The sequence below is a fragment of the Lactuca serriola genome, chromosome 9 (genome assembly GCF_051521515.1).
Source record: "Lactuca serriola cultivar US96UC23 chromosome 9, Lser_US96UC23_V15, whole genome shotgun sequence".
Classification (NCBI taxonomy): domain Eukaryota; kingdom Viridiplantae; phylum Streptophyta; class Magnoliopsida; order Asterales; family Asteraceae; genus Lactuca; species Lactuca serriola.
Genome location: NC_136416.1, coordinates 201,861,524 through 201,933,612, shown reverse-complemented (window position 1 = coordinate 201,933,612; position 72,089 = coordinate 201,861,524). Strand labels below are relative to the sequence as shown.

The window sequence follows — 72,089 nt, the reverse complement described above, 5'->3', positions numbered from 1 at the left end:
CGCGCCAGCTCCTTCCCCTTCGATGAAGAGGTACCTGAAACCAAAACTAAAAACTGTAAGCACGAAGCTTAGTGAGTTCCCCCAATGTACCACATACCATACAATCATACAAAATACAGTACAATCATATAACATATCATACTCGTCAGGCATTTATGGGGTGCCTAACCTACCCGGTACGGCCATTCTGGGGTGCCGTCCTACCCGTACGGCCATTCTGGGGTGCCGACCACCCTTCGGTCCTAACAACCGAACCTCGGGGACTGTTTCACCCCCTACCACTACTACTATCATATATCATAACGTAACATACTATCAGACATATCTGGGGTGTCTGACTACCCTTCGGTCCTAACAACCGAAATCGGGGACTGTTCCCTTCCTACTACCCCTAAAACATATCTCAGATCATCCTAGCATATAATCATGACATCACATACTATCAGACGTATCTTGGGTTTTTTACTACCCTTCGGTCCTAACAACCGAACTCTACTACTATAACACATCAAGCTAGCATATAACATATCAGGTAGTAGTAAACATAGATGATATCACAAAGACAATCATCTAACATACAACTCCTACAGGCGGTCCAACATTGTGGCCGTAGACCCACCGCTACTGGAAGGTAACTCACCTCGAAGTAGCTGCTGATCTGCGCAGGAACTGTCTGTCTGCTGCTACTCCGGAAATCCTCCGGTTGCAATTCCCACGAAACACTCAGTCAAACACTGCTAACTGTCATTAGGGTAAAATGACCATTTTACCCCTAACCAAGTCAAAAGTCAAAGTCAAAGTCAACTTCCAGTTGACCCAAATCGCCGAGTTGGCTCGCTAACTCGTCGAGTCCCTATCCAGTCGATTGTCCTCACTCCCGTCCCTACTCGTCGAGTTAGGCATTGACTCGACGAGTTCTCCTTCCAAACAGATATCCCATAGTCCTTCATTCGACTCGCCGAGTTGTATAAACAACTCGTCGAGTTCATCTTCATCCGATGAACACTCTGGTCTGTGACTCACCGAGTTGTATGAACAACTCGTCGAGTCTGTTCTTGAGGCAAGAAGATTGCCTTGGACTCGCCGAGTCCCTCCATTACTGAGTCTGGCTTCCGACTCACTGAGTCCACTTATAGCTCACTGATCCCACTCGATATAACTCAAAAGGGGAAAATCAGGGACTCGCCACTCGACTCGCCGAGTCCGAAGAACGACTCGTCGAGTCGTATGCATGCAATCACTATATACTCGATTCTGCTTGAATCCAGTGCATTCCATCCATAGATCTGGGTTCTTAGGGCTCGATTAACACGTAAAGTTTCCAACTTTACGTGTAGATAAACACCAATGACGGTTTTGAGGCTCAAAACACACTAAAAGAGTAGATCTAGGGCTTTCATGCAATATGGCTCCATAAAGGTAGTAGATATGGGCTCTTGAAGCTCAAACCTAGCTAGATTCAAAGGCCATTCCACTCAATATGATCTCTATATTACAATCAAGCTAGGAAATGGATAAAGATGGCTTAAATGGGGTTTCTAAAAGAAAACCATCATGGCAACAGAAAAGATCTGAAATGTACCACAATGGGCTCTGGATTGAGTTCTAGATCCTTGCTCTTCTCCTTCTCCTTGGTCCTTCCTTCCATCTCTTCTTCAAACTTCAAGGAAAAGCACACAAACACTCAAATCACAAATGGGAGGGTTATGGTTTGTTAAAGGATGCTCTGAGAGTGAAGGGGGCGAGCTTGGGGCGCATAAGGGGGTTTAAATAGGGTGCAAACCCTTAAAGTTAGGGTTTCTTCCAGACCGGCGGACTCACCGAGTCCAGGATATGGACTCGTCGAGTCGCCAACTTAAACGTGCTCGATATCTCGTCCCTACTCGGCGAGTCAGGCCTACAACTCGCCGAGTTCCAGCTAAAAATGAAAAAATACTTAGATTAAAATTCATACCAGGAACTAGGTGCTACACGGATACTACAGGAGGTTTGGGCCAACACTAAGTGAGCCGATTCCTACAACGGTGCCCGAGCGATTAAACCTAGTTACACATGAGAGAAACCAGCAGACGTGAGATCAGAGTGTGCACTTAAAGAAGAGCTCCACCCGAGCCCATCCAGTTGCTTTCTCCCTACTACAGATGTTATTCATTGTATGCATGTTCCATTGACGCTGCGACTTACCATCCCTCCTTACTCACCTAGAGAAGTTGTTATGGATGTGGTTTATGGTCCCATTGTCATCGGATGAAAAAGTTGTGAGATAGCAGCGAGATCAATTCTAACCATGTTGACTAACGTCGAACAGGTTCCATGGTTCTATCCATTCTTTCTATTTCTAGGGTAGTTCGTCCCAAGTTCATTTTAGTCTTGTCTTACTTGAGGATAAGTAAGGTTTAAGCTTGGGGTGATTTGATAGCTTCATTTTATTTACTACTTTTTATAGTTTTTTTAGCACATTTCATTCGCATTTTAGTTAATTTCCATGCATATTTTCCTTTTTGTTATTTTTATGACCATTTCGGGTACTTTCTAATTTCTTGAGCATTATTGCAGATTTTAAGGAAACTAGAGGAGTGGGAGTGTGCGGGATCTTTTGGAAGAATTTGGACTTGAAGGGAAATGGGGATTTCGTGCTTGATGGCTGTGGAGGTGATTCATGAAGTGGGCTAGTCAATTGCTTGAAGGCGTGGAAGTGTTGAACTTTAAATTTGAAAGACACGGGAGAATTCTTGAGTGTGCAAGATCAATGTTTAGGAGTTTGCGGAAGTTTTGAGTGATGTGGAGAGACAAATTGGGATCTAATTGAATAAATATTGAAGAAAAATGGGCTAGAAGCTGATTGGACTCGAACTGGGCCAATGGATTAGCTGTGGGGGCCCAAGACTTGAAGAAGCCCAAAAACCCATTGCAGTCACGCGGCCCGCGTGGATTCCTAAAGGGGGCAATTTCGGGATTTTACCTAGAGCTCTATATTGGAAAGGTTGGTGTGCCTCTTCACCCTTATCTTGAAAGTCCGAGTTTGACACTTTCTCTCTGGAGTTTGGAGCACTTTTGAAGGCCAAGAACAATTCAAGAATATCTTATTTTCATCTCTTGATTCTTGTCAAATGTTTGGTACAATCTTAACTAATTTTGCTTCTTTGAGTTTAGCCATCCTTGGCTAAGCTAATCTTGGTTGACTTTTTGTTGAATCCTTTGAACTTTTGTTGAATGTTGAAGAATCCATGAACTTGTTCTTAAATCTTTATGGAAATGTTTTGTGTTTTATCATATTATCACTACTAGTATGTTTTTATTCATGAGTTTAAATGTGTTTGTGGTGATTAGTTGGCTAATTTCTTGATTAAGTAAAGGATTCTCAAATTAGCAAGCAACAAATGATTTTTGTGTTGTTTTTGCTTCACACAATCATAAAAACATTTTCTCCAACATGGTAGTGAAAGCAATTGACTCCTCTTGGATTTGGTGACTTTTTGGTTCTTAATGCTAGTTGACTTTCACTAATTACATGCTATTTGGAATTAGTGACTTTGACTAAGGAAACTGTTATGAGCTTATCTAGCCATTTCAGCAATTAAGAAAAGTCTAGGTAATCTCAAGCTCCTTGGATTACTATAGCCAAATTAAGGATTTAAATCAAAGTATTGCACCATTGGATTCTGATGATATGTTCATCAAAAGTCAAAGTGAGGAAACTTTAAGTCAACCATCACTCCCTTATTGATTTTACATCAAACCCTTATTTTTGTTGAAATTGTCTATTTAAATCATAGTTAATTCTAGTTTGTTTCAAGTATTTCAAAACACCAACCCCCCCCCCCCCATTTTATTTTTATTGTTATTTTACAAGTATTTTTACAAAGAGATTTTTCATAGAGTTATAAATTGAACCAATCTCCGTGGAATCGACCCCTTTACCACTATACACTATTTTAGTGTGTAATATTTAGGGTTATTATTTTTGTTGGCCTCGACAACCACCAGGCTGTAAACTCTAGTTTACAATCATAAACTCCTTATGAAATGGAGTTTCCGACAAGAATGTTGCACACTGCACTCTAGAATACACTTCCTAGCACTCCTCTTGAAGGTACTAGGCTTATGATGTGTGTGAAACAAACTAGTTTTAATCCTACTAACTTAGACACAAAATAAACACACGAAAGGCAGTGTACCTATCGATTAGTAATATAGTTCAAGCAAGTAGGGTATCGAACACAGGGAACGGTAAACAATTAAAATAAATGCTAATATTATCTAAATAAAACAAGTAATATAAAATGGGTTTTCTCTAGTTTTTCAAGACTAGAAACTTAAACAATTAACTAAAATTTAAACTAAGAAACTAATAGCTAGATAAACAAAGATTCAACTAAATTCAATAATGAAGGGAACTTTTGTTTAGTTCAACTCAATTGATCCTATGGATGATATTATGGTAATAGTGCAATGGATTAATTCTTCTATTGGCTACCGATTCAAGTGATTAGATTCACGTTCATTGCACTAATCCTTAGAGAACAAACTAACTCAAACAGTGGCTAGTTGTCTAATTTAACTCAATTCACTAGGTTATTTATTCGGGTTAATTTAGACTTGTAATGGTTAACTAATTTGGTCCTTTAGTTAACCTCTTGTTGATGGTCATCACACAAGCTCACACATGAATTTACCTATTTTTCTTATTAATTCTAGTTTCATGTTCATTAATCCTAGACATATGATAAAGTGGTCACATAAACATATGAGGTTAACAACTAAGAGATGTTCATGCAGCTCAATTATCTTCCTATTAACAGAAAAATAGTTATCATTCACACATAAGGTTCTTTAACAAGCTAGAATCAACAAAATCACCAATATTAAATCAATCCTACCATAAATCAAACCATAATCACAAAATCATCTATCCTAAACAGAAGTTATGAGTTCTTAGCTCATATCTACAGCTAATAACAAACTAAAAACATAATCTAATGATTTACACATGGTTTATGCAAAATATTAAGATAAAAGTAGTGTGTTATTGCCTTTGATCTTCTTCCAAGTTGATATCTAGGTTGAAATCTCGAAAACCACAGCTTCTAAGAACCCTTCTGGCCTCCAAAAATCGTCCTAAACTTCCCCCATTTGTTAGGGTTCGAATGAGAAGCGTTTCTATATATATTTTATGAAAACAGGGGCTACTCGGCGAGTCCAGTGACCTACTCGCCGAGTCCATCACTTAAAATCCCGTGTACGGCAAGGCAAAGTCAAGAATCGCGAAACTTCTGACCAACTCGTTGAGTTGATGGCCTACTCGCCGAGTCCGTTTGGAATCAGCATTTTCTCAAAACATGAAAGTCGTCCGAAATTGTGTCTAGTTTTTAGAACATTTTGAATCTCGTCAATCGGAGTTACGGTTCATGAGATATGGCCAAAACACTGACGAGGGGCCAAGCTGTCCAACAACATCCTTCTTTCTTCAAAATCCAAGATCCAAGCTTCCAATCGCTAGTTCCGCTTCCTTTTCCATCCGAGCATGTCATTGTTGCTGAAAAATGAAATTATAAACTAATTAATCACCTTTTTTTCATTAAATGAGACAACAACAACATAAAGTATTAAGATAATGCATGAATTATATGACTAAATATGCCCATATCAGTTTATATCACTCAAACAGACCCTAAACAGTGCTAAAAGATAGCATAAACGAGTCTGACTTTGATTGAATTGAATGGATGTACAAGATAAAAATTTCGAGTTGTCACACCATGGGAATCTCATGCTTCATATGAACCACTTTTTAGGGCTTTTTGGGCTAAATAATCCATGCATGAACATAAAGTTTGTAACTTTACGTGTTATATCGACCCTATGAGGCCAGATCTACGTTTTACATGCATTAAGCCCAACCAAAATCGATTGGATAGATTTGGACTTTAGGGGATGTAACGCCTGTGTTTCCGGGCTTTCCATTTTTAGCAATGTAATAGTCTAGGTTAACCTTTGTAACCCGTTTAGAAATAATAAAAGTGTATTATTTGAATATTATGTGTTTTGTGCTTAATTGCTTAATTATGTGGTTTGATTAGTTAAGAATAAAAATAAGCGTCAAAATTAAAGTGTGAGATAAGCCCGATATCTTTTCATAAAGTTGTAGTGGTCGAAACAAGGATTCCGGAGATATAAGGAATGCCGAAATCCGAGTTATAACGAAGAAGTTATGACCTGTCGAAGTTTCGCGATAGAACCGGCACGACCCAGCGCGACCCAGCGCGACGTAGATAGTGAATTTAAGGTAGATAGATATATATCCTTAGTGATCTAAATGAGAATTGAAGATCTCATCGATAGTAGTGCAACGACAGAAAGACGGACGGAATCGGAATTCAGATGATGGAGTTATGAATTTCGAACGGAGTTTTCCTGTCCCGGCCTACTAAAGATAATATATAAGTAATATACTTATAATATATTAAAAATAAGGTCAAAATTAGCCAATGGAGTCTAAAAGAGAGTTGTAGATCATAATCTCACCTTCGCGGCGATATAAAGAACGTCGAAAACGGAGTTCGTATGCGAAAGTTATGAATTTCTGAAGTTCGGGGCGCGAAACCCCAAAACTGTCAGAGCCCACGACGTGGAACAAGGTTGCCACGACGTGGAAAGTGTCCTGTCACCTCCGGAAGGCCCCCAGATGCAACTTGGGATGACGCATGCAGTGACGACCAAGCCCACGACGTGGAACAAGGTTGCCACGACGTGGCAAGGGCCAAATTTGCCCTATAAATAGATTTGAAGGGCCAGCCGTTTAGGGTTGCTATTTTCCCTCTTCTCTCTCCCGTTTTGCATCGTTTTGCGTCCCAGAAATACCCTGAAGCCCCGGTATTGTTCCCGAGCCCCGACGCAAGTCCCGAGATCCCGAAGATCCCGAGAAGTGCGGTTCCCGAGCTGAAGCTCTGCCCGCAAGAAGTTCGATTTTTGTGAAGATCTTCCAGATCTGCTGAGGATTACTACTTCTGCAAGTCGTAGTGTTGTCCGATCATCTTCTGATCAAGTGAGTGTATACTACCTTTCATAAACACGATAATAATACAAGTTTGGTTCGAGTGTATTAAGTATATTGTTGTTTATAAGAGTGAGTGTGTAGTTACTTTTTTCCAAATACAATAATATGAAGTATTTTAAATAAAATACGTGCTATGTGTATATATTTGGTTGTGTTATGTGTGAATGTGTATTCACTCTCTTCTATCTTATAGATCTGATTATTTCTCTATGAGATATGTGTTATGTGTGTGTGTGCCTCATCTGTTATGTGATATATGTGTCGATTAAAGCATGCTATACAGGTTTTTAAACTATGTATACAAATGTATATTTTTATCTACTAATATGTTGGGTAGAACATGGGTAGATAGTTGGTGTGTAATAAACAGATGAGAGGCCTCGTTGTTGTTTGATCTAGTCATCTAGCGGAGTTTAGATGACGACCACATACTTTTCTAGATAGTCTTGTGGAAACATTAGCAGGTTCGCCACCTGTAGGTGTTAATGAACTTGGGTGTTCATTCGCTGTACTCCATCCCCCTCATGGTTGCCTTATTTGACTTATATTGCTGAGGTACCCCCGAAGCATGTGTTGTCGCCCCGATGAAATATTCTTAGACTAGGTCCCTTATGTTAGTTGAATTAGGGACATTAAAGTGAGAATAACGGGAATGGGTAATTGGGTTATTGTTGGTTGGTGAAAATTAAATATGATATTTATTGTGGGTTGAAAACCCTATATGCTCACCAGGCTCCCAAGCCTGACCCACTCAGTTTTAAATTGTATTACAGGAAGTGGCGGAAGGGAATGAGATGGATGATCCATCAAGTTGTTTTGTTTACAAGTCTGCATATGTTTATATTTGTTATATGACTTGTAATGTATTCGTTTATGCTTATTGGTCTGTATCGGAACATGACACCCCGAGTTTTGATTATAATGAAAATACATTTCTTTTATGAAATGCTTCGGTAAACATTGTTTTATCATGTTTTGTTTTTGGGAACAAATTCCGCAACTCTTTCAAATCAAAAGGATTTACTCTGAAAATATTTAAAAGCATAAATGAAAATCGGTCTTTTCTGGCCGAGATTTTGGGGATGTCACAGGGGACTTGACGAGTCGTTCATACGACTCGGCTAGTTGGGTCGTGATCCCCCAAACTTTTCTAATACTTAGCAAACCCGTTGAGTCTAGAAGATGACTTAGCGAGTTGAACATGTTTATGGAATTGAATATCAGAGAACTCAACGAGTTCAAGGATGAAATCGACGAGTTGAGAGTAAAAAGGTCCCAACTAATATGAAGAGGAACTCGACGAGTTCAAGGATGAACTTGACGAGTTGCGAGTGAAATGCCCCGATTTGTATGAAGGGGAACTCGATGAGTTCATGAAAGAACTCGATGGGTAGGATCGAGATTTTGGGGTTTTATGGTTTATGGAACTCGACGAGTTGATGGACCTGATAGGTTTTGGGTAAAACAAATAAACTAGAAAAACAATTCCTAAGTTCACATGCAACCTACTTTGGATCTATGTTTTAACTATTGGACATATAACTTTGAATTACAAAATAAGAACCCTAAGGAGAGTGGATATTTTCGAAAATAAAAAATTAGGGTTTTAAAGTTACATACCTTTCAATTGTTGTAGTAAACAATTGCTAATCCTTTTGATCTTGATCTTCTTGGAAGCTTAGCACCACAAATGCAATGCCTCTAATGGAATTGCACCCAAGAGCTAGCAAGAAGGAAACTTATGAGGAGAGAGGCTAGGGTATGTAATCTTTGGCCTGGGGTTTCTTCAAGAGAAGGATTGGCCGATTTTAGGAGCCAGAGGCCTCCTTATATAGCTGAGGTATCTAGGGTTTAAGAAAAACCCTAATGTTCCTTTGCTTAGGGCCTAAGCTTATCCAAAGGCCTTATCCAATCCCCTTGGACGAAATCATTAGGGTTTCCCATATAGATTTCGTCCACTCCCTTCCAAGGAGGTTCTGGAACCTTTACTCAACTATTCAATAATTGCAAACTAGTCCATGTACTTTATAATTAATACAATTAACCCCAAAATCAATTCCAATTAATTTCTGGCTAACTATTAATTAAACATTATGATTTCTAATTAATTTATTAATATTTTAACATATTAATAAATCATTTATATTAATTCATTAATCTTATAATAAATCAATATCTCCCATTTCATAATTTCCTTGTTCAGTTGCTAGGTTTGAGGGCAACCCAAAAGGACTGTGCTGCTATCAATTCAAGTACATACCAATTATAGTTATGGGCTTAGACACCTAATCCAGCAGGACCAACTCGGCGAGTTGAGTCAACCAGGATGTTGACTTCGACTGTGACCATTGACTAGAGTTGACCCTTAAAAAGGTTATTAGTATGAAAGGGTAATTAAAGGATATAATTATGTGCAGGAGTTTGAGAGGAGTTAATCTAGGAGCCGAGGACAGTTCAGATACTTCAAGACATTGAGGTGAGTTACCTTCCAATAGGAGTGGGTCGAAGGCACCAATGTCGACCCACTAGTATTGATTATAGTTGAGATGATTGTCTTTGTGATAATTATCTGGTATACCACTATCTGTTATGCTTATGTGATAGCATGTTATGTTATTATGTGGTAGTGGTAGGCATGAAATAGTCCTCAGTTACTGGTTGAAAGATACCGAAGGGGAGGCCAACACCCATATATGCTAGGCAGTTACCGGTTGAAAGATACCAAAGGGGAGGCCAACACCCATATATGGTATGCAGTTACCGGTTGAAAGATACCGAAAGGGAGGGGAGGCCAACACCAAGATATGTTAGGCATTATGTTTTATATAGTATGAGGTATGATGGGGGAACTCGCTAAGCTTTGTGCTTACGGTTTTCAGTTTTGTTCCAGGTCCTTCTTCTTTGAAGGGAAAGGAGCCGGCACTGTAGCAACGCATCACACATACACATTTTCCGCATATGAGATCTTTGGGATTTGTACTCTGACATTATTACTATCTTATGACACGTTTTTTAGATTTGTGATCTATGGTTTTTATGAAATAAGATAACTTGATGATGTTTACTATAAATTGTTTTATGAATGATTAAATCAAAAATGAAATTTTTGGTCTTAAATATTGGGATGTTACATGTCAGTTAATCATAATCCGCCATATAGCTACTTTTAGAACCTTCATCCTTGATATACATTGCATGAGCATCAACTATACACATAATGAAGCATCATAAACCAAGATAGCTCATCTAGAATGACCATAAAACATCCTTCATCATGATGGAACACTCTCCGCTAAAATCGTGCATCATGCCATTTAGTTCATCCACTTCGAGTATGTTCAATCTTCGAAACATCCTTGGACTACCTTGAGCACCCAAGTGTACTTCACAACATAAGTGATGCATCAAGAGGTATAATGACACACCTTGAACATGAGTGGCACATCAAGCCACCTAATGGCACATCATGATGCACAAGTGGAGCATTATGGTCATTAGTGGTGCAACCTTGCTTCAACAACACATCAATACTTCGGACAACACCAAGGCATACTAGAGTGGCGCACCTTGTACCAAGGCGGCACATCTAGAACATAAATGACACATTTTATTCCAAAGATGGTACACCATGCTAATGAGTGGCACATCCACCTTCCAAGTGGTGCATCCATGCTCCATTCCCTTCTCAGATGATACATTCACTACTCAGGTGCTCCTGTATGATCCTTGATGCTCACACATTCATCTAAGTGCTCCATTGAATTCCAAATGCTCCAAATAATCTAGTAACATTTAACAAGTTCTCTCATGGTCATCCAAATGACAAGACATTATTGTAACGCCCACAAATCCGGGTAGTCAATTTAGAGGCAATAAGGGTCGAAAACGACTTTTCGACAAAAGATTATTTAGAATAAATAATCTTAACCAAGTTGTAGTATATGTCACGAGGTTTCCGTACATATAAAGAACGTCGAAATCCGAGTTATAACGAAGAAGTTATGGCCCGTCGAAGTTTTACGGCAAAACCGGCACGACACCGGGAAGCGTAAATAGTGAATCTATGATAGAGCGAGATTTAGCCTTAGAAATCTAAACGAAAGTTGTAGAATATGTTTAACTAAGAGCGTCGATAAAAAGAACGCCCAAATCTGACTTCGTATGAAGAAGTTATGATTTTTCGAAGTTTCGAAATAGCTGTGTACAGCCCGAAATTCGAATATTAGATCGAGCGGTTTTTAGCCGACACGACCTGAACGAGAATCGAAGATCTCGTTAAGAGTAGCGTAACGAGAAAAAGATGGGCGAAAACGGATGTCGGATGAAGAAGTTATGAGGATTTAACGAACCAATCGTGTCCCGGCCCGTTAATAATATAAAATTTAAAATCGAGCCAAAATTAGCCGACAAAGTCTAAACGAAAGTTGTAGAGTACGTTCCCACCTTCGCGTGGATATAAAGAACGTCGAAAACGGAGCTCGTATGTGAAAGTTATGATTTTTAGAAGTCGGGAGTGGAAATTGTGAAATCTGATGCGAGATGGATGACGTGGCTGCATCTGGGCCGTCGCTTGTTAATCAAGGCTTCGCTTCGGATTGTGACACGCCACCCTCGCAGTACGCCCCGCGTCCGAAGAGGTTACGCCCCGCGTAGGTCCGATCTGATCCATCCGATGGGTGCGAGACAGCTGGGTCTGAGCTGGTGATCTTATCCGAGGAGTACGCCCAGCGTACCCTCGGTACGCCCAGCGTAATTCCGAGCTTCGGTCCCTATAAATACCATGCGAATTCTTCCGGATTTTTCACACATTTTCACTTCTCTCTCTAAACTACTTTCTCTCTCTAACCCTTTTGGAGCCCCCTAAGCCCTAGTTAAGCCCCTTAGCCCCCGAGGGAAGCCCCGAGGCTCCCGGAGTCCCGAGAAAAAGGAGTTTTTCGGTTTCGAAACGCTACTCCAATTAAGTTCCGGTTTTCGATAAAATTCGCTGTAAGTATGCTACGCTTACGCAATTTTTAATATAGCTTTCAAATAATTATAGGAATGTTATTAGGTCCTTAAAATAATTATTTGGGCTATTATTATGAGTTATATCGAGTATTATTAACGCTTAATAATACTCGGACTAATTAATTTGTCGCGGTTATCGTTAAACTAAACCCTAGTGGTATCGATACTAGGTTTTATCGAAGGAATATCGTTTTGAGAGTATCGAAGCGCTGTTCAAGTGTTGAGTCACCACCTACTCAGGTGAGTGCATGGTCCCTTTCATCTTACACATAGATATGAAGTATTTTATTATTAATTACGTGCTATGTGCGCATATTGTCTGAATACTTGCTGTCTATGCTGGTGAAAGATTTTTATACATGTTTTAAATGATGTAAACTGTGTAAAGTATTTTATATCTACATAATATGTTGGGTAAAACATGGGTAGATGAATGATGAGGGATAAAAGCTGAAATAGAGGAACATTGGTAGCATGGACCTACTGCCCTATAGGTATACAATGGCAGCAGTGGACCTAGTACCCTATAGATGAGCACTGGCAGCTGCGCCACAACCCGTAGATGTTTTAGATCTACGGTAAACGTCCTAGCAGCTGCGCTCTAAGGATAGTATCGGCAGTTGCGCCTAATGGGGAGCCTTATGACCATGACAGTAGCGTTTAAAGGTCAATACCGGCAGAAGCACCTCATAGAAAATGTCACAATTCTGGCAGCTGCGCCTAAGTGACAAAATTAGCAGCTGCGCTTGACCAAAGTGTCATTGGCAACAATGGACTTCATGTTGTTTCCTTAGGATGATCCTTAGGAATGAATGAACGAGAAATAGTTGATTCTTAGGGGAGACCCTTAAAGAATAAAGAAGATAATGGGGATGGGTAATTGGGTTAACTGTTTGATGATTGAACATAATAATTATATTATTGTGGGTTGAAAACCCTATGTACTCACCAGGTTTCCCAACCTGACCCACTCAGTTTATTTATATCACAGGTGTTGATATGAAGTGACATTACACAGAGAGATTTAAAGAGATGTAGATCACTAGTGTAAATAATTGTAAGTTCTGTTTATGCTTATGTTTCTGTATTAACGATGACATCCCAAACGTTTTAAAATGAAATAAATACGTTTCTTCGAAAATGTTTTAATAACGTATTTACCATGTTTTTCTGGGAACAAATTCCGCAACATTTTTATAAAATGAAGTACTCTGATTTTTATAAAGCATAAACAAACCGGTCTTTTCTGGCCGTGATTTTGGGGATGTCACAGTTGGTATCAGAGCATTAGTTTAAGCGAACTAGGAATATGGATTTATTTCTAGACTTAAACTTAGAATGCTAAGCGATGATTGTGAGGTGTGAGCACTAGATTATTTTAGGAATTATGCCTAAAATGCTTTTATGTGCTAAATACTTGTGCCTGATATGCTGTTAGTTGTTCGGATCTATGGTCTGTTGCCGACCGGATCTGGAAACCTTATGTGTTTAGGATTCTAAACGTACGACTACGATATTAGAACTAGCATATAAACGTTTCGGAGTGATAAGGATGATTTAACCGTCAATCCTAAGTAAAGGCCTAGATTCACCTTATTCGGTGTATAGATCAAGATGGCAAGAACCCGTAGCGGAAACGTGAATGCAAATGGGAACCGAAACCAACCCCCAGTGATTGAGCAAATACCGGTTGTAGTAGCCGCTGCTGAGCCAATAACAATGGCCGGAGTGCAAGCAATGATCCAGGCGATGTTGGATCGTCAAATGGAGGAAACTAGACGTTTGCTCCAGCAAAATCGAGAGGAAGCCACTATTCAGATCGAACGGCCCGAGTTGAATGAAGGGCAGACTGAGGAGGAGAACTATAGTGGGACTGTTGGTCAAGTCAACCCACCAATAGTTCGACAAAACAACCAAGATGACGAAGTCGAGAGGAATGGATGCAAGTACAAGGATTTTCTGAATTGCAAGCCATCGACTTTCACTGGAAAGGAGGATCCGATCGGGGTCATGGATTGGATCTCGGAGATGGAGTTAGCTTTCATGACGTGCGGTTGCAGAGGAAAACAACAGACCACATTTGCAGTGCGTCAGTTTCGAGGAGGCGATGTACGTTGGTGGAATACCTTGGGGAAAACTCTGAGCCCCAATGAGCCCCTGCAACTAACATGGGCAGAATTCCTGGTGCAGTTCAAACGTAGGTACTGCTCAGCCCAAAATCTGCTCGAGCTGGAAAACCAATTCCTTACCTTGAAGAAAGGAAGCATGTCAGTTGATGAATACACCAACAATTTCACAGAGAAGATGGAGTTCGCCTTACGTCTTGTTCCAGATGAGCTGACGAAAGTCGACAAGTATGCAAAAGGACTTCCATGGGAGTATGCGGTGCCAGTGCGTCAGGCACCTACTTTGGAAGCAGCTATTTGGGCTGCCAAGTCGGTTGAGGAGATGATCAAGGGAAGAGCCGCCAACAAGACCGAGGTTGGCGAAAAGAGGAAGTTTGAGGGGTCTGCGAATCCCGATGAGAGAAGCAAGTCCAATACAAGGAAGTTTAGAGGAGGAGGGAGTGAAGAAAGATGGTGCGAGAAGTGCAAAAAGAAACACTCTGGAAAATGCGGTGAGGAGGTGACTTGTTTCAAGTGTGGGAAGCATGGGCATTATGCCAACGAGTGTAAATTCAACAAAAGGGTGTGTTACGAATGTAACGAGGAAGGGCACTTCAAGCAAGATTGCCCAAAAAGAGAAGGGGCTACAAAGCCAAATGTGCCGCCAAAACCAAAGGCAAGAGCATTTCAAATGATCCTTGACGAAGCAGCTGACGATGCAAGGAATCAGGAGTAAGGATGGATATATAGAGATCAAGTTATGAAGAAGCCATATAGATAGTGTCATATGATGTAGCCTATTAGAGGCATAGTCTAGGGTGAACTTGAACACCTATGTAATAGTTTCAAGGAGTAATAAAACCTTCGTTCTGATATTTGATGTGTTAAGCTACTATGTGATCTTCTTGTGTGGTGACTTGGAAAACTGCGGGACAGTACTTGGGATGAGTATGAGTAGGTGTGAATGGTAGTAGAGGCCTATACTACCAGAAGCACAGGACTCACACTTGGATCAGGGAAAGTCACAAGGTTACCAAGAAGCTAGTAATTGATTTCGTTTTATTCAAATGTGTTGTTACCATCGTTTCGGTAATGACTAAGAAGATTGTTGATATTCCGACCCTAGTGGTCATATCAAATCGAGTCCGACTACGATGAGTATGTTGTGTGGTTCAGAGAACCAAGTTTGATGTAGCGTCCGACTTAAACCAAACGATTGAAATCAAAGCGATCAATAGAAGTATCGCACTCGTTGTTAAAGAAGTTGGCAGCTAGAAATGCCTAATGTTAAAGTGTGATTATATCACATTAGAACATGAAGAAAGGCATAGTCTGTTTTAGAATTTAACTCTAAGAGACCTAAGCCTAAGTGTTGCAACATATGATGATAGGTCATTAGAATATGACACATCGATCCATAGTAGTAATAAAAGAAATCATCTCAATTTCGTATCCAGTAAGGATCGAGATTGTGACTTGAAGGTCATAATTGGGAGTCTAGCCTGAGGTAGAGAGCAGGTGCACGATCGAGTACTGCATACAGTCAATAAGTCTGAGAGATAGACTTGAAGGAATGTAGAAGTTATAATTATTACCTAGGATGAAGAGATGACGTATGGAGTCATTATACGACCATGTTTCGTTGATGATTCCGGGACGTAATCATCCTAAGGGGGAGATAATTGTAACGCCCACAAATCCGGGTAGTCAATTTAGAGGCAATAAGGGTCGAAAACGACTTTTCGACAAAAGATTATTTAGAATAAATAATCTTAACCAAGTTGTAGTATATGTCACGAGGTTTCCGTACATATAAAGAACGTCGAAATCCGAGTTATAACGAAGAAGTTATGGCCCGTCGAAGTTTTACGGCAAAACCGGCACGACACCGGGAAGCGTAAATAGTGAATCTATGATAGAGCGAGATTTAGCCTTAGAAATCTAAACGAAAGTTGTAGAATATGTTTAACTAAGAGCGTCGATAAAAAGAACGCCCAAATCTGACTTCGTATGAAGAAGTTATGATTTTTCGAAGTTTCGAAATAGCTGTGTACAGCCCGAAATTCGAATATTAGATCGAGCGGTTTTTAGCCGACACGAACTGAACGAGAATCGAAGATCTCGTTAAGAGTAGCGTAACGAGAAAAAGATGGGCGAAAACGGATGTCGGATGAAGAAGTTATGAGGATTTAACGAACCAATCGTGTCCCGGCCCGTTAATAATATAAAATTTAAAATCGAGCCAAAATTAGCCGACAAAGTCTAAACGAAAGTTGTAGAGTACGTTCCCACCTTCGCGTGGATATAAAGAACGTCGAAAACGGAGCTCGTATGTGAAAGTTATGATTTTTAGAAGTCAGGAGTGGAAATTGCGAAATCTGATGCGAGATGGATGACGTGGCTGCATCTGGGCCGTCGCTTGTTGATCAAGGCTTCGCTTCGGATTGTGACACGCCACCCTCGCAGTACGCCCCGCGTCCGAAGAGGTTACGCCCCGCGTAGGTCCGATCTGATCCATCCGATGGGTGCGAGACAGCTGGGTCCGAGCTGGTGATCTTATCCGAGGAGTACGCCCAGCGTACCCTCGGTACGCCCAGCGTAATTCCGAGCTTCGGTCCCTATAAATACCATGCGAATTCTTCCGGATTTTTCACACATTTTCACTTCTCTCTCTAAACTACTTTCTCTCTCTAACCCTTTTGGAGCCCCCTAAGCCCTAGTTAAGCCCCTTAGCCCCCGAGGGAAGCCCCGAGGCTCCCGGAGTCCCGAGAAAAAGGAGTTTTTCGGTTTCGAAACGCTACTCCAATTAAGTTCCGGTTTTCGATAAAATTCGCTGTAAGTATGCTACGCTTACGCAATTTTTAATATAGCTTTCAAATAATTATAGGAATGTTATTAGGTCCTTAAAATAATTATTTGGGCTATTATTATGAGTTATATCGAGTATTATTAACGCTTAATAATACTCGGACTAATTAATTTGTCGCGGTTATCGTTAAACTAAACCCTAGTGGTATCGATACTAGGTTTTATCGAAGGAATATCGTTTTGAGAGTATCGAAGCGCTGTTCGAGTGTTGAGTCACCACCTACTCAGGTGAGTGCATGGTCCCTTTCATCTTACACATAGATATGAAGTATTTTATTATTAATTACGTGCTATGTGCGCATATTGTCTGAATACTTGCTGTCTATGCTGGTGAAAGATTTTTATACATGTTTTAAATGATGTAAACTGTGTAAAGTATTTTATATCTACATAATATGTTGGGTAAAACATGGGTAGATGAATGATGAGGGATAAAAGCTGAAATAGAGGAACATTGGTAGCATGGACCTACTGCCCTATAGGTATACATTGGCAGCAGTGGACCTAGTACCCTATAGATGAGCACTGGCAGCTGCGCCACAACCCGTAGATGTTTTAGATCTACGGTAAACGTCCTAGCAGCTGCGCTCTAAGGATAGTATCGGCAGTTGCGCCTAATGGGGAGCCTTATGACCATGACAGTAGCGTTTAAAGGTCAATACCGGCAGAAGCACCTCATAGAAAATGTCACAATTCTGGCAGCTGCGCCTAAGTGACAAAATTAGCAGCTGCGCTTGACCAAAGTGTCATTGGCAACAATGGACTTCATGTTGTTTCCTTAGGATGATCCTTAGGAATGAATGAACGAGAAATAGTTGATTCTTAGGGGAGACCCTTAAAGAATAAAGAAGATAATGGGGATGGGTAATTGGGTTAACTGTTTGATGATTGAACATAATAATTATATTATTGTGGGTTGAAAACCCTATGTACTCACCAGGTTTCCCAACCTGACCCACTCAGTTTATTTATATCACAGGTGTTGATATGAAGTGACATTACACAGAGAGATTTAAAGAGATGTAGATCACTAGTGTAAATAATTGTAAGTTCTGTTTATGCTTATGTTTCTGTATTAACGATGACATCCCAAACGTTTTAAAATGAAATAAATACGTTTCTTCGAAAATGTTTTAATAACGTATTTACCATGTTTTTCTGGGAACAAATTCCGCAACATTTTTATAAAATGAAGTACTCTGATTTTTATAAAGCATAAACAAACCGGTCTTTTCTGGCCGTGATTTTGGGGATGTCACAGTTGGTATCAGAGTATTAGTTTAAGCGAACTAGGAATATGGATTTATTTCTAGACTTAAACTTAGAATGCTAAGCGATGATTGTGAGGTGTGAGCACTAGATTATTTTAGGAATTATGCCTAAAATGCTTTTATGTGCTAAATACTTGTGCCTGATATGCTGTTAGTTGTTCGGATCTATGGTCTGTTGCCGACCGGATCTGGAAACCTTATGTGTTTAGGATTCTAAACGTAGGACTACGATATTAGAACTAGCATATAAACGTTTCGGAGTGATAAGGATGATTTAACCGTCAATCCTAAGTAAAGGCCTAGATTCACCTTATTCGGTGTATAGATCAAGATGGCAAGAACCCGTAGCGGAAACGTGAATGCAAATGGGAACCGAAACCAACCCCCAGTGATTGAGCAAATACCGGTTGTAGTAGCCGCTGCTGAGCCAATAACAATGGCCGGAGTGCAAGCAATGATCCAGGCGATGTTGGATCGTCAAATGGAGGAAACTAGACGTTTGCTCCAGCAAAATCGAGAGGAAGCCACTATTCAGATCGAACGGCCCGAGTTGAATGAAGGGCAGACTGAGGAGGAGAACTATAGTGGGACTGTTGGTCAAGTCAACCCACCAATAGTTCGACAAAACAACCAAGATGACGAAGTCGAGAGGAATGGATGCAAGTACAAGGATTTTCTGACTTGCAAGCCATCGACTTTCACTGGAAAGGAGGATCCGATCGGGGTCATGGATTGGATCTCGGAGATGGAGTTAGCTTTCATGACGTGCGGTTGCAGAGGAAAACAACAGACCACATTTGCAGTGCGTCAGTTTCGAGGAGGCGCTGTACGTTGGTGGAATACCTTGGGGAAAACTCTGAGCCCCAATGAGCCCCTGCAACTAACATGGGCAGAATTCCTGGTGCAGTTCAAACGTAGGTACTGCTCAGCCCAAAATCTGCTCGAGCTGGAAAACCAATTCCTTACCTTGAAGAAAGGAAGCATGTCAGTTGATGAATACACCAACAATTTCACAGAGAAGATGGAGTTCGCCTTACGTCTTGTTCCAGATGAGCTGACGAAAGTCGACAAGTATGCAAAAGGACTTCCATGGGAGTATGCGGTGCCAGTGCGTCAGGCACCTACTTTGGAAGCAGCTATTTGGGCTGCCAAGTCGGTTGAGGAGATGATCAAGGGAAGAGCCGCCAACAAGACCGAGGTTGGCGAAAAGAGGAAGTTTGAGGGGTCTGCGAATCCCGATGAGAGAAGCAAGTCCAATACAAGGAAGTTTAGAGGAGGAGGGAGTGAAGAAAGATGGTGCGAGAAGTGCAAAAAGAAACACTCTGGAAAATGCGGTGAGGAGGTGACTTGTTTCAAGTGTGGGAAGCATGGGCATTATGCCAACGAGTGTAAATTCAACAAAAGGGTGTGTTACGAATGTAACGAGGAAGGGCACTTCAAGCAAGATTGCCCAAAAAGAGAAGGGGCTACAAAGCCAAATGTGCCGCCAAAACCAAAGGCAAGAGCATTTCAAATGATCCTTGACGAAGCAGCTGACGATGCAAGGAATCAGGAGTAAGGATGGATATATAGAGATCAAGTTATGAAGAAGCCATATAGATAGTGTCATATGATGTAGCCTATTAGAGGCATAGTCTAGGGTGAACTTGAACACCTATGTAATAGTTTCAAGGAGTAATAAAACCTTCGTTCTGATATTTGATGTGTTAAGCTACTATGTGATCTTCTTGTGTGGTGACTTGGAAAACTGCGGGACAGTACTTGGGATGAGTATGAGTAGGTGTGAATGGTAGTAGAGGCCTATACTACCAGAAGCACAGGACTCACACTTGGATCAGGGAAAGTCACAAGGTTACCAAGAAGCTAGTAATTGATTTCGTTTTATTCAAATGTGTTGTTACCATCGTTTCGGTAATGACTAAGAAGATTGTTGATATTCCGACCCTAGTGGTCATATCAAATCGAGTCCGACTACGATGAGTATGTTGTGTGGTTCAGAGAACCAAGTTTGATGTAGCGTCCGACTTAAACCAAACGATTGAAATCAAAGCGATCAATAGAAGTATCGCACTCGTTGTTAAAGAAGTTGGCAGCTAGAAATGCCTAATGTTAAAGTGTGATTATATCACATTAGAACATGAAGAAAGGCATAGTCTGTTTTAGAATTTAACTCTAAGAGACCTAAGCCTAAGTGTTGCAACATATGATGATAGGTCATTAGAATATGACACATCGATCCATAGTAGTAATAAAAGAAATCATCTCAATTTCGTATCCAGTAAGGATCGAGATTGTGACTTGAAGGTCATAATTGGGAGTCTAGCCTGAGGTAGAGAGCAGGTGCACGATCGAGTACTGCATACAGTCAATAAGTCTGAGAGATAGACTTGAAGGAATGTAGAAGTTATAGTTATTACCTAGGATGAAGAGATGACGTATGGAGTCATTATACGACCATGTTTCGTTGATGATTCCGGGACGTAATCATCCTAAGGGGGAGATAATTGTAACGCCCACAAATCCGGGTAGTCAATTTAGAGGCAATAAGGGTCGAAAACGACTTTTCGACAAAAGATTATTTAGAATAAATAATCTTAACCAAGTTGTAGTATATGTCACGAGGTTTCCGTACATATAAAGAACGTCGAAATCCGAGTTATAACGAAGAAGTTATGGCCCGTCGAAGTTTTACGGGAAAACCGGCACGACACCGGGAAGCGTAAATAGTGAATCTATGATAGAGCGAGATTTAGCCTTAGAAATCTAAACGAAAGTTGTAGAATATGTTTAACTAAGAGCGTCGATAAAAAGAACGCCCAAATCTGACTTCGTATGAAGAAGTTATGATTTTTCGAAGTTTCGAAATAGCTGTGTACAGCCCGAAATTCGAATATTAGATCGAGCGGTTTTTAGCCGACACGACCTGAACGAGAATCGAAGATCTCGTTAAGAGTAGCGTAACGAGAAAAAGATGGGCGAAAACGGATGTCGGATGAAGAAGTTATGAGGATTTAACGAACCAATCGTGTCCCGGCCCGTTAATAATATAAAATTTAAAATCGAGCCAAAATTAGCCGACAAAGTCTAAACGAAAGTTGTAGAGTACGTTCCCACCTTCGCGTGGATATAAAGAACGTCGAAAACGGAGCTCGTATGTGAAAGTTATGATTTTTAGAAGTCAGGAGTGGAAATTGCGAAATCTGATGCGAGATGGATGACGTGGCTGCATCTGGGCCGTCGCTTGTTGATCAAGGCTTCGCTTCGGATTGTGACACGCCACCCTCGCAGTACGCCCCGCGTCCGAAGAGGTTACGCCCCGCGTAGGTCCGATCTGATCCATCCGATGGGTGCGAGACAGCTGGGTCCGAGCTGGTGATCTTATCCGAGGAGTACGCCCAGCGTACCCTCGGTACGCCCAGCGTAATTCCGAGCTTCGGTCCCTATAAATACCATGCGAATTCTTCCGGATTTTTCACACATTTTCACTTCTCTCTCTAAACTACTTTCTCTCTCTAACCCTTTTGGAGCCCCCTAAGCCCTAGTTAAGCCCCTTAGCCCCCGAGGGAAGCCCCGAGGCTCCCGGAGTCCCGAGAAAAAGGAGTTTTTCGGTTTCGAAACGCTACTCCAATTAAGTTCCGGTTTTCGATAAAATTCGCTGTAAGTATGCTACGCTTACGCAATTTTTAATATAGCTTTCAAATAATTATAGGAATGTTATTAGGTCCTTAAAATAATTATTTGGGCTATTATTATGAGTTATATCGAGTATTATTAACGCTTAATAATACTCGGACTAATTAATTTGTCGCGGTTATCGTTAAACTAAACCCTAGTGGTATCGATACTAGGTTTTATCGAAGGAATATCGTTTTGAGAGTATCGAAGCGCTGTTCGAGTGTTGAGTCACCACCTACTCAGGTGAGTGCATGGTCCCTTTCATCTTACACATAGATATGAAGTATTTTATTATTAATTACGTGCTATGTGCGCATATTGTCTGAATACTTGCTGTCTATGCTGGTGAAAGATTTTTATACATGTTTTAAATGATGTAAACTGTGTAAAGTATTTTATATCTACATAATATGTTGGGTAAAACATGGGTAGATGAATGATGAGGGATAAAAGCTGAAATAGAGGAACATTGGTAGCATGGACCTACTGCCCTATAGGTATACATTGGCAGCAGTGGACCTAGTACCCTATAGATGAGCACTGGCAGCTGCGCCACAACCCGTAGATGTTTTAGATCTACGGTAAACGTCCTAGCAGCTGCGCTCTAAGGATAGTATCGGCAGTTGCGCCTAATGGGGAGCCTTATGACCATGACAGTAGCGTTTAAAGGTCAATACCGGCAGAAGCACCTCATAGAAAATGTCACAATTCTGGCAGCTGCGCCTAAGTGACAAAATTAGCAGCTGCGCTTGACCAAAGTGTCATTGGCAACAATGGACTTCATGTTGTTTCCTTAGGATGATCCTTAGGAATGAATGAACGAGAAATAGTTGATTCTTAGGGGAGACCCTTAAAGAATAAAGAAGATAATGGGGATGGGTAATTGGGTTAACTGTTTGATGATTGAACATAATAATTATATTATTGTGGGTTGAAAACCCTATGTACTCACCAGGTTTCCCAACCTGACCCACTCAGTTTATTTATATCACAGGTGTTGATATGAAGTGACATTACACAGAGAGATTTAAAGAGATGTAGATCACTAGTGTAAATAATTGTAAGTTCTGTTTATGCTTATGTTTCTGTATTAACGATGACATCCCAAACGTTTTAAAATGAAATAAATACGTTTCTTCGAAAATGTTTTAATAACGTATTTACCATGTTTTTCTGGGAACAAATTCCGCAACATTTTTATAAAATGAAGTACTCTGATTTTTATAAAGCATAAACAAACCGGTCTTTTCTGGCCGTGATTTTGGGGATGTCACAGTTGGTATCAGAGTATTAGTTTAAGCGAACTAGGAATATGGATTTATTTCTAGACTTAAACTTAGAATGCTAAGCGATGATTGTGAGGTGTGAGCACTAGATTATTTTAGGAATTATGCCTAAAATGCTTTTATGTGCTAAATACTTGTGCCTGATATGCTGTTAGTTGTTCGGATCTATGGTCTGTTGCCGACCGGATCTGGAAACCTTATGTGTTTAGGATTCTAAACGTAGGACTACGATATTAGAACTAGCATATAAACGTTTCGGAGTGATAAGGATGATTTAACCGTCAATCCTAAGTAAAGGCCTAGATTCACCTTATTCGGTGTATAGATCAAGATGGCAAGAACCCGTAGCGGAAACGTGAATGCAAATGGGAACCGAAACCAACCCCCAGTGATTGAGCAAATACCGGTTGTAGTAGCCGCTGCTGAGCCAATAACAATGGCCGGAGTGCAAGCAATGATCCAGGCGATGTTGGATCGTCAAATGGAGGAAACTAGACGTTTGCTCCAGCAAAATCGAGAGGAAGCCACTATTCAGATCGAACGGCCCGAGTTGAATGAAGGGCAGACTGAGGAGGAGAACTATAGTGGGACTGTTGGTCAAGTCAACCCACCAATAGTTCGACAAAACAACCAAGATGACGAAGTCGAGAGGAATGGATGCAAGTACAAGGATTTTCTGACTTGCAAGCCATCGACTTTCACTGGAAAGGAGGATCCGATCGGGGTCATGGATTGGATCTCGGAGATGGAGTTAGCTTTCATGACGTGCGGTTGCAGAGGAAAACAACAGACCACATTTGCAGTGCGTCAGTTTCGAGGAGGCGCTGTACGTTGGTGGAATACCTTGGGGAAAACTCTGAGCCCCAATGAGCCCCTGCAACTAACATGGGCAGAATTCCTGGTGCAGTTCAAACGTAGGTACTGCTCAGCCCAAAATCTGCTCGAGCTGGAAAACCAATTCCTTACCTTGAAGAAAGGAAGCATGTCAGTTGATGAATACACCAACAATTTCACAGAGAAGATGGAGTTCGCCTTACGTCTTGTTCCAGATGAGCTGACGAAAGTCGACAAGTATGCAAAAGGACTTCCATGGGAGTATGCGGTGCCAGTGCGTCAGGCACCTACTTTGGAAGCAGCTATTTGGGCTGCCAAGTCGGTTGAGGAGATGATCAAGGGAAGAGCCGCCAACAAGACCGAGGTTGGCGAAAAGAGGAAGTTTGAGGGGTCTGCGAATCCCGATGAGAGAAGCAAGTCCAATACAAGGAAGTTTAGAGGAGGAGGGAGTGAAGAAAAATGGTGCGAGAAGTGCAAAAAGAAACACTCTGGAAAATGCGGTGAGGAGGTGACTTGTTTCAAGTGTGGGAAGCATGGGCATTATGCCAACGAGTGTAAATTCAACAAAAGGGTGTGTTACGAATGTAACGAGGAAGGGCACTTCAAGCAAGATTGCCCAAAAAGAGAAGGGGCTACAAAGCCAAATGTGCCGCCAAAACCAAAGGCAAGAGCATTTCAAATGATCCTTGACGAAGCAGCTGACGATGCAAGGAATCAGGAGTAAGGATGGATATATAGAGATCAAGTTATGAAGAAGCCATATAGATAGTGTCATATGATGTAGCCTATTAGAGGCATAGTCTAGGGTGAACTTGAACACCTATGTAATAGTTTCAAGGAGTAATAAAACCTTCGTTCTGATATTTGATGTGTTAAGCTACTATGTGATCTTCTTGTGTGGTGACTTGGAAAACTGCGGGACAGTACTTGGGATGAGTATGAGTAGGTGTGAATGGTAGTAGAGGCCTATACTACCAGAAGCACAGGACTCACACTTGGATCAGGGAAAGTCACAAGGTTACCAAGAAGCTAGTAATTGATTTCGTTTTATTCAAATGTGTTGTTACCATCGTTTCGGTAATGACTAAGAAGATTGTTGATATTCCGACCCTAGTGGTCATATCAAATCGAGTCCGACTACGATGAGTATGTTGTGTGGTTCAGAGAACCAAGTTTGATGTAGCGTCCGACTTAAACCAAACGATTGAAATCAAAGCGATCAATAGAAGTATCGCACTCGTTGTTAAAGAAGTTGGCAGCTAGAAATGCCTAATGTTAAAGTGTGATTATATCACATTAGAACATGAAGAAAGGCATAGTCTGTTTTAGAATTTAACTCTAAGAGACCTAAGCCTAAGTGTTGCAACATATGATGATAGGTCATTAGAATATGACACATCGATCCATAGTAGTAATAAAAGAAATCATCTCAATTTCGTATCCAGTAAGGATCGAGATTGTGACTTGAAGGTCATAATTGGGAGTCTAGCCTGAGGTAGAGAGCAGGTGCACGATCGAGTACTGCATACAGTCAATAAGTCTGAGAGATAGACTTGAAGGAATGTAGAAGTTATAGTTATTACCTAGGATGAAGAGATGACGTATGGAGTCATTATACGACCATGTTTCGTTGATGATTCCGGGACGTAATCATCCTAAGGGGGAGATAATTGTAACGCCCACAAATCCGGGTAGTCAATTTAGAGGCAATAAGGGTCGAAAACGACTTTTCGACAAAAGATTATTTAGAATAAATAATCTTAACCAAGTTGTAGTATATGTCACGAGGTTTCCGTACATATAAAGAACGTCGAAATCCGAGTTATAACGAAGAAGTTATGGCCCGTCGAAGTTTTACGGGAAAACCGGCACGACACCGGGAAGCGTAAATAGTGAATCTATGATAGAGCGAGATTTAGCCTTAGAAATCTAAACGAAAGTTGTAGAATATGTTTAACTAAGAGCGTCGATAAAAAGAACGCCCAAATCTGACTTCGTATGAAGAAGTTATGATTTTTCGAAGTTTCGAAATAGCTGTGTACAGCCCGAAATTCGAATATTAGATCGAGCGGTTTTTAGCCGACACGACCTGAACGAGAATCGAAGATCTCGTTAAGAGTAGCGTAACGAGAAAAAGATGGGCGAAAACGGATGTCGGATGAAGAAGTTATGAGGATTTAACGAACCAATCGTGTCCCGGCCCGTTAATAATATAAAATTTAAAATCGAGCCAAAATTAGCCGACAAAGTCTAAACGAAAGTTGTAGAGTACGTTCCCACCTTCGCGTGGATATAAAGAACGTCGAAAACGGAGCTCGTATGTGAAAGTTATGATTTTTAGAAGTCAGGAGTGGAAATTGCGAAATCTGATGCGAGATGGATGACGTGGCTGCATCTGGGCCGTCGCTTGTTGATCAAGGCTTCGCTTCGGATTGTGACACGCCACCCTCGCAGTACGCCCCGCGTCCGAAGAGGTTACGCCCCGCGTAGGTCCGATCTGATCCATCCGATGGGTGCGAGACAGCTGGGTCCGAGCTGGTGATCTTATCCGAGGAGTACGCCCAGCGTACCCTCGGTACGCCCAGCGTAATTCCGAGCTTCGGTCCCTATAAATACCATGCGAATTCTTCCGGATTTTTCACACATTTTCACTTCTCTCTCTAAACTACTTTCTCTCTCTAACCCTTTTGGAGCCCCCTAAGCCCTAGTTAAGCCCCTTAGCCCCCGAGGGAAGCCCCGAGGCTCCCGGAGTCCCGAGAAAAAGGAGTTTTTCGGTTTCGAAACGCTACTCCAATTAAGTTCCGGTTTTCGATAAAATTCGCTGTAAGTATGCTACGCTTACGCAATTTTTAATATAGCTTTCAAATAATTATAGGAATGTTATTAGGTCCTTAAAATAATTATTTGGGCTATTATTATGAGTTATATCGAGTATTATTAACGCTTAATAATACTCGGACTAATTAATTTGTCGCGGTTATCGTTAAACTAAACCCTAGTGGTATCGATACTAGGTTTTATCGAAGGAATATCGTTTTGAGAGTATCGAAGCGCTGTTCGAGTGTTGAGTCACCACCTACTCAGGTGAGTGCATGGTCCCTTTCATCTTACACATAGATATGAAGTATTTTATTATTAATTACGTGCTATGTGCGCATATTGTCTGAATACTTGCTGTCTATGCTGGTGAAAGATTTTTATACATGTTTTAAATGATGTAAACTGTGTAAAGTATTTTATATCTACATAATATGTTGGGTAAAACATGGGTAGATGAATGATGAGGGATAAAAGCTGAAATAGAGGAACATTGGTAGCATGGACCTACTGCCCTATAGGTATACATTGGCAGCAGTGGACCTAGTACCCTATAGATGAGCACTGGCAGCTGCGCCACAACCCGTAGATGTTTTAGATCTACGGTAAACGTCCTAGCAGCTGCGCTCTAAGGATAGTATCGGCAGTTGCGCCTAATGGGGAGCCTTATGACCATGACAGTAGCGTTTAAAGGTCAATACCGGCAGAAGCACCTCATAGAAAATGTCACAATTCTGGCAGCTGCGCCTAAGTGACAAAATTAGCAGCTGCGCTTGACCAAAGTGTCATTGGCAACAATGGACTTCATGTTGTTTCCTTAGGATGATCCTTAGGAATGAATGAACGAGAAATAGTTGATTCTTAGGGGAGACCCTTAAAGAATAAAGAAGATAATGGGGATGGGTAATTGGGTTAACTGTTTGATGATTGAACATAATAATTATATTATTATGGGTTGAAAACCCTATGTACTCACCAGGTTTCCCAACCTGACCCACTCAGTTTATTTATATCACAGGTGTTGATATGAAGTGACATTACACAGAGAGATTTAAAGAGATGTAGATCACTAGTGTAAATAATTGTAAGTTCTGTTTATGCTTATGTTTCTGTATTAACGATGACATCCCAAACGTTTTAAAATGAAATAAATACGTTTCTTCGAAAATGTTTTAATAACGTATTTACCATGTTTTTCTGGGAACAAATTCCGCAACATTTTTATAAAATGAAGTACTCTGATTTTTATAAAGCATAAACAAACCGGTCTTTTCTGGCCGTGATTTTGGGGATGTCACAATTATCTCTCGATTTACTGCCAAGGTCAAGTATTACGATGTGGCAAACATAGTTGCAAAAACTTGTTGGTTACATAATCTTCTTTGTAAGTTGGATGTTTTCGGATCAGGAAACAATTGTCTAGTGTGATAATGTTAATATTCTTTACATGTCTTGTAATCTGGTTCAACATCAATGAACCAAACATATCAAGATGGACATCTCGTTCAAGATTAGGTTGCCTTGGGTCAAATTCAAGTTCTTCATATACTTTTCATTTTTTATTATGTTGATATCTTCACCAATGGACTTCACTCATGTCTATTTGATTAGTTTCAATCCAGTTTAAATGCATGGATAAAACATCTCGATCCCTGTAATACAAAGAGAATGGTATTTTAGTGTATACATGGACTCCACCATTAACCATATATAGAAAGAAGAATTTAAAAACAAAACCCTAAAGATAGTATCCGAAATCGAAATGAATGGAATATATTTGCCAATACGCACACATGGTCTAAACCTTTTCCTTTCACTTGTTTTATAGCTTGATTTTTGTTTGAATGAAGTCTTCCACCATTCAAAAAAGAAATGTTTTATAAAAATCATTCCACCAATTAATTTATTTGTTTCCTATCATGAGTCTTGTAATTGCGCAACTCAAAGCATATTTTGTTGACTACCACTTTGAATTCCTCCCAAAGTTAAGATAATTTTCATTTAAACTCCCCATATGTTACGGATTATCTTAAGTAAGATCCCTCCCATCCATTCACGCGCTTTAAAGTTTTTAACTGCGGTTCCACATCGTCACCCCACTCACCACCGCCAATGCGTGACGTACACGCACAAACACACATCAACACCATACGCCTCCATCTTCTTTATAAACCTTTTTCCCCTTTTTCGACTTTATAAAAACCACAATTCTCCCATAAACCCCCACTCAAAGAACCTCCAAGAACATCACAATCATGAGTTATTACAATCAAGGCCAGCCCCCAGTTGGCGCTCCTCCTCCACAAGGTTCGTTTTTCGTTCATTTTGGTTTCTGATACGATCTTCTTGTTGGGAGGATTTTGGGAATTGGGTTTTTTGAATAGTGAATTAAGGAATAGTGTTTGATTCTTATAGGATATCCACCAGAAGGGTACCCGAAAGATGCTTACCCACCAGCAGGTTACCCGCCACAGGGATACCCTCCGCAAGGGTATCCGCAACAAGGATATCCACCGCAGTATGCGCCGCAGTACGGTGCTCCGCCTCCTCAGCAGCAGCAGCAACAAAGTACCGGTTTCATGGAAGGCTGGTAATTACAAAATTCCCCCTTTTCTCTGTCTCCTTTTATGCATGCAATTGTCAATTCGGATTGAGTAAAGATCGGATCTAGATTGCTTGATTTCAGTTTTCTTTTGTGTTAAGTAATTGAGTCAGATAGATTTTTAACCTGTGATATTGACCGGTGGAGAGGACTTCTGACTTCACATCGGGATTTCTAAGTTCCTGTGTATGTTTTTCAGGGGTATTTTGGTCATTTTCTCTAGTTCATATTTTGTGGAAATTTGATCTTGGGTTTTATAGCCGATTTTATTTACAGATCTTGATTCTTTTGCATCAAATTGTTCCTAGAAAATTCGGTGCAATTTTTTTTAAAACAAAAAATGGAGAAGGGCGAAAAAAAATTCTTGTAGACTTTTGTTCTTGTTAAACTTAAAATAATGAAACATTCTTTTTTCCCTTTTTGATGCAGAAAAAAAAAGACCCAATGTACTTTATGTTATTGTCACACTTTTGAAGGATAAAATAGTCTTTTTCTTCCTTCGATAATTATCAAATCCTTAATTTGCAATGATCACCCATCTAACTTGTGGTGCTAAACAAGAATTCTTTGCTTATAATTTTATTAATTTGTTTTAAAATTTTGAATGAGAATATATCCTTATCTTCTGACCTTAAAACGCTTCACAAAATACTTTTTTTTTCTTATTTCAAAAAAGCTGAATTTAATAGAAAAACCATGTGCTGTTTTTTCTTATGGTGGTGGTATTTGAACATGACTCGTGTACGTTTTTTGCTAAATTGAATGCTTTTTATAGAAATTCTTGATTGATACGTAGTTTGTATTGTGACATCAATTTATGTCATGATTTTGAAAACTTTTGATAAGTCGATTTTTTTTTTTTTTTTTTTTTTTTTGTTAATGGTGTTTTTTTTGCAGTTTGGCTGCCCTGTGTTGCTGTTGTTTGCTGGATGCATGCTTTTGAAAGATATATGAATTAGTAGATGGTGAACAAGTTATGAAGATTTCATTTGGGAAAATCAAGAATGTGACTTTGTCACCAAATTTGGACATTTCTTTTATCTTTTTGCATATGGTTATGGATTTGAAAATGAACTGACAATGTACCTAGTATTTCCTTTCTGCACATCTTTTAATGAATCTGGAGTTTCTGTTTTTGTGTTTTTGTTGGTTGTTGCAACTTTTAGTAAATGTTTTTAAATAGAATTGTCGAGTTGGAAAAAGTGAAAAAATTGTTTATATGAAAAACGTATAAATAAAAACTTCTAGACCTTTATAATTGCAACTTCTAGACCTTTCACAAAATCAAATACTTATTGTTGCATTCTAATTTGTTATTATTTGTCAAGTTAAAACTAAGAAAAACACGTTGTTTATAAAATTGGAAGGATCTAATGAAAGTTGACCAAGGAATTGTACAAATAATGTGAAATCTAATAGTTTCTTCTTGTCAATATTATTTTATGGTGGTTAGGGACTACTAGTGAAGGTTCTTTTAAATTCAGTTGCCAACTCCATCAATAATTATTTAAATGTAGGGGATGAGTTTTTAATACTTTTATTGCATCTCTATATGTAACACGAATAATTAGTTTGAAATTCATAAACAAGTTTATAAATCATATACAAATATATACGTAACATGAATAACTAGTTTGAAAGTCATAAACAAGTTCAGATTTTATAACAAGTTGGGAACTCAACCCAAAAAAATGAAGAACAAGTTCTAAATTTTAGAAATAGCTATTTTCGAACCATTTATGGATTTTCCAAACGATTGAAATTAAATGAGTTTGTAATTTCAACTAATTTTTCTTAAAACGGGTTCTTGTGAAACTTGTTTTTTTGTCAGAAAAAGCAATTTCAAAACTTGCAATATTCAAAATTGTTGGTTATTTTTTATATTTCGAACATTTTTTTGTCATTATGAAAGAAGTCTTTTTTTATGATCATTGGGGACAAATAGACAATATCTCTAATTTTAATGTTAGTGATTGTACTTTGATACTATTCTTTTAATAACGAACAAACCCATGCCTTTTAAACAATATTATACAAATAAAAAACAAACTAATTGGTCGTTGACACCAATATGAACATCCTTTTTTCTGGTGACTTACATTTACATATAGATTTATGTTTTTTCTTCAAATAAGTATTTCTGTTGTACTCTTTAAATCCCTGTTTTCAAAAGAAAGAAATACCACTTCAACATTTCCTGATAGTGATTTAATTCTCTAATTTGGGTTAGAAGGTCATTTACATGATTATCAAAATATACCGTGTGTGAGATAACAACTTCAGGAACTTGCCCATAGGATACGAGAATTTGTTAAGTATCGTTTTGTTATTTCATCTTTGTATAGCAATTTGTGCCAAAAAAAGCATGGTTTATAAGTACCAAATATGTTCAAAAATCAAAATAATTAAACAAAAAAAAAAGCTCAGTTAGGCCTAATATACTCTTCACTTAGAGATCAGAGAAAGCTGATGGACCCCACCAACAGAAAGGCATGAAACATCACAGCTCTTTATAAAATGCACCAGCCGGGAATCGAACCCGGGTCTGTACCGTGGCAGGGTACTATTCTACCACTAGACCACTGGTGCTTTTTGCCTAAAAGTTATCATCTTCTATAATATCAAGAGAAACTTTGAAGATTGAAATGATTTAGCCTCTACTTTTTCTTTTCTGAATGCAAGCAAAAAAAAAAAAAAGAACGGAAATGATTTATATTAACAAGGTAAACATGAACACATCAACAAAGGATGCATTATGGGATTTGCACTTCTAAGTTCTACGTACATTTTTATTTCGATATAAATTTGAAATATAAATAATTAATCGTCACATTTTTCTTTCATAAAATAATATTACCACTTAACTTAATTTCACAGACATCTCTAGCAAAACTATTTAGTATTTGTATAAAACTGATATATATTTTTCTATCAAAGCTTCTTTACCAAAAAAAAGAAAAAAAGAATTAAATCTATTCAATATATATAACCAGTTAACCACAATATGTGAGTAAGCTTAAACAATGAAATGTTTATTACTCTTGATCAAAAAATACATATATTTGAATTTCAAAATGCATAATGATATTTGAATTTGAATTTCAAAATGCATAATGCATAATGCTTAGGAATAAATTACTGGGTTAGTGAATTAGTTGTTAAAAGAAATTATAAAATATAAATACCAATAATCTTTGTTAATGTAATCTATCTGTTTCTACTTCTTCTAGTAAACAAAACTCAAATTTACCACTTGTTTTTTTACAACCATACTTTGACACGTGACAGCTTCCACTTTAATTTTAATTCCCGTCTACTCTTTCTTCTTATTCTTAACTAGTTGTAGGACTCATGTATTTCATGGGTTAATTTTAAAAAAAATTAAAAATAAATATCAAAATATTTAAGAACTTTGAATTTATAAGAAAATAAGAAAAATAATGAATTATTATAATGGAAATGTCCTTTATCTTTTAAATTTAAACAAATAATTTAAATAAAGAAAAAAATAATGAGATTTAATTTTAGAAATTTTGAAATTAAAAGGTAAGCTTATTAATGAAATTGATATCCATTTGTTAATACATTTTTTGCAATTGTTATATTAAAATATTATGTGGAATTTAAAAAAAAATAGAAAAAACTCATAAAATGACATGTGGAAAAAAAAATAATAAAAAATAACCATAAAATGATATTTGACAAATTAAATGAGAGTGTGACAAATGAATAAAAAAAATAAAAATAAATAAAATAAATAAAAAAAACTTTCATTTATTAGAGAGGATTCTTAGTCCTCAAAATATGGAAAATAGAAACTACATTCCACGAAATCAGCTAGAATTTTGTGAAATCTTCCCTGTATCTGCCCTCAATTTCACTGAGATTCTTAATCTCGCTATTTACACTGTGTCATTCCATACCCATAGATTTTAACTTATTTTTTGTTCTCTGTATTCATTTGTATTCATTGTGCATCGACTCAAAGTTTTTCCCATGCAATTGGAGTGTTAAACCTTACTTCTATTAGCAATTGATGTTAGTTTCTATTTCAATCGTTACACTTTTTTACGTTATATTATTTTTATCTTTGAAATCACCAATTTAATGGTTTGTGGGTTTGTTATTTTGAAATTGACTTTCTTTCTGATGTTTTATTGTAGCATCCAGATTTCCTGGTATATTATTTTTATTATTTATTTTTCAAGGATCATTGATCTACTCGACGAGTTAGCGCTATGACTCGCCGAGTAGAAGTGGGTTTAATGATCTACTCGACGAGTCCGAGAGTAGACTCGTCAAGTAGGCGCTGGAAAGAGAAACCCTAAATTCCCAGGTTTAGAGTCTATTTAAAGGCACTTATAGACTCCTTGGGTGGCCACACTTCACAGAAACAAACCCTAACCTGCCCTTTTCGTGGTAGAGAGAGAGAGAGAGACCATTTTGAGCATTCTTGAGCTTCTTGGAGGAAAGATTGTAAGAGTTTGGTTGATCTAATCAAGAGGAGGTTGTGGATCTTACATTCTTCTGCCATTAGCTGCTATTCTGAGGTAAAAAGCTCTCATTTTGGCCTCTTGTTTGTTAGATCCCATTTTTGGGAAGCTTTTAGGGTTTTCTCCCAACATATTGTGCTCTAGAGCTATACGGGTATGGTTTAAGGTTAGAACCTCAGATCTGGACTAGAGAGGACCTTTAGGGTCCAAAGATTCGAGCTTTGTTGAGCTGGAGGCAAGTTCATGTGCATTTAACCTCTTTTTGGGGCTTATAATGGCATTATGGAGCACATATGCCATGCATGAGCGTAAAGATTGAAGCTTTACGTGACATTCAAGCCTAGGGAGCCCAAATCTAGTATTTGGAGTGATAGATCTGCCCTAAAACGTCTGAATGGGAGTATGGACTAGATGGACTCGTCGAGTCTATGTGCGGACTCGCCGAGTCAAATAGGGTTTTCTCGATAAAGTCTGAATACGTTGCAACTTGACGAGTCGACAGGTCTACTCCTCTGAGGGAGCGAATGGACTCGACGAGTCCTCCCGGTGCACTCGAAGAGTTGAGTCAACATGGACTGTTGACTCAAGTTGACTTCTGTTGACTTATGGAGTTTAGACCATCTATGAGTGATGGAGACCATGGAAGGGTAGAATAGTCTTTTACCCTTACCAAGAGTTAGAGAGGGGTTAGTAGGAGCTTATTAGAATAATTGGTCTAATTAAAGATAATCACCATATGTATTAGGCGGAGGCTGTTTCGGTGATTCGTGTACAAGGTGTATTAGCTTGCTTACTTCAAGGTGAGTCTTCTCACTATACTTTACCTAGAGTTGTAATTGTGTGTGTGACTAGAGGGTCTTATATGCTTACTTGAGTTATGCATGCTTATGTGATACGTATTTTATGATATATTATGTGTTGCTTAGACTAGACCGGAGGGTCCAACGAATTATGAGGCCGGAGGGTTCTCAACCAGACGAGACCAGAGGGTCCGACGAGCTGTGGGACTGGAGGGTCCCATTGAGACACATTGACTAGAGGGTCTTTCAGAGCTATAGCCTCGAGTGGCTAATTATTTATACGTGGTATTTTGGGGAACTCACTAAGCTTTATGCTTACCGTGTTATGTGTTATGTGTTTCAGGTACATCCGAGGGATCGCGGGAAGGCACCGGCATGATTGTACACATCTGTTGGAGATTATGATTGAGGGTTCTGGGATTTGACTTATGATTGTGATTTTATATTGACATTGAGACACTTATTATTTTCTTGAAAGAAACAATGGATGAATTATGTGTATTATTTTTAAATGAAAATTTTGGTTGAAAATTTACGTCGTTACAAGTTGGTATCAGAGCCTTGGTTTGAGGGATTCGGATACACCTTCGGGTACGTCTGGACTCAAACTGAGGATTTGAGAAAAAATTCAATAAAAAAACGATTTTTCCTAAAAACAAATAAGAGTTTTTCTAGAGAAAAGCGGAAAGGAGCAGTGTGTACAATCAGCCAGCGCCCGAACGGTGATTTCCCAAAATACCCTTATTTTATGTGCTATGAGATATTATGAGATATATGTTATGCATGTTAGAGAGTAGGCTAGGTATTTCATATCTTAGAACTAGAGTGGCCTGATTTTTGATGCTTTAGCCTAAGAGTTACTGCTGTTGTGAGTTGCTTTGAGTGCGAGTAGGAAGTAGAGAGGAGCCTATGAGAGGCCTACTAGAGAGTAGCCTGTGTTCGGAGAGGCATAGAGTACTTGCGATCTGGGATCCTAGGAGGAGGATTTGGGATGAATACGGATGTAGTGTGAAAGGTAGTATTGGGCGCGTACTACTGGAAACACCAGATCGATAAGCAGCCCAAGTAAGAATCCTTAGGGTGCTAAGGAACAAGTAGGGGTGAGTGATCGAGTGTGAGTATTCTTGTAACGACAAAAATTTCCAAAACAATTTTTCATTATTAAAACATATTTTTAATCACCAAAAACAATATCCAACATTTGTATCCCATGTCATCATAATAAACAAATCCCAGAATCTCAAAAGATCTCAAATACATAAACCCTCTCAGTGTGTACGGATCATGTCGGCGCCTTCCCGCGATCCTCACTAGTACCTGAACCACATAACACAACACTGTAAGCATAAATGTTTAATGAGTTCCCCAAAATACCACATACAACACATACGCCTTTCCAGGCCATAACTCTATGGGACCCTCCGGTCCGAGTGTCTCAGGGGACTTCCGTCCCAAATCCCGGTAGACCTTCCGGTCCTACCCGTATCGACCTTCCGGTCCGTAACCTCCTGACCATCCGGTCCATGTCCTCTCGACCTTCCGGTCCATATCGTCTTGACCTTTCGGTCCTTATCATACATAGCATACATAACACATACATATCACATATCAGCATATAACACATATATCTCATAGCATATAAGACCTTCCGGTCACACATAGGTACCCTTCCAGGTACAGTATAGCGAGAAGACTCACCTCCGGTAACTCGATAATCTCGAGCTCGGTAACAATCCGGTATAGCCTCCGCCTAATCATATGAAATAAACACTCTTAATCAATACAACTCTCAAGGCTAGACTATTTCCTCTCTTAGTACTCTCAGAAGGGTAAAAGACCATTTTACCCCTCTCATGGCTTAAAGACCCTAAAGTTGACCAAACCCTAAAAGTCAACAAAAGTCAACCCTCCGGGTTACGCTGTGCGTACCAAACCTGTACGCTGGGCATACCCGGTGACCTCACAGAAACAGGGTACACGACCCCTTACGTCGCGCGTACTGGGATTACGCCCCGCGTAACTTCCAGTTTCAGACTCCTAAGCTTTTGGGGTCTTAAACAGTTAAGACACACGTCCAACTTCTAGATCTGACCATTTCTAAGCCTCTTAATCCATAAAGTTGGTGACTTTAAGCCTTTGCATGGCTGGACAAGTCACTAACACCCATAACATTCCATTTCCAACCCTAGAAAAGCTCATAACTCAAGCATGACCCCATAACAACGACCAAGTTGGGATTTTTATGGATCTATAACACAAATATCACCGAAATGGGACAAATCTAGGTCCATGGAGTCCATTACACACATAAAGTCTCCACCTTTGGGACTTTTAACCCTAGAAATGGCCCATGCAACACCAAACCAAAATAAAGAGGAAAGTTTCGAACTTTATACCTCTAGATGAAGCTCCTTCCTCTGAAGATCTCATATCCAAACTTGCACTTCAATCCCTAGCCTCCACAAGCTCCTCTCCTTCTTCTTCACTAACACACCAAGGCACTTTTAGCTCAAAACACTCACACACAAGCTTAAGGACGAAGGAAGGCTCTCTTAGGGTTTCACGCTTTGATATGGTGGCTGAGGAATAAGCCTTAGCATCCCTTAAATAGTGCATAAGCCAAATATTAGGGTTTGCATATGGGCCCTCTACGCCCAGCGTAACCCTGGGTACGCCCAACGTACCTAGGTGAGTCCGCGTCCAAATTAAACGCATGAGTACGCACAACGTACTCCCCAGTACGCCCAGCGTACTCATTTGCCACAAAATCCACTCAAGGGCTAAACTTGACAACTTGAGAAAAGAAAAGGGTTAAATAGCTTTACCTGAATTTCGGGATACAATTCTCGATCAAGTCTCTAATTGTTTTATGTTGTGTTTCAGAGACACATCATGGTGGGTACGCGCCACAACCTAGAGAGTAGCGATGTTAGCGATGATGAGATCCGCAGGTTGATTCATGATGAGGTGGTCGCAACTATCAGAGAGGCCATCCCAGAGATGTTTGGGTCTATCAAGACCACCTTGATTGAGACGTTTGATGAGCGCTACACTGCGGTTACCGAGGCGGATGCTACTGTAGCCATTGCAGTTGTCGCTGCTGCCAGACTACAGGCGGGTGACTCGTTGCTGTACCGGGAGTTCAGCAACACGAAGCCACTGGAGTTTGACGAGACTCAGGACCTGATTGCTGCGATGAGATGGATCTCCGACATCAAGGGGTATTTCTACACTTGTTCATGTCCATAACATTTAAGAGTACGGTTCGCGCTGAACCAGCTTCGCTTGGGGCGAAGGACTGGTGGAAGTTTGTGACAGCCAGCTTCACTTTTACAGAGTTCACTGCAGTGTCTTGGGAGAGGTTCACTGATATGTTTCAAGATGAGTATGTTCCCCCGGTAGAGAGGGAATGGTTGGCCCAGGAGTTCTTGTCCCTCAAGCAGAGGACAGAGTCTGTGACGGTGATTACAAGGTTGTTCCATGAGAGGGTGATGTTTGATGGGTTTTAGGCATAAGAACAATCATATGTACTCATACAAACCCTAATGCTTGGATCTAGGTTTCTCTATTGTACATGCTTTGAATCCAAGACTAATAAACTTAGATCTAACATATTATAAACTGAATTAGAGTTTAGAGAATTACCTTTGATTGTTATATAGCAATAACAATCAATTCCTTGCTTGGATTGGCCTTAGAAAGCTTAGTGCCTCAAGTGTTGCACCTCTAATGGAGTTACAAACACCATATACAACTTGGATGAAGAGGAGAAGAAGAGAGGCTGCCCAAAAACGACTAGAAACCCTAGAGAATCAGTTGTCCACGTTTTTGGGAGCCTAAGGGTCCTTTATATACTTGTGTGGGCTGCTAGGGTTTCAGTCAAAACCCTAATGGACAGCTTAAACTCTAAGCAGCCCATGGAACCTTCTGGATAAGGCCATGGACGAAAATATGATGGGCTTCCATCATAATTTCGTTCACCCCTTATTCCTTTAGCATTCCTTAGCCCAATAACTCAATTATCCAATAATTGCAGTCCAGTCCCCTAAGTTTAATTAATCTCTTTTAGCCACAAAATTAACTCTTAATTAATTCTTGACTAATATTAATTAAACAATATGATTTCCTTTAATATATTATTCTCATAATATATTAATAAATCATATTTAAACCTCTCTCTTCTTAATTCATCCTACATATTACTATGGTGAAGGCAACCCAAAAGGACCATGCTCATAATCGGGTCAAGTACATACCAAAATAGTTATGGACTTAGACACTAATCCAACAGTCTCCCACTTGGATAGGTCTAATAACTATTTCCGTATGACTTCAGAACCTGATCAGCAGTCGTAGCTTTCAAAAGCCGCTGTCAACTCTGATCTTATCAGATAGCGTGTCCGCTAGATAAGGGATTATATATTCCTCCATTCTCAAGATATCGTATAGACAAAAGACATGAATTTCAATCATTCTCTCTATACTGTTTCCCGACTTCCGATTTATGACGACTGATAACAGACTACAATTGAACACATCAACTTAGTCCCGGCTTGGCCAAGCGCTTAGGTGTCATCACTAAATCATCGAGTGGCCCAATGATATCGCTTTTATCCCACTTTGGGTAAAAGGAATGGATAAACTTTGACTCAAATGCTCGCTTGCATTTACTGATCGAATCACACACAACAATAAGTTTTATAACACCAAGTTACTGGTGCGTTTACTTATTATCAATGTGTAACCGACCAACAAATAACAACTCACACGTCTCGGTTTCAAGAATATACAATATTATCGTCTCACTAATCACTCGTGATAAATCCATGAAGTGATCCAAGTGAGCGTGGGTTTAATCCAATACTCTAATCTTATCAAAGCACTCATGAACTCTGCAGCAAACTTGTGCTATGTCTAAACACTTCAGACAATCTACAGACAGATTCATGACAGTCTTTATTCATACCTACTCCCAACGTATGACCGACTGTGGATGTTTGAATGACCTAGTTATTCTGGAAGTCAAAACATGCAAACTGAAACATGACAATAATACTTAATCCTATATGGCCCCAAACTTGTGAGAGTAAATAAAACACTTCTATTTATCCACCATATTGATCACTCATTATTTATCATTTAATGTTTCGGATAATCAACTCATTACTTGAATTACAACAACAATTGTCCCATGCTCTAAGCATGCACACTTTGTTTCCTATGGTCCATGCTTTGTGAAATAGAACAATTGAAAACTTTTCCAATGATTCTCATTTCACAATTCCTCAATCCCCATTATTAGTGTAAGAACACAAGGTTCTTCCACTACTAGAATATGCTAGATTCTAACATTTTACGCAACGATCCTTTCGTAAAGTCATAACACAAAAGTCACCAAGACTTGGCTAATGAAATTACAAATTACTTTCTTAGAAATTGTTACAAGACAATTCCATAGACGTGAAGTCTCACATTCAAAGTACATTCCTTTGAACATCCTTCTTGCATAAAGTTTTCTAATCTAGACACAGAATCTCAATATCCAACTCCCAATATGGAAACATTTCCACATTTGCCATATGACAACTCATTCTTAATAGAATCTTATCTATTCATAATAATGTCGATATGGTCCATCCAATACCATACTTCCAACTACTCACAAGCGACCAATCCTCAGCGAACTTATGGATCGTCCTTTGATAGTTGTTTAATCATTTTAGTCAAAATCCATTCTAGTCCTTTTTCCCTCTTAATGTGCTAGACATTTGAAAAATTTTAGAATGGTAAAATATTATAACATTTGCAATCGATCCTATACCCGAAGCGTATGGGACACGATGCATAATGTCTTACATAAAGATGTGATACTTTACCAATCTTTTTCCATAATATTTTATGTGTCATGTTCTCACAATTCGAACTATGAAGAGGGATGTTGTAATCATAATCGAATTTTAAGAACACACAATGTATCCTTTGACTGAAAATGTTAAAATTTCTCAATCTAAGCTTTAGATTTTGAAATGAAGTATAATATTCTCTCCCTTAAGTAAAATATTATAACATTTGCAATCGATCCTATACCCGAAGCGTATGGGACACGATGCATAATGTCTTACATAAAGATGTGATACTTTACCAATCTTTTTCCATAATATTTTATGTGTCATGTTCTCACAATTCGAACTATGAAGAGGGATGCTGTAATCATAATCGAATTTTAAGAACACACAATGTATCCTTTGACTGAAAATGTTAAAATTTCTCAATCTAAGCTTTAGATTTTGAAATGAAGTATAATATTCTCTCCCTTAATTATAGCAAAACAACTTTTCAACCCATGCAACTTTGCAAATTGAATCTTTGTTTTTCTATAATTAATATTGCTAACTTGCAATACTCGCCATAATGATCATACAATCATAACACTTATGCTCCCACTATCATGATGATTATTATCATATAAGCATAACACTTATGCTCCCACTAGCTTTGACATGTATTCAGAAAACAAATGAACGTTCAAAAAACAATGCCTATTGAATTTCTGAAATTCATATTTCTAATACCAGATGCTTCGATAAGCCTTTATCTAAGCTTCTTAAAATTATACACCTATGCCTTAGATAGCTCATATGTGTGTTTAAACAATTCAGAGCTTATGTTACTAAGTTCCAAATGTTCAAACTAATTGCCAAATCTCACAATTTGATCTATGGAAAGGGATGCCGTAACCATAATCGAATTTGAGAATACAATTTTCACAATTGCTATTTTCTTAAAATCTCTCTTAGTGAAAGCATTTCCTCACAGTCATTTTCATGAAGGAGGGAATCTTCTGACACTTAGATTTTATGGTGTATGAGTTCCTATCCATGTGAATTTGCCAAAACCAAGGTTTGCGACAAATCCAAACTCATATGGACTGAACTTTCTTAATCTTGATTTCTTGCCTTATGGTAACACGAGTGCCCACCATGTCTTCCAAGTAGTTTAGTAACTTGTCCTTACATATCAATGTACTTTCCATCGACTAAGGCTCTAGTATGCATTCAAATGAGAACTCATAGAACTCACATACACAATTAACTCAATTGGAATGGCATAGAAACAAAATAATGTCAGCACGATAGGTTGTGAACCTCAAGTCGTGTGCTAGTGATGATCTATAAGGTTTATTCTTGATTTGTTCTTGAAACCTTTCAAAACCATCAAGACTCCCACTGACTCCTTGATATATAAGATTCTCTTGTCAAGAAACATTTCTTGACAAAGCAAATATTCAAGAGTTAGCGTAGTTCTTATCAAGACAAAACACTTCACATAATTGGTCTTAGTTGGTCTTTGTCTTATCCAAGACAGTACAACTTACCAATTTCAAATGTGCAAGAATAAGAAAACTTTTCCAAGTTCCACATTTGATGAGTGTTATAAACCTACTTAAGACTTTTTCACTCAATGTCACAATCTTGACTCTAAGACTTGATATTGGAACGAAATATGATTGACTTATTGATTTAACCATTTCTACAATACTAAGACTCACTTAGAGGATCAATTGAGATATGGTTCTTAATCATTAAGACTTCATCATAAAACACAATAAAAGGTACTCTCCCTTCTTCTTAGAATGGAGAAACTTTTATCTTTCTGCCTTCTCGATTCTTCTTATTCGTTCTGCTATTGATTGAAACTATTTCAGTCAAATCAGAGTTATACTCAATCTTATAAGTATAACCATATTTACTAAACTTTAGTAAATCATGACGAATATCTTTGTCACTCTTGTGGTAGACTTGATCAACGCACAACCTAGTGTACTTGATCTTCCTAGTCCTTCAATTTGACACTTTGTCAAAGAATTAGTCTAAGTTTCCCAAATGTGAAAGTTTTTCATTCATCATACAATATACATTGCATGATTCCAAGTTTCTGTCCAATTGAAACTTGGGCGATGAGAAACTCTCCCTATTTGGTAAACTTTTGATATTTCCACAAATAATACAATTAAGAATCAAATCCATTATTGCTAATAATAGAAACCTTCAAACATCAATTTTTCATACATGCCATTGCAAGGAAAAATAAGATAAAATCAAAAATCATTTTATTGCGGAAAAATTTGTCCTTACAATGCAACTCAATTGAAAACTATGTTATTACATATTTCTTAACAATCTATTCTAACTCCAAGTAGTAGCTCAAGAATCCATTCTTCAAGTAATGAAATCCATTTCTTCATGATTAGATTCAGCTCACTTCTTCCCTCAAGCTTCCTTTCTTTTTTTCGATCCTACAAAACATCAAAATGTAATCTTATCACATCATGCATTAAGAATCTAGAATAGGAACTTAAAAGAGTTAGATAATGGATTTTACCTGAAGTAGAGCCAAACGTCTTGACTCTCCCATCTCTTATATCTCTCAGGTAGTCAGGGCAGCTTCGTCTCCAATGCCCCTTCTCTTGGCAATAAAAGCAAATGGACTCCTTTGGCACAACACATCGGACAATCATAGACTTAGTTCTTTCTGGACTTCCAATGTTGCCAGTGTCCATTGAAGTTTGGGAGTTTGATTCACCAGACAAATTTGCTTGATTAGCATGCCAAGTCATTGCTGATTCAGCAGCTATAAGCAAATAGGTGAGATCAATTAGGGTCACGTCGTGGTCCATCATATAGTACTCTCTAACGAACTCACTATATGATTCAGGAAGTGACTGAAGAACCCAGTCAACAGCCAACTCACTTGAAATCTTGACACCCAACATGCTTAACCTATCAATGTGTGACTTTATCTCTAAGACGTGTGCACACACAGGTTTCCCATCTTCGTGTTTACTCGCCAAAAGGGCTTGAGTGAGCTTGAACTTTTCAAGCCTTTGAACTTGTGGGTAAGGGAGAATAATTGGAGGAGGTGGAGGAAGTGAAGCATGACTCTCATTTCCTTGATCGTATCTCGGAACGTCATCTTCATTTGGAAAACTTGTTCCAAAGTATTTGGGAAGACCATTGTAAGATTCAGACATCTACAAAACGGGAGAAAATTCAAGTTAAGTTGATTAGAATTCTTGATGTAACACCCAAATGAAACATCAAGCTAGGATCCAACACAATATTCTACAACCTAGAAAAGGGATGCCGTAATCTAGTTGCAGAATATTTGAAGGTAGGTAAATGAAGATTTACCAATTTCCACCATGAAAAACGAAAAAGAAGATTAAGTTTTAAATGAATTGAAACTCCTAGATCTTTTGAGATTCATTGAACTTTTCAATGGCATGTTTAATCTCGATTATGCCCTACTATTTGTGACTGGGATGCCGAGGATCACAAACAAGGTGTGAATAACCATACGAATCACGTGGTGCACCCAATGCTACTATCACCTAATCAATGTGCCGGTTAGCCACACATGCTCCATTGATCTATGACAAACATCGAGTCACCCTTTGCTACCAATGTCATCCCTAAATTAGTGTGTCGGCTAACCACACACGCTCCACTAACGTTTGACAGGGGTACGAAGTGTAATTCTATGGATTAGCATACAATTTCACATTTTTCCTAAAGTAACTATGATTTGGGAATTTGAAAAAGCATTTAGTTACTTTGTACTTCATTATACTTATAATGGAAGGTTTCTGTCCTATCCTACCCGTTCGGCTAACGACCCTCCACTAGTCAAGAGTGCGGTGGGTAAGAGTAGATACCCATTCAATCGCCATTTTATAGGCAATTTCCTTAAACACCCCTTATAGACCAGCTTCGTGAATGAGGCCTACTAACGGTAAGACTGACTGTTTACTCATACATATATAATATTAGACTTTTAATGTTATATATAGTATAGGGTGTATTTTACACTTTTAAAATACTAGGTGGTTTAATTTAGTAAAATTATACTTTTAATTTAATTAAATGTAAACCAAAACTTTATGGGTTTATTAAATCACTTTTAATTATAAACTTTAATTAATTAATAAAACCATAAGGGTGTGATTTGAACTTTTCAAATTACTAGGGTTTTAGAATTTAACATTTCAAAATTAAACTTTTAATCAAATTTAAAATTCCAAAACTTGAGGGCAAGTTTTGAACATTTCAAAACATTAGGGTTTAACTTATTTAAATTTCATAAACAAAAACTTTTAAGTTCAAATTTAAACTATAAAACCTAAAGGGTGCAATTGAAACTTTTTCACATCACAAAGGATCAAATAACAAATAATATAAGTTAAACAATTAATTTATTCATTATCTATATTTGACCTAATCTTATTTTAGTCATTAGATAATTACCAAATAAATCTAAATAATCCATATTTATCACATAAACAACCAATATTTAAAAGATTTGAAATTATCTATTGTTTTGGCATGGATAAACACTTAATTAAGATAAAATTCGGATTTTAACTTTATAAAACAAATTAAGCATCAAGTCCAAGTCAAAACAGCAGCAAAAACCCGAAATCCCCTCTGTCTGACCCCTGGACTCGCCGAGTCAGACAGACTCGCCGAGTTCATCCACTGACTCGCCGATTCAGGTCGGGCAGAGGCCAAAAATCATTTTTTCAGTAAATAAAACATATAAGCATCAAATACAACTGAAACCAATCAAGGCTCTGATACCAATGATGGGTTTTAGGCATAAGAACAATCCTATGTACTCATACAAACCCTAATGCTTGGATCTAGGTTTCTCTATTGTACATGCTTTGAATCCAAGACTAATAAACTTAGATCTAACATGTTATAAACTGAATTAGAGTTTAGAGAATTACCTTTGATTGTTATATAGCAATAACAATCAATTCCTTGCTTGGATTGGCCTTAGAAAGCTTAGTGCCTCAAGTGCTGCACCTCTAATGGAGTCACAAACACCATATACAACTTGGATGAAGAGGAGAAGAAGAGAGGCTGCCCAAAAACGACTAGAAACCCTAGAGAATCAGTTGTCCACGTTTTTGGGAGCCTAAGGGTCCTTTATATACTTGTGTGGGCTGCTAGGGTTTCAGTCAAAACCCTAATGGACAGCTTAAACTCTAAGCAGCCCATGGAACCTTCTGGATAAGGCCATGGACGAAAATATGATGGGCTTCCATCATAATTTCGTTCACCCCTTATTCCTTTAGCATTCCTTAGCCCAATAACTCAATTATCCAATAATTGCAGTCCAGTCCCCTAAGTTTAATTAATCTCTTTTAGCCACAAAATTAACTCTTAATTAATTCTTGACTAATATTAATTAAACAATATGATTTCCTTTAATATATTATTCTCATAATATATTAATAAATCATATTTAAACCTCTCTCTTCTTAATTCATCCTACATATTACTATGGTGAAGGCAACCCAAAAGGACCATGCTCATAATCGGGTCAAGTACATACCAAAATAGTTATGGACTTAGACACTAATCCAACAATGTTCTGCCCTGAGCATGTGTCTACCGAGCAGGCACGGATGAGTCGATATTTGAGCATAGTGAGGAGGGACATTCGTTAGTTCTTAGCGAAGTCGACATACTAGACATTTGCTGAGCTCCAGGCAAATGCCCTGAAGAGGGGGATTGAGCTTGAGACTCAGGCCAGGGAGGACACATACTCTCAGGGGAGGGATCGGAGGCCTGCTCTGTCTCAGCCGACAGCCAAGCGGGCAAAGCCCGCTGATTCGAGATCTGGGGGTCAGAAGGGTCGCACTTGTGGGAAGTGTGGCAAGATTCATGAGGGTGTATGTCGAGCGGGTGTGTGCTACAAGTGTGGCAAGGAGGGGCATATCGCGAGGGATTGCCCCCAAGGGGTTCGCAGTTTGCTTTCAGTGCAACCAGACAGGACATCGGAAGGTCGAGTGCCCGCAACTGTTACAAGGATCAGCACAAGGATCTGCCCCCGCTACTACTCGAGCTACATAGAGCCAGCCAGTGAAGGCCGATGTACCGAAGGCTCGCGGGAGAGCCTTCCAGCTGACAGCGGAGGAGGTCCGCGCCGCACCTGATGTCGTGGCTGGAATGTGATCTTTTATTTATTCTATTTGAGATATTTTGTGCTTATATTGTGATATGCATAGGTACTTTTCTTGTAAAGTTTTGTGTCTGCCTTGGTGTTATTTGACTCAGGTGCGAGTCGATCCTTCGTATCCTTAGCATTTAGTCGTCATATCAGTATCCGACGAGAGGCATTGAGTCGACCTCTGAGAGTCTCCATACCCGATGAGCATGCGGTGTTTGCAACTGATGTGATCCGGGGATGTGTGCTTGAGATTTTTGGAGTTAAGTTTCCGATAGATCTAGTACCGATTGCGATGAGGGATGTCTGTGTCATCGTGGGCATGGACTAGTTGAGTTGATTCGGAGCTATGATCGACTGCAAGCATCAGTTGGTGACCATACAAGACCCTAGTATTGGTGGTGAACTCATGGCAATTTTAAGGGCCTGGAAGGCATGAGTGCTGGTTCCATCCCACTCCAACTTGGTGTTTTTTTAAGGAGATATGTGAGTGGAGCTGCGATATGAGCATAGTTTTTCATTAAGCATTGATAGTAACCGGTGAGACCCAAGAATCCACGTAAGCCTGTTATTGTCGATGGTAGTGGCTATTCTTGAATAGCTTGTAATTTTTTTGGGTCGATTGCAACGCCATTTTGAGAGATAATGTGACACATGTAAGATATGTGAGGCACCATGAATGTACATTTTGATAGCTTCACACTGATGTGTGGTGAGAACGTCAAAGACATACCAAGGTGATCATAGTGGGATTCACGAGAGTCACTGTAGATGAGTATGTCGTTGAAGAAAACGAGTACGAAGCAACATAATACGGATCGAAAAATGTTGTTCATAGCCGCTTAAAATGTTGATGGCGCGTTGGAGAGCCCAAAGGGAATTACGAGGAATTTGTAATGTCCATCGATAGTACAGAATGCGGTTTTGAGTGTATCGTTGTTGACTTGTTGTGAACCCTTATTTGGTGGTATCCGGCCTAAAGGTCGATTTTAGAAAAAAACGCATGCACCTTGAAGCTCGTCTAATAGTTCGTCAACTGTGGGTATAGGGTAACGATCTTTAACTGTGATGGCATTAAGAGCTCTATAGTCGACACAAAAACGCCGTGTCATGTCTTTCCTTTTGAAAAGAAGGACCGGTGAAGAGAACGAGCGTTGGCTTGGTTTGATGAGACTGTCTTTGGGAATTTATGTGATGAGTTCTGTCATGATTGTTTTCTGGTAATGTGGGTAGCGATAGGGTTGAACATTGACCGGTGAGGTGTTTGGTTGAAGGTTGATATGGTGATCATGTAGCTTTGGGGGTGGGAGTGTTGTGGGTTTTTCGAAAAGGTGCTTGTAGCGATGAAGTAATTGTTAAAGTTGGGCGTCAGTGGGTGTGGTGTGTGTTGTCATAGTTTTTTTAGGTTAGTGATCAAAGATTAGGTTATGCATAGAGGCAATTGCATCGGTTTGAAATAAATGGTGAATGGTGCTAGATGATGCTGCAAACGTGTTGGGTTCTCCTCGTAAGGTAACCTTTTGATCATTGTCTTGAATGGTTATTTGTGGGTTAGAGAAATCGGCTTCTATGGGCCCCGCGATGCAAACCATGCCACACCCAATACAATTTCGGCTCCTTCAACAGGAATGACGAAAAATAGTACATTAAATGGTACATATTTTAAGTGTAGAAGTAGGTCTGGTGTAGTGGTGGTTGATGATTATAGTGATGCTGATGTAGTGGAAAGTGGCTTGGTAACGACTTTGTTAATTAAACTTGAAGTCTTGAACAATGGGATTCTTCATTTTTATATGTCCGCCAAAAAAGAACAAGGAACAAAGAGCTCAGTAAGGCCTATATGTCTTCACTGAAGATCAGATATGATTGATGGACCCCTCCACCACTAAGGCATGAAACATCACAGCTCTAGCGATGCACCAAGTAGGAATCGAACCCGGGTCTCTACTGTGGCAAGATACTATTTACCACTAAACCACTAGTGCTTTTGTTTTAAATCTATCAGCTGATGTACAAGTAGTTTAAAGGTTGAAAAGGATTTACCATTATTCTTCTCTTCAAAATGCAAGTATAAGCAATACAAATCCACAACCATGTGAATTTAACCCGCCTACATTAACATGGTGAACATACACACATCAACAAGTTATACATTACACTATTTACACACTTCTAAGTGTATTGTTATTTCCCACAATTTACCCTTATGTTAAGTCTGCTTTTTTTTTTTTTTTAAATGCAAGCAAAAGCAATAGTCACTTTCATTTTTCTTTCCTTTTACTGTAAAACATGAGCATATTTTCATGGCTCATTAGTTTCAATATAGATTGGAAATATAAATAATTGGATGCATATTTCTTTCGTAGAATAATACTACCACTTGACTTATCTCAAAAACACATCTATAATATCTGTATAAAACCGATATACTTATGTATGGAAGCTTATTTATCAAAAAGAAAAAAAGAAATTAAATCCATTCATTATATATATAATCACGATATGTGTGTAATGTAAGCAATGCAATGTTCGTTGCTCTTGATCAAAGATTAGATATAATATTTCATAATGCTTATCATTATATAAAGCCATAAATCATGGGACTTTTTGAAGTTATAGTTTCTTCCACGTAAACTTCTTTAACCTTTTTAGTTTTTTTTTCAATGTATGTTTATCTTTGTGTTGTGTTTTAGTATTTGATAGAGGCTTTGAGGATATATTAAAATGAAGATCGAAACATGGTGTTGTTCGATTTGAAGGAGTAGACCTAAAACTCCTCCAAGATTTTTCCCACAAAACATGTACGTCTTGCTATTTTAAAAGTTAATGGCAATGATTTTAATTTTCACCCATCATAGCAATATACTTATAATTTCTATTGAATATAACAAATTTTTACATGGAAATTCGAAATCAAAAAACATGGAGCCGATTTGTACTCTAACTTATTCCCTGTCACATCTTTCCTAATAATTTGCAGATACAACAAAAATGGCCTGATAGCACTAACAGTATAAGTCGTTAATTAGTGGGTGAGTGAATAAGTTGTTAAAAAAGTTATAAATACAAATAAACTTGTTACCGTGGCAGGGTACTATTCTACCACTAGACCACTGGTGCTTTTTGTGTAAAAGTTATCATCTTCTATAATATCAAGAGAAACTTTGAAGATTGAAAATAATTTAACATCTATTTTTTCTTTCCTGAATGCAAGCAAAAGAAACAGAAATCAACAATCATGTTTCATTTCTTTTTAACTCAACCAAGCTACATCAACCATGAATACATCAACAAAGGATAGATTATGGGATTTGCACTTCTAAGTTCTAAGTACATTTTGATTTCGATATAAATTTGAAATATTAATAATTAATCATCACATTTTGCTTTTATAAAATAACACTACCACTTAACTTATTTCACAAACATCTCTAGCAAAACTATTTAGTACTTGTTTAAAATTTTATATTTTTCTATCGAAGCTTCTTTATTAAAATGAAAAAAAAAAAAATTAATCTATTCAATATATATAACCACAATATGTGTGTAAGCTTAAGTAATGAAATGTTCGTTGCTCTTGATCAAATAATACATATATTTGAATTTCAAAATGCATAATGCTTAGGAATAGATTATTGTAGTAGATGTCTCCACTAGAAAACATAAATAGTACTGGATATTCAAATTCAGCAACTATCTTTAATCTAAGTTTTCAGCTTGTTGAAATGAAATTGATGATATTAGTTTGTTTTTCTTAGCTACTATGCCTTCATTTTTGTGTTTGTTATCGTCAACTGTAAAAGCTAACACCCAAAACTACCATATTAGCAGAAAATAACCATCAGTTCCTTTTTAAATTGCAAGCGAGAATGCAACTTAACACCGAGGGCCTACTTATTCTTCATCACATGTTGTATAGGGAAAGTGCTATTGAATAAAGACACTTTATTTTCAAGACTAAATAGAGATAGACTAATACCCATTTGGCCATTTCTCCCTTCTGGATGCCAAATAAAAACAGATTGTTTATTTATCCATAATTTAAATCAAACAATTTTTTTTAAAGAATCCAACATGCCCATACACATTTTAATTGATGATAATAGGATGTAAAGCGTCAAGCTTAAACTAATAACGAGAGATGAAACAATACATTGTCACCTACACTAAACATAAAAATAAAAGAAAATAATAAAACTATACATATACTTTGAACAAAGAAAAAAACAAGGTAAAATAGCCCGATACTACAAAAGGTGCTACATACAATGATACAATTAATGGCGATGGTTATATTGTGAGCATGTAGTCCAAAAGGTGCTACATACAATGATACAAATGTGTTCAACAGATAACAATTTCAGGAACTTACCCACAAGGAAATAAAAATTAACAAATCCTTTTGGTATTAAAGGAGTGTAATAATAACTTCATCTTTGTGACTTTGTATAGCAATTATATGTTCTATTCCCAGCAAAAAAAAATGGAAGAATAAAATATAAGAGCTCAGATAGGCCTATTAAACTCTTCACTTAGAGATCAGAGAAAGTTGATGGACCCCTCCACCAGAAAGGCATGAAACATCACAGCTCTTTATAAAATGCACCAGCCGGGAATCGAACCCGGGTCTGTACCGTGGCAGGGTACTATTCTACCACTAGACCACTGGTGCTTTTGTGTTATGGTTTATCAACTGAAAAATATGTTTCTTAGAAGAATCCAGATGATGGCCATTTAAAACTAACTGCAATCATTTTCTCTTTAAATGCCAAGCTAACACACAACCAAACAGTGAAACAAAAACGATGGTCCATGGTCCATGTGTCTACTTTTATTTTTTCATCAAATGGTGTATTGATAAAGGGTTATATGAACAAAGACTCTTTGCTTACAATATTAAATATGAATAAATACCCATTCCCCTTTCTAGATGTCAATTAAAACTGATTGTTTATTTGGCCACAGAATAAAACAAACAAATAAAAGGAGAGAAAATGACTTATAAGGGTAAGGATGTTTCAAAAATGTTCAAAAAAGACGATTGTAGTTTTGTATGTTCAAAAAATATTATCCAACTAAATTCATTGTATTAAATATACCAGCCAAGTTTAAGTTTTGTTCAAATCCAACCTAATGGTAACCGGTTGTTATGGGTTATAAGATGAGTTGGATTAAAAATTGATGAGTTGGCGTAACATGGCATTGGAATGGATGACATGGCCTTTGTATTTTGTCTTCTTCAAATTCAGATTAGGGCTACAAGGAAAGGAACGCTGACTTTTTCTTCTCCTGCGTTTCTTCTTCTTTATGTCCTGTAATGGTTTCATCTTCTACTAAATCCATAATCTCAACCTCAAGCTCAAACATTTCGAAGACAAATAAGGATTTTGATGAGGTTTACCCTTGTGGTTGTGGGTTCCCCTCGCGTATTTGGACTTCATCTTTTTCTTCTCAGTTTTGGTTATAGCATTTTGGGGGTTGACAACATCACAGGATACATGTTTGGTTATTGCATTATGGTTACAGACCTGATGTCAAGGTCCACCTGTGTTTAGAGGCTTGTGCATCATTAAGAAGAATTTAGAGGCCACTTGAGGCTAATTTTATTATATAATTTGGAACCAAATTAACCTCACAAAAGACATAAGATATACAAAAATGAAATCTAACCGGACAATTTGACATCAAGTTTATATAAATGACATTATTTAGAGGCCTGTGTATAATACCAAATTGACATATACCAAACTAACCTCACATATATATACCAAACAGCCCCTGTATAATTTGTTGCAGATGATGTAATTGACATATACCATATTTGAGTGTAGGGGTAATTTGGTCACAGTTAGCTTTTTTCAATTAAAAAGAAGAAAAAGAAAAAGACCCTAAAGCTGTTGCTAGGGAGAGTTTGGTTACAAACATACAAAACAAAACCGTTTATGCCATATTTGAGTGCAGGGGTAGTTTGGTCACAAATAGATTTTTCCATGAATCGGTAACCCTTAACTTTCTACCAAGTCAACAATTTCCATTCTTAGTTCTCAAAATTCCCAAATTGATTGTCCACACTTTTGGAGTGCAGACATGAAATGCTCGAATTGCTAACTCTAATTTCACACTAAAAAAATATGTTTTTAATGAATCGTTTCAAATGGTTATCTGATTTCTTTTGTAGGTGTTGATTCTCCCATTACTCGATCATTTATCACTATTTTTGCATTATTTTTGGTTTTCAGAAGTCTTTTATCCAGTGATCTGAATCTAGATTGAAAACTTAGGGGGTGTTTGGATTAGATTTTTAGCTTATTTATTGCTTATAGCTTATTTGTGGTGGGAATAAGCAATAAGCAATAAGCATGGGGAGGAATGCTTATTAAAATTAGCTTATTTAGCCTAATAAGCTGCATTTTATCCAAACACTCAAATTAGCTTATTGTGGGAATAAACAATAAGCATCTCTTTTTTTTCCTATCCAAACACCCCTTACAATGCGTAAATTACCAACACAGTAAAACCTACACTAAAAACATATTTTAATATTTTAATCTTAACATAATATATTCTTTATAAGTATATTAATCATGTAAGTAAATTACCAACACAGTAAAACCTACACTAAAAACATATTTTAATATTTTAATCTTAACATAATATATTCTTTATAAGTATATTAATCCCACTAACTATTATAAAAGTACAAATAGAGGCAATGATGACTTGCTATTGGTTAACACAAATTTGGTCTTTAATATAGAGGTCGGTGTTGGACTTCGTTCACAACCATATTTACAGAAATTACCAATTCGCCACTTATGGATGCCAAATAGAATTTAATTGTTTATTCGACCAGAGACAAAAACGAAAGAATTGGATAATCCAACATGCCCATGTACAATTTATTTTACCATAAATAAAATTAATCATAACAAGCTCACAATCTTTACAACCAATCTTTCATGTTTTACACCTTATGATATCAACTTTAAGTAACAAGTAGTCAAGTACTACTAATGATCTTCAATATCTTTTCAGCTCAAGAAAAATGCACCAGCCGGGAATCGAACCCGGGTCTGTACCGTGGCAGGGTACTATTCTACCACTAGACCACTGGTGCTTTTGCGTTATTCATATCATCCGTCTACTGTGATTCGTTTTTAGAAAAAGGTTAGTTTTTTTTTTCCATTTGTTCTTTGATATGAAGGCAAAAACAACACAAATCCACAGCAATGTTTCCTTTCTTTTAAAAGCAAGCAAACTACATTAACGACCTGTTTTTAGTTTTTCATCAAAGTTGCATAGATAAAATACTGTATAAATAAATGACATATGTCTAAAGAAAAGAAAGTGTTGTATAGATAAACAAAGTGTTGCAATGTGTGGAATAAGTTGAATTTTCAAGAAAAGGAATTAGCCATGACTTTAATAGGTTTAGACTAAGACCAATTTTCAGTTTTTCACCCAAAATGCAAGTTGAATGGCTAAAAGCTCACTTGAATGTGTTTCATCATGCAACCTAATCCACGGATTCTGCAATGTTATTCCATTATGATTGTCATTAGCCTTTACCTGAGAATGTTGGAATTTGAATCCTAATAGTATTAGGATAGTCTTTAGAGATATACATATCTTTTTTTTTTTGTTAAATTACCATCAATTCAATTTTAAATTGTAAGCGAGAATGCAACTTAGCACCGATCGAGGGCCTACTCTTTTTTCCATCAAATGTTGTATAGGTAAAGTGCTATTGAATAGACACTTTATTTTCAAGACTAAATAGAGATAGACTAATACCCATTTCTCCCTTCTGGATGCCAAATAAAAAAAGATTGTTCATTTGTCGACAATTTAAATCAGACACACAAAAGAAAAATTAAAGAATCCAACATGCCCATACACATTTTAATTGATCATAATAGGATGTCAAGCGGCAAGCTTAAACTAATAATGAGAGATGAAACAATACAGTGGCACCTACACTAAACATAAAAATAAAAGGAAATAATAAAACTATACATATACTTTGAACAAAGAAAACAACCAGGTAAATGCCCGATACTACAAAATAAATTTAATCACAACAGGTTCACAATCTTTAAAACTCTAAGTGATAAGTACTGTTTATGATCTTCGGTGTGAAATGTAAATCAGGTACAATAAGCATAGTTCATACAGAAATTACCAATTATCACCACAAGAACATACACCAACCTTAAATTTATGACATCGGTTAGGATACCTATTACCTAACCATAAGAAGGAAAAAATTAACTGATCTTTTTGGTATTAAAGGAGTGTAATAATAACTTCAACTTTATATAGTAATTTATGTTCTATTCCCAGCAAAAAGACTAGAAGATAAAAATTAAAGAGCTCAGAAAGGCCTATAAAAGTCTTCACTTTGAGATCGGACAAGACTGATGGACCCTCCACCAGAGAGGCATGAAACATCATAGCTCTTGAAAATGGACCAGACGAGAATCGAACACGGGTCTATACAGTGGCAGGATACTATTCCACCGCTATACCAATGGTGCTCTTGTGTCTTTCATCGTCATCTGTGAAATCTATCACCCAAAACAACCATATTTACAGAAATTACCAATTCGCCACTTATGGATGCCAAAACAGAAACAATTGGATAATCCAACATGCCTATGTACAGTTTATTTGACCATGAATAATATTAATTATAACAAGTTAAGCGCACCCCAAACTGATGCATCGGGTTTTAAAAGGCGTAGATTTATAAGATAATATTCTTTCCTAGTTCTTTGCATGTATCCAAAGAACATGTCATGCTTCATACCTCATGGTTGCAGTAAAATGTGATCAATAGATAACAATTTCAGGAAGCTGGTCACAAGGGTTCTTTTTGGCATTAAATGTGTGTAATAAGTTCATCTTTGTGCCCAAAGAAGCATGTTTCATAAGAACCAAATATGTCAACCCAAAAAAAGAAAAACAAAGAGCTCAGAAAGGCCTATAATGTCTTCAATTAAAGATCAGCAAAGACTGATGGACCCCTCCACCAGAAAGGCTTGAAACATCACAGCTCTTGAAATTGCACCAGCCGGGAATCGAACCCGGGTCTGTACCGTGGCAGGGTACTATTCTACCACTAGACCACTGGTGCTATTGTGTTTTATCTATCAATCGTCAAGTGTGATTCATTTTTAGAAAAAGGTTAGTTTTTTCCATTTGATCTTTGATATGAAAGCAAAAATAACACAAAACCACAGCAATGTTTTCTTCCTTTTAAAACCAAGCAAACTACATTAACAACCTCTTTTTAGTTTTTCATCGAAGCTGCATAGATAAAATACTGTGTATTACGATTAGGCCTGTCAAATCGGGCCGTCGTGTCATGTTTTTGTCTGACACGACACGACACGAAAATGTTTTTTGTAACACAAACACGACACGATGTCGTGTTTTTTTTCATTTACACGAAAACGAACCAATTAAAAAACCACAACACGACACGACACAACAAAGATAATATTACATAACTATTATTTTATTTAATTCATATTAATCATATATAATACGATAAAAACGACAAACACATGGTCAATCGTGTCAATTTCGTATGGATTTGTAAACACGAACACGACACGACACGACGTCGTGTTCTTTTAAACTTGACACGAACACCACACGACAAATATAATATTACATAACTATTATTTTATTTAATTCATATTAATCATATATAACACGGTAAAAACGACAAACACATGGTCAATCGTGTCAATTTCGTGTGGATTTGTAAACACGACACGACACGACGTCGTGTTTTTTTAAACTTGACACGAAGATGACACGAAAACGAATTCGAATTTTGATTTCGTCCCAATTTCGTTTCGTGTCATGTATTTTTGTCGTGTCGTGTCATAAATTGACACCCCTAATTACGATAGTCTTTAGAGATATACATATCTTTTTTTTTTTTAATTACGAATTCCTTATCCTTCTTTCTAGTTTAGTATATAAACAAATGTAATCAGTTTTTTGATTTTTAAGAAATACAAAATTGGTTTCTTGGTTTCTTTCTATCAAAATTTACATGGTATTAGAGAGCTAACCTGATACCCTAGCCAAAATTATCTAAACCATGACCGGAGCTGATGTTGGTTCGTCTTCAATAAAGACGACCATTGATATCTCGTCTCCTTACTTTCTTACATTCGCTGATCATCTTGGCCAACATTTTGTTGGAGAAAGCTTACTCCATGACGATAACTACAATGATTGGCAGAATGAGATGACCAACACATTGTTCGTTAAAAACAAGATCGGTTTCATTAATGGCACCACTCCTATGGCGGGAGAAAACTATGTCGATTTAATGAATTGGAAAAAATGTAATGTGATGGTACGAGGGTGGTTGGTGATTTCAATGGAGAAAGATATCAAGAGCAGTGTTAAGTATGTTGTTACGGTCCGTGATATATGACAAAGCTCCTAACAACGATTTGGAAAGAAAATGCACCCCGAGCATATGAACTGAGAAGAACCGTTACCACCATACAATAGGGAGACATGACCATATCTGCATATTACACGAAACTTAGGAGTGTGTGGAATGAAATTCAATCCATTAGTCCTACACTCTCCTATAGTTGTTAAGGGTTGCAAGTGCGATATTCGCAAGGAGTTCACGAAAATTCGAGAAAATGAAGGACTATATGACTTCCTAATGAGTACAATGTTGTTAAAACACAAATTATTAGCTCTAACCACTTAACAACTATTGGTATTACATATCACTTAGTCAACCAAGATGAATAACAGAGAATTGTTGGAATGGCTAGTTATTATGGTAGCGAGGCTTCTGCCTATCAAACCTCTGGAAAAACAACCTCTAAACCTCATGGAAAAGGTAACTCGTAGACTCCAAACAAGAAAAAGAATGATGATCACTAGTGCACATGTAACACCCTTTCCATGTATGAATTTAATTTTCAAATGTCAAATGTTATTATGGGTGGCTACGACGTGGTGGAGTCTCACTATGGTGCAATATTTTATGGATCGTTGGCTTTTAATAGACCACCACGGCGTGGCAGCCGTTGTTGGTGAAAACCCTAATTTGTAGAGTTTGAGCCCTATTTAAGCATCATAAACTCCCACAAACTTTTTCCTCATCAACCTTCATTGTCCACTTTGTCCCTTACAAACCATAATCTCTATTTATGGTGTCTTTAGCTCATTTTGGTGTTTGGTGTCCACTTTTGAAAGAAGGAAGCCATTGGGAAGCAAGAAAGGAGCTCCAATCTTTGTAGATCTGAGTTTTACACTTATTAAACAACCCCCAGAAGGTATAAAGTTCTGAACATGATGATTATCTCTCTAGATCTTGCTAGTTTTAGAAGTTATGTGCTTTTAGTCCCATATTCTTGGTCTATGTGAGTTTTGACTACTCTAGACCACATGAGTTTCCCTTTTGGACATTTTTAGGATGTTTAGAGTTATAAAAATGGGATCTTGACCCTTCTCTTTCCTCCATGCATGTATTATGTAGCTTAGAACATTGGGAAATGTTAGGGTTTAAGATTTGGGTACTTTATAGCCATGCAAAGTCATAAATTGGGAAACTTTATGACTTAGAATGTTATTTGGGACTAAAACTGAGTTTTAGATGAAAGGTGTAACAACGCAAATTTTCAAACAAATTTTTCATTTTTTTTTTAAATATAATTATTTCCATTCAAAACAAAGCATAAATAGTTTAAGTATTCTGTCAAATACAAATATTCAAAATCCCAAGATCATAAAGCATTCTTCAGTGTGTATCGATCACGCCGGCGCCTTCCCACGGTCCTCGCTAGTACCTGAAACACATACATAACAACTGTAAGCATAAATGCTTAGTGAGTTCCCCAATATACAACTTACGCACATACGCCTTTCCAGGCCCTGACCTTCCGGTCATCAACACCACGCCTTCCGGCCCATAACATTTTGCCTTCCGGCCCACATAACATACATAGCACATATAACAAATATCTTACCACATATAGCATACATATCACATATCGTATCTGACCTTCCAGTCACACAGTCAAACCCTTCCGGGTACAGTATAGTGAGAAGACTCACCTCGTGAATGCTGAAAGCTAGCAAATCCTGAAATCACTCGTGCACAATCCGACGAGCTACAACCTTCCTATAACATCACATATCTCATTAACACATATATCTTCTAAGTGTGACTATCCCTAAGAAGTCAAACTTAGGTCAACTCTGGTCAACGGTCAACTCGACCGGACTCGGCGAGTACCATGGCGACTCGGCGAGTCTAGACGTCCTCCAACCCTCCGGGATTCCCTATCTACTCGTCGAGTATCCTCCTTGACCCGACGAGTTACTCCTGGAAGAATCGCGGGGCCACCCCGACTCAACTCGCCGAGTCTGAAGAACAACTCGACGAGTCCCAGTAAATCTTCAAGCTACTCGCCGAGTCTGCTCATCGAACTCGGCGAGTCCATGCCATGCAACCGCTCAAACTGCATCCTAAGGTCAGAACTACTTCGACCATTCCTAGGTCTGGCCTTCCTAGGATGATCTACCACGTGAAGTCCTCATTTCAGTGCTCATGATACACCATGTGATTCATAATTTACATTTTGACCTAAGGCATAAGGATTCCAATCCAAAACCTTCATCAATTCCCGAAATGCATAGACATGGGACATTCTGGACCTCCAAGGGTCTCAATACAGGGTTACACTCGTTTAGGGAACTAGGGTAATAGTCAATATAATCACACAAGGGTTCCATAAACCCTAAATCCATGAATACATCAATATAGCAAAGCATACACGAATTCTTACCTGGATGATGTATTCTCTGTGTCCCCAATCCTCAGAATGTGACCCCCTTGCTGCTCCTTTAGCCAATCTCTTCTCTTCCTTGCACAATCACTCTTCTATAATCAATAATGGCTTATGATCCTTGCTCCAGCTGCACCCAATCGATTTAGGGTTCTTCTCAGAAGGCTAAAATGAATAATGACGGCCAATAAGTCTCCTTTATACGTCCCAAACCTGAACGGTTAGGGTTTTCGCTAAACAGCGTCGACTCGCCGAGTCCATATATGGACTCGTCGAGTCCAGTCGCGATCCCGCGACCAAGTCTGCGATCCTACTCGGCGAGTCTAGGCTCCAAATCGCCGAGTCCCCTCTTAAATCACCCCAAAACATAATTTAATAATACCTGAGATTTCGGGCTGTTACAAAAGGACTTTAGGGATTTAGAGATTATTGTTTAAGTGATGGTGAGATTTGCTCTTTTTGGACTTAGAATGGACATCTTTACTCATTGTAGGGTCTTAATGGACCAAATCTGGGCTTTGGAGCCCTTAGGGTCGAAGAAATCGATTTATTCCATTAAGTTGTTCGGGGAACAGTGACCACGGCGTGGCTTGGACTGTCACAACGTGGCGACTAGGCTAAGGTCCGTCTGTTTTGTAATTTATGGCCACGACATAGCGGTCAGCTGTAGGTTGACTTTTGAATTTGAACATTGACTTTGACTAAGTTTGACCTAAGGGCATTTTGGGTATTTTGAGCAGAAGTTTGAGACTAGGTCCTTGTTTGGTATAGCTTATCAGTAGAGTTGGCATTTGGAGAAGCATTCTTTCTGCTATCATATCAGACTATGAGGTTAGTTTTGTTCACTATACTTATGGATCAAAGGCAACAATGTCGGCCCACTTAATTATGTATCATGATTTATTGGACTGATGTGATGGTGGTTATATGATAGTTTGGTAAATTTATATGATTACATGTGTTCATTGAGTATGCTTTAGATTAGTAGATCTATATGATTACATGTATTTGTTGGTTATTGATTGATATTGTGTATGTCAACATGTTATGGTTTGTTGGGTTAAGGTGGTCCTGCTTTGTGTTGAAGACCAAGATACCCAAGGCGGTCCGATATACTAAAGGCCTGAGAGACAGTCCAGTCAGACTGAAGGCCCGAAGAGTGGTCCAGATAGGTTGTAGGCCTGGTGAGTTGGTCCAGTCAGGCTGAAGGCTCATTTAGGCATGTTCTTATCTATATTGGTTGTGTGTGGTACTTTGGGGTAACTCACTAAGCCTTGGCTGATCATTTAAGTTTTATGTTTCAGGTACTTCAGACGTCGGGGGAAAGCAAAGGTGTGATTGTGCACATCCTTTCTGATTTTTATGATATTTGATTTTGGGATACTCTAATTAGTTATTATTACTTTTAGGAACTATGTTTGTAAAACAATTATAGTCTTTGGTTGGAATTTAAAAATGAAAAATTTTACCTTGATTTTTGGGATGTTACAAGTTGGTATTAGAGCCTTGGTTAAGAGAATTGGATGAGCATTCGTGTGAATCCAGAATCAAACTAAGGATCTGTAAAAGTTTTCAAAATTGTTTCAGAAGTAACCAAGGAAGGATGATATTGATGGGTTTTGAGTAAAACATCATTCCTATGGTGTACATGCAAACCCTAATAGCTTTTGGATCTAGTTTGTCTAATGAACATGCAATTGAATATCCAAAGCTATAAACCCTAGATCTAGCATAAAATTAATCATATTAACATATGAATGGGGTTTAGATCTTACCTTGATTGTTATGTAGAAATAACAATCTCAAATCCTCCTTGTAATGGCTTTAGAAAGCTTAGAGTCACAAGTGTCACTCCTCTAATGGCTCACAAACACCAAGAGCAAGAGGATGAAGAATGATAAGAGAGGAGGCACCCAAAAACGTGTAGAAACCCTAAGGAATTAGTTGGCCACGTTTTTGGTGCCCTAGGGGTCCTTAAATAGTGAGGCTATTAGGGTTATCTAACAAGGAAACCCTAATTTGATGGCTTAGGCCCTAAGCAACCCATGGACTCCCTCCTTTGAGGCCTAAGACGATTTCTAATGGGTTTCCCCATAGAATTCGTCCACCCCTCTAATATGGAGTCCATTAACCCAATATTCAACTATCATATAATTGACAGTTCTAGTCCCTTAAGTTTAATTAATGTCTTTTAGCCACAAAATTAATTCTTAACTAATTATTGACTAATATTAATTAAACAATATGATTTCTCCTTTAATATATTATTCTCATATTATATTAATAAATCATAATTAATCCTCTCTCTCTATAATTCATCATAGCAAGTTGCTTGGTGAAGGCAACCCAAAAGGACCATGCACCATTGGGTCAAGTACATACCAAAAATAGTTATGGACTTAGACACTAATCCAACAGTCTCCCACTTGGATAAGTCTAATAACTATTATGCGTATGACTTCAGATCCTGATCTGCAATCGTAGCTTTCAAAAGTCACTGTCAACTCTGATCGTATCAGAAGAGTGTCCTTTAGATAAGGGATCATATATTCCTCCATTCTAGATATCGTATAGACTGAGACATGGATTTAAATCATTCTCTCTGTCTATGTGTTGTTTCCCGATTTCCGGTTTACGACGATTGACAACAAACTACAATTGAACACATCAAATCAGTCCCGGCTTTGCCAAGCGCTTAGGTACCAGCACTAAATCATCGAGGGGCCCACAAATATCGCTTTCATCCCACTTTGGATAAAAGTAACGGATAAACTTTGATTCAATGCTTGCTTGCACTCACTTACCGAATAACATACAACAATATGTTTTATGACACCAAGTTACTGGTGAATTACATATTATCAATGTGTAACCGACTCGCAAGATACAACTCACACATCTTGGTTTCAAGAATATAAGATATTATCGTCTCACCAATCACTCATGATAAAATCCATGAAGTGATCCAAGTGAGCGTGGGTTTAATCCAATGCTCAAATCATATTCATAAGCACTCACGAACATTGCAGCAAACATTTGCTTATGTCTAATACACTTTAGACAATCCACACACCAATTCACGACAGTCTTCATTCATACCTACTTCCAACATATGGACGACTGTGACCCATTCGAATAATTTGATTGTTCTGAACCAATTTAATTATTCAGGAAGTCAAAACATGCAAAGTGAAACACAAGAATAATACTAATCTCATATGGCTCCAAACTCTGGGTATAATAAAACATTTTATTTAATCACCATATTGATTACTCATTATTTGTTGTTTCGGGTAATCAACTTCTTACTTGAATTATTACTACACTTGTCCCATGCTCTCAGCATACACACAATGTTTACATACGGTCCTTACTTTGTGAAATAGATCAAATGAACACATTTCCAATCATACTCATTTCACATCTCCCAATCCTTATCATAAGTATAAGAATATCAAATTCTTGTTACTTATGCTAGATTCTAACATTTTATGCAATGATTCTTTCATAAAGTCATAGATCAAAATCATCAAGACTTGGCCAATCTCTATCAGAAACAATTCTATAGATATGATGTCTCTCACTCAAAGTACATTCCTTTGAAACATCCTTCTTGCATAAAAGTTTCTAATCTAGACATAGATTCTCAATATCCAACTCCCAATATGGAAACATTTCCATATTTTCCATATGACAATTCATTTTTAATAAAATATTATCTATTCATAATAATGTCGATATGATCCATCCAATATCATACTTCCAACTACTCACAAGCAACCAATTCTCAGCGAGCTTTGGATCGTCCTTTGATAATTGTTTAATTATCTTAGTCAAAACCGATTCTTGTCCTTTTTCCCTCTAAATGCGCTAGACATTTGGAAAATTTTAGAATGGTCAAATATTATATCATTTGCAATCGATCCTATACCCGAAGCGTATGGGACACGATGCATAATGTCTTACATAAAGATACGATACTTTATCAATCTTCTGCCATAATATTTTATGTGTCATGTTCTTACAATTTGAACTATGAATAGGGATACCGTAATCATAATCGATATTTAAGAACACACTATGTATCCTTGACTAAATTTATTAACATTCCACAACCTAAGCCTTTAGATTTGAAATGAAGCATAATATTCTCTCCCTTAATTATAGCAAAACAACTATTCAACCCTTATGACTTTGCAAAGTATAACTCTTATTTTCTATAATTAATATTGCTAACTTGCAATACTTGCCTTAATAATCATACAAGCACAAAATTTATGCTCCCACTATCATGATGATTATTAGCATATAAGCATAACACTTATGCTCCCACTAGTTTTGACATGTTTTAGAAAACAACTGAAATTCCAGAAAACACTTTTGCCTTAGATAGCTCATATGTGTGTCTAAATAATTAAGACTAATTGCCAAATCTCACAATTCGAATTATGGAAAGGGATATCGTTACCATAATCGAATTCGAGAATACAATTTTCACAATCACTATCTTCTTAAAATCTCTCTTAGTGAAAGCATTTCCTCACAGTCATTTTCATGAAGGAGGGAATCTTATGACACTTAGATTTTAATGGTGTATGTGTTCCTATCCATGCGAATTTGTCAAAACCAAAGTTTGCGACAAATCCAAACTCATATGGACCAAACTTTCTCAATCTTGACCTCTTGCCTTATGGTAACACGAGTGCCCGCCATGTCTTCTAAGTAGTTAAGCAGCTCACCCTTTCCTATCAATGTACTTTTCATTGATCAAGGTTCTTGCATTTTATGCGTTCCAATGAGAACTCATAGAACTCACATGCATAATTAACTCAATTGGAACGGCACAGAAACAAGATAGTGTCAACACGATAGGTTGTAAACCTCAAGTCGTGTGTTAGTGATGATCGATAAGGTTTATTCTTGATTTGTTCTTGAAACCTTTCAAGACCATTGAGACTCCCACTGACTCGTTGACATATAAAATTCTCTTGTCAATAAACATTTATTGACAAACAAATATTCAAGAGTTAGTGTAGTTCTTATCAAGACAAAACACTTCACATAATTGGTCCTAGTTGGTCTTTGTCTTATCCAAGACATCACAACTTTCCAATTTCAAATGTGCAAGAATAAGAAAAACTTTTCCAAATTCCACATTCGATGAATGTTATAAACCTTCTTAAGACTTGTCACTCAATTCACAATCTTAACTCTAAGACTTGATATTGGAATGAAGTATGACTGACTTCTTGATTTAACCATTTCTTCAAGTCTTGATTCCTCTTCTCAGACATACAATTGCACTAAGACTCACTTAGAGGATCAATTGAGATATCATTCTTAATCATTAAGACCTATCATAAAACATAATAAAAAGTACTCTCCTTTCTTAGAATAGAGAAACTTTTATCTTTCTGCCTACTTGATTCTTCTTCATTCGTTCTGCTATTTATTGAAACTCTTTCAATCAACTGAGAATTACACTTAATCTCATAAGTATAATCATATTTACTTAACCTTAGGAAATCAGTATGAATATCTTTGTTACTCTTGTGGTGGACTTGATCAACACACAACCTTGTGTACTCGATCTCCTAGTCCTTCACTTGACACTTTGTCAACGAATTAGTCTAATTTCCAAATATGAAATTTCTCATTCATCATGCAACCAAGTTGTATGATTCCAAGTTTTTGTCCAATTAAAACTTGGGCGATGAGAAACTTTCCCTATTTGGTAAATTCTTGACCTTTCCACAAATAACATAATTAAGAATCAAATCCATTATTGCTAATAATAGAAACTTACAAACATCAATTTTTCATACACGCCATTTCAAGGATAAATAAATAATATAAAATCAAAATTTATTTTATTGCGGAAAAATTTGTCCTCACAATGCAATTCAACTGAAAAACTATGTTGTTACATATTCCTAAGCAATCTACTCTAACTCCAAGTAGTAGCTTAAGAATCTAATCTTCAAGCAATGCGATCGAAATCCAATTCTTCACGATTAGATTCAGCTCACTTCTTCCCTTAAGCTTCCTTTCTTTTCTTCGATCCTACAAAACATCAAAATGTAATCTTATCACATCATGTATCAAGAATCTAGAATAGGAACTTAAAAGAGTTAGTTAATGGATTTTACCTAAAGTAGAGCCATACGTTTTGACTCTCCCATCTCTTAGATCTCTTAGGTAAATAGGGCAGCTTCGTTTCCAATTCCCCTTCTCTTGGCAATAGAAGAAAGTGGACTCTTTTGGAATGGAACAAGGAACTATATCAGAATTTACCTTTTCTGGATCTCCAATGTCACCATTTTCAATATCCATGGAAGTTTGGGAGTTTGATTTACCAGACAAATTTGCTCGACCAGCTCACCAAATCATTGCTGATTCAGCAGCTATAAACATATAGGTCAAATCAATGAGGGTCACGTCATGATCCGTCATATAGTACTCTCTAACGAACTCACTATATGATTCGGGAAGCGACCGAAGAACCCAGTCAACAACCAACTTACCTGACATCTCGACACCCAACATCCTTAACTATCAATGTGTGACTTTATCTCTTAGACGTGTACACACACAGGTTTTCCATGTTTACTTGCCAAAAGGGCTTGAGTGAGCTTGAACTTTTCAAGCCTTCGAACTTGTGGGTTAGGAGAATAATTTGAGGAGGTTGAGGAAGTGAAGCATGATCTCGTGTTCATCGATTGAATCGTGGAATATCATCTTCATGTGAAAAGTTTGTTCCACGGGATTTGGGAAGACCATAGTTGTCATACTTTGACATCTACGAAACGGGAGAAAAATTCAAGTTAGTTGATTGATTGAGTCCTTAATAAATCACCAAAATGAGATATTAAGGCTAGGACCCAACACAATACTCTACAACTTGGGAGAGGGATGCTGTAACCCAAATTGCAGAACATTTGAAGGTAAGTGAATGACGATTCACTAATTTCCACCATGAAAAACGAAAAAAAATAAGTTTTAAATCTATTGAAAATTCCTAGATCTTTTGAGATTCATTGAACTTTTCAATGGCATGTTTAAATCTCGATATGCCCCTCGATTTGTAATTGGGATGCCGAGGATCACAAAACAGGATGTGAATAACCATGCAAACTTACATGGTGCCCCCAATGTTACAGTCACCTATTCGATGTGCCGGTTAACCACACACGCTCCACCGAACTATGACAAACAATGAGTCACCCTTTGCTACCTTTGCTTAGAACCATTTAGTGTGCCGGTTAACCACACACGCTCCACTAACGTCTTCGCAAGGGCACAAAGTGTAATTTCATGAAATTGCATCAATTCACTTTTGCCTAAAGTAACTAAGATTGGGAATTTTTGTAAAAGCATTTAGTTACTTTTGTACTTCATTATACTTATAATGGAAGGTTTATGTCCTATCCTACCCGTTCGGCTAACGATCATCCACTAGTCAAGAGTGCGGTGGGTAAGAGTGGATACTCATTCAATCACCATTTTATAGGCAATTTCCTTAAACACCCCTTATAGACCAGCTTCATAAATGAGGCCTACTAACGGTAAGACTAACTGTTTACTCATACATATATAATACTAGACTTTTTATGTTATATATGGTATAGGGTGTATTTTACACTTTTAAAATACTAGGTGTTCTAATTTAATAAATTACACTTTTAATTTAATTAAATGTAAACCAAAACTTTATGGGTTTATTAAATCTCTGTTAATTATACACCTTAATTAATTAATAAAACCATAAGGGTGTGATTTGAACTTTTCAAAACAATACTAGGGTTTTAGAATTTAACATTTCTAAATTAAAATTTTAATCAACTTTTAAATTCCAAAACTTGAGGGCAAGTTTTGAAACATTTCAAAAACATTAGGGTTTAACTTATTTAAATTTCAAAACTAAACTTTTAAGTTCAAATTTAAACTATAAAACCTAAAGGGATTAATTTGAAACTTTTCCAAACTTTATCAAGAATATTCTAGATCACAAAATTCAAATAAGGCAATTAACAACTAATTGGTGGTTATCTAATTTGACCTAGTCCAAATTCTTGCAAGATAATTCACCAAATAATTCAAATAATTAAATCTAATCATATAAGGAAATAATTATTTAACTAATATGAAGTTATCTTTAATTTTGGAAAAGATAATCACCCAATATCATAAAAATCTGATTTATATCAATAAAAAAACGTTTTGGTAACTATCTCACAGCCAAAAGAGCACAAAATCCTGATTTTTTCTCTTTTTGACCAGCTGACTCGTCGAGTCAGGCATGGACTCGGCGAGTTCAGCCCCCAGAAACCCTAAATTTCGATCTTTAAGCAAGGATAATTCACAAGAGCATCAAATACATCAAACAAACAGTCATGGCTCTAATACCACTAATGGGTTTTGAGAAAAACATAATTCCTATGGTGTACATGCAAACCCTAATAGCTTTTGGATCTAGTTTGTCTAATGAACATGCAATTGAATATCCAAAGCTATAAACCCTAGATCTAGCATACAATTAATCATATTAACATATGAATGGGGTTTAGATCTTACCTTGATTGTTATGTAGCAATAACAATCTCAAATCCTCCTTGTAATGGCTTTAGAAAGCTTAGAGTCACAAGTGTCACTCCTCTAATGGCTCACAAACACCAAGAGCAAGAGGATGAAGAATGATAAGAGATGAGGCACCCAAAAATGTGTAGAAACCCTAAGGAATTAGTTGGCCACGTTTTTGGTGCCCTAGGGGTCCTTAAATAGTGAGACTATTAGGGTTATCTAACAAGGAAACCCTAATTTGATTGCTTAGGCCCTAAGCAACCCATGGACTCCTTCGTTTGAGGCCTAGGACGATTTCTAATGGGTTTCCCCATAGAATTCGTCCACCCCTCTAATATGGAGTCCATTAGCCCAATATTCAACTATCATACAATTGACAGTTCTAGTCCCTTAAGTTTAATTAATGTTTTTTAGCCACAAAATTAATTCTTAATTAATTATTGACTAATATTAATTAAACAATATGATTTCTCCTATAATATATTATTCTCATAATATATTAATAAATCATAATTAATCCTCTCTCTCCATAATTCATCCTATCAAGTTGCTTTGATGAAGGCAACCCAAAAGGACCATGCACCATCGAGTCAAGTACATACCAAAAATAGTTATGGACTTAGAAACTAATCCAACAGAGATGTGTACGATCGTTGGAGCAAGAAAGTATACCCCAAGATACATACACTGTCATTTGTTTATGATGATTATGATAGAACTACATGGTACTGATAGGCTAGGGATCTTCAAGAATTTCATGGTAGAATTGCTTGATGTGTGATGCCTAATAGCCTAGAAGGACTTCTGATATGTTAGATGAAATTAAGATCATTACTGTAGTTACTTAGTGTGTGTGTCATAGTCGTACATAACTAAGATTCTATAACTTAAAAATGTTTGGTTTAGCCTTGTTTCATGTTCCTTTTTTAGTTATAGGCTTAAGGTAGAATCAAATATATGAATGTATGTGGGATCCATCGTTATATATGATTAGCATGCATGAACGGCTATAGGGTTAGTGGAAATTTCATGAGTGAGTATGTGAGCAGGCGGCCAAATGATGAATGTTTAGCCACTATTGAGAGAGTAAGAATAGGATATATGAGTATCCTATATGTGGGTTTGTTTCAGGGTAGTTTGTGATGATCTATTGAGACAAATATAGGTAAGTGTGGAAGGTAGTATAGGCCCATACTACTGAAAGCATAGGATCTGTATACATAACAAGGAAGTCACAAACCTTGAGGGTTTAGCCTGAGATGATTATAATAGTATGAATTATGGCATTTTATGATATGCTTTGGTTCATTTTCATCATGGTGTTCACAAAAGGATCTGGTTATGGAGTTGGTGGCCAGTATAGGCCAGGATTGACATATGAGGAAATTTGTGAGTTGATCGTTACTGAGGTAGCTATTGTTATCCAGGGTGCCATCCCTGAGGTTTTTGCGTCTAACAAGACCGCGATGATCGAGATTTATGATGAGCGATATGTTGTTGTGGTGGAGGCCGCTGTTGTTGCAGCCACCGCAGTCGTCACTTCTACGAGAGGCCGGGGAGGTGGTTCATTCCAGTATCAAGAATTCAGCAACATGAAGCCCTTGGAGTTTGACGGGGTCAAGGACCCAATAATTGCTATGAGATGGTTATCAGATGTAGATGGTTGTTTCTTAACCTTTTCCTGTCCATAGGACTGGATGGTCAGGTGCACCTTGAACCTCTTTCGATTGGGCGCAAAGGAATGGTGGAACCTGGTAACAGGTTCCTACACTCTTGAGAAAAGGACTACTGTAACGCCTCGATTCTCAGGTATTAATTTATGGTTATAAATTTTCATGATTTCAAGGTCTACTCGACAAGTTGGGTGCCCTGACTCGTCGAGTAGCAGTGGGTTGGTCCACGTGTTTAAGTGACCTACTCGCCGAGTCCAGGAAGGGACTCGACGAGTAGGAGCTGGAGGATGAAACCCTAATTTACGGGGTTTTGCACCCTATTTAAGGGATCATCAGCCTCCTTTAGCCTCCTTACTGTCCCTTGAAAGATCAGCAAAACCCTAATACGTCTGTGTGTATGCTCCATTTGTGTGTTTTAAGCTTTAGAAGAGGACTCTTGGTGAGAAGAGTCCTCTTCTAAAGCTTAAAACACACTTACCTCAGTAGCATCAGTTGAAGGTATCAAGTCGTTATCTTGACCTCATTTCCTTCTAGATCTCATTTGGGTGAAGTTTAGGGCTTTTCTAGCATATTAGGAAGCTTTTCTTGTGTATGAGCTAAGATCTAAAGTTGCAACTTCAGATCTGAGCTCTCTTGGGTCTCTAGGTCCATAAAGCTTTCAGCTTTACCAAGTGTGAATCCCTCATCAAGTGTAAAACTCCATTACAAGCTTGGTTTTGTCATTATAAGACCTTAGAGCCTAGCATGCACGCAAAGTTTGCAACTTTACGTGATAAACATGCCTTGGGGAGCTAGAACTGCAGTATGGAACCTTAAGATGGCTTAATAAGAATCTTTATGGTTATGGACTGAAGGGACTCGGCGAGTTGCATGGTCAACTCGGAGAGTCCGATGAAAATTTTTGTGGGCTCGACGAGTCGGTAGGGTGACTCGGCAAGTCAACTTGGGTTTTCCCTGAAATTTGGACACGCTTGGGCTCGACAAGTTACAAGGAAACTCGACAAGTCAGTGGGGGGTTTTCACGACTACTTGAGATCTAGAAGGACTCGGCGAGTTAGAGACTGCACTCGAGGAGTCGGGTCAATATGAATTGTTGACCTTGATCATTGACTTTGACTTTGACCAAGATTTTGTCTATCTGACTTCTGTGGCATTTTGGGAAGTTGGAAATTTATGAGTATTGTTTTATGGTGAATATAGGTGGTGAAGTTTTTTGCGGCAATCTGAGAATTTGAGCTTATCTTTCGAGTCGATAGTTGCGAGGTGAGTGATCCCCACTTTATCAATAGGGTCTAAGGCACCAAGGCCCGACCCTTTTTGTATTTGTATCTGGATTATGGCATGATATGTTTATCTATTACATGATGGTAGTTAGGATGGCGATATGCTTATGCTTAGTGACCTGGTTAGGTCGGTGTCCTGGTTATAGGATGATGTTATGTTAGTGACCGGTTAGGTCTGTATCCCGGTTATTAGGATGTTGCTATGATTAGTGATTTTTTTGATCTGTTTGGTTGTTATATGATATGAGATAGCATATGATATTTATATGCACAAGTTTGTTTGGTTGGGGGTTGGGTTGAGGCGGTCCTGCTTTGTGTTGTAGGCCAGCATACCCGGCAAGCGGTCCGGATAGGCTGTAGGCCCTACGAGGCGGTCCAGTCATGCCGAGTGCTCGGGAGCGGTCCAGAGAGACTGTAGGCCCTGCGAGGTGGTCCAGTCAGGCTGAAGGCTCAATATGCATGCTGTTATGTATTTGTTGATATGATATGATTATGGCTATATGAGGTTGGTATTTTGGGGGTGACTCACTAATCTTTCAGGCTTACAGTTTCAGTTATTGTTTCAGGTACATCAAGGGATTGTGGCAAGGCAAAGGCGTGATCATACAGCTCCTCACTCTTTATGACTTTGATTCTGGGATACTCTGATATGATACATTTTTAAAACAAGTTTGTAATGGTTTATGGATTTGAAATGTTTAATTTAAAAGTTTAAATTTGACATGATTTTTATGGGTGTTACAAGTTGGTATCAGAGCCTTGGTTTGAGTGAATTGGAGGAACATTAATGGGAATCCAATCTTAAACCAAGGAAGGATTTTCAAAATAAATTTTAAAATGGTTTTCAAAATAAGAAAAGGAGGATGCAGGGTGTACGATCAGCC

At 37.9% G+C, this 72,089-nt stretch overlaps 1 protein-coding gene, 1 long non-coding RNA gene and 6 other non-coding genes across 8 annotated transcripts; 2 read left to right on the top strand and 6 right to left on the bottom strand.

Annotated features, from left to right (window-relative positions):
- Nucleotides 1–29,075: 29,075 nt before the first annotated feature.
- Nucleotides 29,076–30,658, top strand: LOC145074946 (uncharacterized). The gene is made up of 3 exons (XR_013692199.1): nt 29,076–29,227; nt 29,336–29,510; nt 30,420–30,658. It is a non-coding gene; the product is annotated as an uncharacterized LOC145074946 (long non-coding RNA).
- A 1,382-nt stretch (nt 30,659–32,040) lies between these two features.
- Nucleotides 32,041–32,111, bottom strand: TRNAG-GCC (transfer RNA glycine (anticodon GCC)). Its single transcript has one exon. It is a non-coding gene; the product is annotated as a tRNA-Gly (tRNA).
- A 16,541-nt stretch (nt 32,112–48,652) lies between these two features.
- Nucleotides 48,653–48,739, bottom strand: LOC145077349 (small nucleolar RNA snoR114). Its single transcript, XR_013693130.1, has one exon. It is a non-coding gene; the product is annotated as a small nucleolar RNA snoR114 (small nucleolar RNA).
- A 2,593-nt stretch (nt 48,740–51,332) lies between these two features.
- On the bottom strand, nt 51,333–51,422 carry LOC145077352 (small nucleolar RNA snoR114). Its single transcript, XR_013693133.1, has one exon. It is a non-coding gene; the product is annotated as a small nucleolar RNA snoR114 (small nucleolar RNA).
- A 9-nt stretch (nt 51,423–51,431) lies between these two features.
- TRNAG-GCC (transfer RNA glycine (anticodon GCC)) lies at nt 51,432–51,502 on the bottom strand. Its single transcript has one exon. It is a non-coding gene; the product is annotated as a tRNA-Gly (tRNA).
- Nucleotides 51,503–53,876: 2,374 nt separating this feature from the next.
- On the bottom strand, nt 53,877–53,947 carry TRNAG-GCC (transfer RNA glycine (anticodon GCC)). Its single transcript has one exon. It is a non-coding gene; the product is annotated as a tRNA-Gly (tRNA).
- Nucleotides 53,948–55,895: 1,948 nt separating this feature from the next.
- TRNAG-GCC (transfer RNA glycine (anticodon GCC)) lies at nt 55,896–55,966 on the bottom strand. Its single transcript has one exon. It is a non-coding gene; the product is annotated as a tRNA-Gly (tRNA).
- A 981-nt stretch (nt 55,967–56,947) lies between these two features.
- Nucleotides 56,948–57,289, top strand: LOC145076469 (uncharacterized). Its single transcript, XM_079022336.1, has one exon. The coding sequence runs from the start codon at nt 56,948–56,950 to the stop codon at nt 57,287–57,289; it is 342 nt and encodes a 113-aa protein (XP_078878462.1).
- The last annotated feature ends 14,800 nt before the right edge of the window (nt 57,290–72,089 follow it).

Excerpts from the sequence above, each read along its gene's own strand:
- LOC145076469 (XM_079022336.1), top strand. The coding sequence starts at position 56,948 with ATGACCGGAGCTGATGTTGGTTCGTCTTCAATAAAGACGACCATTGAT.